At 59.7% G+C, this 69133-nt stretch overlaps 1 protein-coding gene across 1 annotated transcript; it reads left to right on the top strand.

Moving 5' to 3' along the window:
- Positions 1–13721: 13721 nt before the first annotated feature.
- Positions 13722–50894, top strand: SH3BP4 (SH3 domain binding protein 4). Its single transcript, XM_036255076.1, has 5 exons — positions 13722–13778; positions 36730–36970; positions 41708–44067; positions 49936–50124; positions 50651–50894. Exons 2-5 carry the CDS (start codon positions 36853–36855, stop codon positions 50873–50875), a joined length of 2892 nt encoding a protein of 963 aa, XP_036110969.1. The 5' UTR covers positions 13722–13778; positions 36730–36852; the 3' UTR covers positions 50876–50894.
- The last annotated feature ends 18239 nt before the right edge of the window (positions 50895–69133 follow it).

Raw genomic sequence — 69133 nt, forward strand, 5'->3', positions numbered from 1 at the left:
CCAGGCCTGCAGATCGGGTCAGCGCGGTTCGGTGACAAACCACAACACTGGCGTTGCCGTGCTCCGGGTGTTGGAGGAAACATTTCTGGCCCCTCCTCGGCGCTCCAGCAGGGCCCAGCGGTGCAGTTTGTGGGGGTCTTTCTAGCAAAGGCCGGGTTTTCTGGTGCTAGACTTCCAGGGGGTCTGGATTCCCTTTTAAGACCAGAGAGCAGGGTGGCCGCCATTGCCGGGGCCTCGGGGCGTTTGCTCCCCTGTGCTGACAGCGACTCCCCGTCTCTCGTGACTCATCTACACGGGGTGTCCTCACGCCGGCTCAGAAGCACTTGGAGAGCCTGACACGTCGGGGTGCAGAGGGGTGGGCAAAGTGCAGGGCCCGGGCCCCGTCCCGCTGTCGCCGGGCAGAGCTGGCGTGCGCTCGGCAGTGTGCCCCGTTCCCCGCCGCCGGCGACTCCCCCCGAAGCCTGTGCAGAAAGCTCCTCTGTTCACAGCGTTGGCGGGACTGGGCCGGTGCCGCGGCCAAGCAGGATGTGGTCTGGGCGGCTCCCAGCTCCCAGCCGCCCATGGCTCTTGCTCTCAGATGCCTGGAGAGGGTCAGCCCCCAGCCCCCGGCGCTGCGAGGATTCGGAGGGCTGCCCTGGGCTGGGGAGGTGAGGCCGAGGTCGGGAGAGTGCAGGGCTGCGCCTCGGCTACAGGGCAGGGGGCTGGCGAGGGCCGGGGCGAAGCCTGGGCATCACAGCCCAGCGGGGGGAGAAGGCTTCAGGGGAGGCCGGAGAAGGGGTTGCAGGTGGAACTGGTTGTGTCTTCGCAGGGCGAGGCGGATGCACGGGAGACGGGGCCTTTCCCAGGTGCCACGGTGCACAGGGCGCCTGCCCTGGCTGTTCCGCGGGGTGCCAAGGGGCCGAGTCCTGTGGTCCCCAAGTCTGGAGACTATTTGAGATGAATAGAAAAATCACAAAAACTGTGGACCCTCCTACAGACTTCAGTGTCGCTACCCAGGCCAAGAAGTGGAACTTCACCCTTGACGTTGGGGTTCCTGGCGCCCCTGCCGAACCCCGTCCTTCTCACCTGTCTCCCCCGAGATGAGTTTAATGTGCGGCAGGCGTTCGAAGCAGCCTGTCTTGCCTGCTGTGGTTGTCCGTCCCGCATACTTGTCATCTTACCACAAGCAATAAACATGTCTCTGTGCGGTGTCGTTTGTTTGACGTGTTTTTGACCTCTGTAAAAATGGACTGGGCCTGTTTGTGGCTGGCCGGCTCTAAAGTGGCCCCGATGATCCCCGCCTCCCCGTGTTTATGCCCCGTGTGGTCTCTGCCCCGACGCGGCTGTCCTGGCCACATGCTTCTGACAGAAGTCATCACAAGTGCCGGACGCCACTCCTGTGATTAGATTAGGACGGTAACTTCCATCTGGGTGACAGACTTTCAGGATTGCTGGCTTTGAAGAAACCAGCAGCCATAGAGAGCCCCCGGGGGCAGGGAGCCGAGACCCTCAGCTGACTTCGTTTTGGGGTGGGGGGGCCTGGTCTGATGTCTATGAGAAAGTATCCAACTCACTTTTAACGTACGCTTTCCTTAGGATCGGCCACACACGCATGCTCATCGGCTCTTCTGGTTTCTCCACCGAGAGGTTTCTCATGGTTTTTGCCCGTGGTTCTTATGGAATTGCAGTTCTTTTAAATTTTCTGGAAAATAGCCTCTCTCGGCCGCGTTGCAAAGGTTGCCTCCCAGTGTGCCGCCTGACCACGTGGGCTTTGAGCAGCCAACGAGGCGCGCCCCGAACTCGGTCCCAGGGGGATCATCTGCAGGCTTGTTTATGAGGTGTTCCCGATTCTGGCCGCGGTCCCCTCGTCTTGGCCCCGTGCCTGGGAAATTGGCTCCTGCTTATCGTAATTAGCTGCCGCTGCCTTCCTGAGGCAGGTCGGTCCCCTGTGTCCCCCGTGGCTCTGCGGCCGCGAGCGCTGTCCCGTGCCGATGCCCAGCCTGGGTCTCTGAGTCATTTTGGAGACGACCCGTGAGTTCGCGGCGCCCCTGGGGCCGCTCCCGCCGCGGCTGGTGGTGGCCCCGGGACCTGCTTCACCGAAGGAAGGGGCGCGGGGTCTGGAGAGAATGTGCCCGGCCAGTGAGCTCGAACGCGAGCCTGGGGAAAGTTAAAATTAGAAGCAGCCGCCGAGTTTCCTGCCGCTCCGCGGGTTTGGTTTGTTTTCACAAGGATTCTTCTGGTAACAGTCCGGAGCCGGCTGCGGTGGAAGCGGAGGTGAAGTCATGGTCTTCGGGATGGAGGTGCTCGGTTTCCATGGCGATCTTTGTTGCCGGCGCGGGCGGCTTTGTTTGTGAATTCTTGGAGAATTATGCCGGGTGGAAAAAGAGGATGGAAACAGCCCCTCCTTACAGCGGGCAAGAAAAATTTCGGTTTTTTTTAAAAAGCTCTTTAATGAGAAGGAGACCTCTTGGAGGGTGTGTCTTGGTTAGTGAACTTTGGAAAGAACAATTAGCCCCGTGGTGCACTTGGCCGCGATCCCAGCCGTCTCCCCCTTCTCCCCTTAAGACGGCAAGTCTTGGGGAACCCCTCTGAGTGGCACCGTCTGGGGGCCACCCCTGTGACCTCCTTGGGGTGCCGGGTTCAGCAGGTAACACTGCAGGACACTCGGGAACATTTGACTGTATGGAACGGACATACGCCCATTAAACTGTATCTGAAGTTCGGATTTAACTGGGGGCCCTGAGTTTCAGCTGGAGAGTCTGATTGTCCCTCGGCCCCGGCTCTGCCGTTTGGTCCTTGGTTCTGGCTCCCTGTGGTGCCCGGGCCTCTCCCAGGTGAGGAGGGGCATCGCCTGCCCTCATGGGCCGGTGGCACTTGTGGGCAGACCTGTGGCTCCGGTGGGTGGTCCGCTTCTGTGTCGGGACACGTCATGCTGCCGTGGTCCAGCTGCGGGCGGGCAGTCATGGACACGCCGTGCCCGAGGTAGGCTTGACCCCTGGTCTGTCTGACCCAAGGCCCAGGAGCCGGAGGGCACCGGAGAGATGGAAGGCCATCACCCCAGGGAGCTGGAGGCCGGAGCTTACCTGCAGGCCGGGAGTTCACCTGCGCAGATCTGCCCAGAGTGCTGTCCTTTAGAGGGGAGGGAGAGGTGTCGCGGCACCCGGAGTCATGGTGGGTGGGAGTGGGCCTTGCAGGAGGGGCCCTGGCAGGGCAGGTGGCCGGAGGAAGCAGGCACTGTGTGCTCCTGCGCAGAGAGGGATGCGATGAAGCGGGGCTAGCGGGACGGTGGGCTTGGGGGAGAGATGCCCCGGGCGCCGGCGGGGGGCTGCCGACGTGCAGATCACAGGCACCTGGGACTTGGTTTCACATCCAGGAAGCAGGTCCTGCTAGTGGGGTCTCACCGGGCGCCGGGCGCCGGCGGGGGGCTGCCGACGTGCAGATCACAGGCACCTGGGACTTGGTTTCACATCCAAGAAGCAGGTCCTGCTAGTGGGGTCTCACCGTGTGCTGGGCGCCGGGCGCTGGCGGGGGGCTGGAGTACAACAGCGAATGAACAGGTGAGTTCTGCCCTCCGACCACCCAGGCGCACCTGTCACAGGTCGGATGCTGATTGCTTTGGGGTCCTGTGGCCGTTTGCCGAGAGCCTGCTGTGTTGCGGGCGAACCACCTGCCTTCACAGAGCCCTGGCAGAAGAGAGAGGAAATGGACAAACCATAGACGAAAAGGTCAAGGGCGATGCGTGCGGCCGGTGAGGGCGCGGGGACTGCAGGACGAGCTGGGGTAGGCCGGGAACGTGGCCGAACAACGGCCCCAAAGACCCGCACGCCCTAGTCCCCAGGACCTGCGGCTGTTACGTCATGTGGCAGAAAGGCCTCTGCAGGCGTGTTTGAGGACGGGGAGAGAGATTTCCCTGGGTGACCTCGGTGGGCGCTGAGTGTGATGCAACGACAAGTATCCTTTTAAAAGCTTTTAAATTTTTTTTTAATTTTTTAATGAGAGAGAAAAAGAGACATTGATCTGTTGTTCCACTTACTTGTGCGTTCATTGGTTGCTTCTTGTATGTGCCCTGACTGGGGATTGAACCTGCAACCTGGGCGTATCGGGACGACGCTCTGACCAGTGGAGCGACGCGTCCAGGGCCTGGCAAGTGTCATCTCAGGGCAGAAGAGCAGAAGCCCGTGAGATGATGGGGACAGATTAGTGACGGGCTGTAAAGGTGGAGGGAGGGACCCGAGGCAGGAACGCAGGTGCTGCCGTAGGCTGAAGGGGCGGGCGCGTGGATTCTCTCTTCAGAGCCTCCGGACGGAACCAGGCCTGCCCAGGAAGCTGGTTTCAGATTTCTGACCTGCAGACTCCAGGAGGATAAATCTGTGTTTTAAGTCAGTTGCAGGCGATTTGTTACGACGGCCGAGGAAGGTGACGGGGGCCTGGGGGGTGAGGAGGTGACTTGAGCAGAGCCCTAAATGCAGGTGGCGCGAGGTCGAAGCGCGTGGTCCTTGCAGAGGGTCGGGTGGGCTTCCTGCTCACGTGGCCGCCGGGGCCGTGGCGCCTGCCTTGTGATCCAGGCCCAGCGGAGAGTCAGGAATTCCCTGGGAACCACGAGCTCTGGTGACTCCCAGCCGGGATGTGAGCCGAGGGCATTTATGTAGCATGTTTAATGTGAAAACGTCAGTTGCGGTATAAATACCCTTTGCTTTTCTCCAGATTTAGTTGAGTATACATGCACCCTGTTGGTGGGACAGAAGACGGCCTCGGCTTTCTGCTTTGGGAGCTGTGGCTTGGAGCAGAGCTGAACAAGAAGTCGCTCGTTGTGTCCCCCGACTGTGCCTGTGTCTCCGCCCAAGGGCCCAGAGTCCCGTGCGTTTCGTGGTCACCTGTTCGGTCTGGGACCCCCGAATGCCAAACCTGAGGAAAAGCACCCGGGGCTGATTTGGGGGAAGAACTGGGAGAGTGAGTTGGGGCATGGGGGAAGCAGGGGCCAGGTGGGTGACAGCTCATGGTCACCGTGACTCCTGGGGACCCTCTGAGAACTGTCCTTCCACAGGATGGGAAGCTGGGTCACCGACGCCGGGGCTGCCCTGGGCAGTGCCCCTGCAGGCTGCGCCCACCCACTTAGGGTCTCGACGGCACAGTGCAGGGCCAGCTGCCGTGCTGGGTCCTAGGCCGTGCGGTCTTTGAGGAGTCCAGGCCGGGCTGCTCCCGGGGGTCATGAGCAAGGAGGTGTTTCAGCCGTCCCAGGTGTCCTCAGGGCTGTCCGCCGTCAGCGAGGCAGGAGGTGCTCAGATCATCAGAGAAGTTCACCCGTGTTCGGGGTGAGGGGCCACGGAGACGTGCCCAGAGGGAGCTGGACTGTGTGCGAGGCGTCCTCTCCGGCACCTGCTGGGAGCCCAGCCGCCGCAGCGGCACCTTCTCCGGGGCCCAGCAGCCCCTTCTGCGGCTGGAGGTCCCCTCGCTCTTGCTCTGCAGACGTATTGGCAGCTTCGTGTCCTCCTCGCGTTCCTGAGAGCAGGCCGCACGGTGTCCAGCCATCGCACCTGTCCCTCTGTGGTTCACAAGGAACCGAGCCCGAGGGAGAGGCTGAGGTCTTGGGTGACCAGCCCGGTCCCTGCCCGCTGGACGAACCCCGGCCAGCGCGTGCCCTGTGTTCGAGCTGCACTGACCTTTTCTGATAACCGGCAGTCACTGGGCAGAGAGACAGTCACAGAGGTTCCGGTGGCCCTGGTGGGAAGGGACGGGTGGTGGACACAGCCTGCTCGTGTCCTTAAATCCTACTGGACTGCTGTGTTCTCACCAGGACCCGCTCCACACGTGTTCCAACCTGCGCTCAGGGGCTCGAGGGCCAGGAGGGAGATGCCTTTCCCTGTGGCTGTGCCCTCCGCCCAGCCCCGCTGGGGGGGGGGGGTCACCCACCCCTGTGACCACCAAGGGAAGTGTCTCCCAAAATGCACACCAGTCCAGTGGACAGCTGGCCTTGGGAATACCTTCTTTGAATCTGCATTCTTTAATTAAAAAACAAAACCAAAAACGTTTTTTTGAAGATTGCATTTAAAATACATCTTGTATTGAAAGTGGGATATTCCCTGCCCTGCCAGTTGCTCAGTGGTTAGAGCGTCGGTCCGAAGACCAAACGGCCGTGGGTTTGATTCCTGGTCTAGGGCACGTATGTGGGTTGCAGGTTCGGTTCCCGGCCCTGGCTGGGGTCCTGCGTGAGGCGACTGGTCGAGGTGTCTCTCTCATCGAAGTTTCTCTCCCTCTCTCCCTCCCTCCCACTCTCTCTAAAAATCAGTGGAAAAATATTTTCGGGCGAGGATCAACAAACATAAATAAACCAAAAGGCTATTATTCCCTGAGGTTGGGGATTGCTTGCATTTCTGGCTGACGTGCTCATCTCGACGAGGAGACTAGAAACTGAGGATTCATGTGGCGGAAATATTTAACATTCGGAATAGTCCTCTTAGAACTGCATTCAGGTCTTGGGCTTCCGAAGATGTCTGTTCCGGCGGTTCTGTTTCCGACCCAGCCTCTGTGTGTGCTGTGTGTGCCTGGCCTGTGTCTGCAGAGGGGCAGCTGGTCTGTGACACACTCGGATGGACAAACTGAAATATCTGATGCTCCTTATAAATCCTTCTGCCCCCGACGGCACCACTGGGCTGGGTTTTCTCCACGATGCCGGTCGCCGCGGTCCTGACAGGAAGGCAGCGGAGACCCCGGGTCCCCTTTGCAAAGCCAGCAGGGAAGGGGGCCTTTGTCCCGGATGAGTCAGGCGTGGAGGGGAATTCGGACCCGTTGGAGGGGCCGGCTCGGACCACCCCCGCTGCGTTTCCCCCCCTCGCCCCTTGCACTGTTGCTAGGGAGAGAGGTTGCTGGGGTGAAGATTTGACCCCTGGAGGAGAATCCAAGAGGTCAGGTGGCAGGCGAGCCTCCTCGGGACGGCCCGCCCTCCGTGGGCACTCCGAGGGGGGTTGGTTAGCTGGGGATTCTGGAAGAAGGACCAGCCCTCGAACATCACGCGGGGACCACGGAGACAGCATCCTTCACTGGCACCCAGCCTGCTCGGGGCGGGGATAGAGGCGGGCACAGCAGTCCGGGGGGGGCCAGGCTTTGCGTCCACGTCCACATCCACGTCCACGTGGAGCCCAGGCGTCCACGCAGTTACTTGTCCTGGATGTTGGTAGCCCCTCAGCATGTGTTTGGGGGTTTTCACCCTGCTCCCTCTCCAGGACCCGCAGAGACTCCCTGCGTCGGCTGGTCCAGGCAGGATCTTTAACTTCTTCCCCCGTGAACAGACCAGGGAGGTTGCACCACGTCTTCCGTGGAAGAAGGAAGGAGGAAGGAAGTGCGGCGCTGGGGCCCGGCCAGCATCTCCGCCCTGGTCGGAGACTTCCTGTCCCTCCACAGCCCGCGCTCGCTCCCTTTGTGGGCTTCGCACTTGACCGTGTCCTCGCGTCCGGCGCTGGTCCCCGCCTTGGGTGTGAGCCCGGTTCCCCCTTGGGTCTCGGTCAGTCATCGCAACCGTGAGCCTCGGTCCGCTCGTTTGCACAGTGCCCGTCCCGTGGCTCTCAGAGTGGGGTCCGGGGACCCCGGCTTCGCCGTCGCCTGGGAGCGGTTTGAACGTGCACACGTGTGGCCGCGCCAGGCCCAGGTGGAGACCAGCAGCCCGCCCAGGAGCCCAGGCGCGGCGTCCGCCGGGCTAATGCTGGGACCGCCGCCTCATTCCGACGGAGGAGGTTCGCTTTCTGAGGTTCCCGCCATGTACTCGGCACGGAGAACCTGTGTTTTTACGTGTCAGAGAAGAAGAAAGCAGGGCCCCTGCCCTCGGCGTGACCCACAGGCCGGCGGAGAACACGGGAGAGGAAATCACGTGAAGTGGGGATGCTGCCTCGCACTGGGGAGCCCTGTTCTCCACTTGGGGAAACTGAGGCCCGGCGTCCAGGGGCGTGACCTAGCGAAGGTCGTGGCGCCAGGAAAGAGCAGGGCGGGCACGGACCCGTGGGGCGACTCGGGGCGCCTCAGAAGCCCGCGCACGCAGCACCTCCCGCAGGTCACACGCGCGGTTCCCTGACCGCTGCCGTGTCCCCACTGACCCCGGCGGGGCTCGCCGGTCGGAACCAGGTCTGAGGCCTTCCCCGGGAAGGTGTCTGCGTCCGCCTCTCAGTGCTGATTGCCACGGCCCTGAACTTGACCCTCCCGCCTGGGTCCGATGGTGCCAGTCCTCCCTGGGTACCTGGTCGGTGAGTCAGAGCCCGGAAGAAGAAATGTTTTAAAAAGGGAAGGTCGTTTCTGAGTGTCGTCGGGCAGTGGTCTCGCGTGAACGGAGCAGCCTCCTCTGATTTCCGTTTTCCAATCAAGCCACAGCGGGAAGACCCGGTCCGACCGCCTGCGTCTCGCTCTGGAGTTCCGTCCTCCCCTCCTCTGCGGTTTGCCGTGGTCTGGTTTGCCAGCCCAGGTCTAGCCATTCGCCGTCGTCCAGTCTTCCTGAAATACTCCACTCGGGTTGTCTCAGAAGCCGCTTTTGTCTTTGTGGCCATTCAGTCACGGAAATTAAATACAGAACAATTTCTGTGACGAGGCCCACCCGCTCCACCTAGAGGGAGCAGCCTCTGGCCACAGGTGTGGGCATCCCCGTACCTGAGAGAGGGGGAGGGCACCGGTGACAGCTAGTGCCTCCCGCTCGCAGACAGACGGACAGACGCCTCACCCAGGAAGGAAGGACGGTCAGGTGCGCGGGCGGCTCAGTGAACCACACCGCTGACAGGTGTGGGCCCCGGGAGGGACGGGCAGGTGTGCAGAGTGAACGGACAGGCACGTAAAGAAACCAGCGTGGGTGCCTGGTGCTTTGTCCCAATCAACGCCTCCCCTTTGAGCGTCACAGTCAGTGTGGGAGAGAGGAGAGAATATCCCTTATCACAGCCTTCGTCACGTTTGGGGTGTCGCGTAACTGGGAAAGGTAAGCGAACCGGTTCTGGATTCCGGGTGAGAGAGTCACCCGTGGATCGGCGAGCTGTCAGACACGCTCCCTGGGCTGTGTCATCCGCCACGTGCCGAAAACTTTTCTCGTGAACAGTCTCCGCGGTGTGGATCCCGATGGCATTCAGCAGGAGGGCCGCCGCCCGTCCGCCGAGTGTTATTTTCTCGATTTGGTAAGTTCCTCGTCTTAGAGTTTCTTCCATAAACAATGAAAAACTTAGGGTCCACAGCCCGGCCACGGGGCCCAGCTGCGTCTTGAGCATCACGTGCATGAGGCTGAGCCTTATCACGTCTGAGGGTGGGGGGCCCTGTCTTGAGGAGGAGTCCGGGGTCGCGTCCCTGACCTTGGAGCCAGCTCCAGACAGCAGTTTCGACTTGATGAAGTTTCTAGCCAACCTCACACCGTCCTGTTGTTTGGCATCTCTTGTGCCACCTGCCACCTTGGCCAGGGCTTGGCATCCAGCCAGGTGCCCGAGGGTGGGTGCCCACAGCCCAGTGCCTGTGCCCGCTGTGGCCTGGCCTGTCACCCCACTGCGGACGCGGGGTGGTAGAGAATGGGGTCCGCACGCTTTTTCTGGAAAAGGCCGGGCAGTAGGTTGCAGGCTCTGTGTCCTGGACGCACAGAAGGACAGGAGGTGAGCGTGTGGGTGGGGCCGTGTTCACCGGGACCTGACTGACGGACACCGCGATTGGAATTTCGTAGAACTTCCACATTACAAAATATTACTCTTATTTTGAGTTTCTCTCGGACTGTTTAAAACGTGGAAACGTTCTTTGTTCACGGGCCATGTAAACAGGTGGCTCCCTGGGTTTGGCTCAGCGGCCAGAGATGGTCCCTGGAACAGGACAGGGATGTTCGGGTTCCACTCCTGTGGCCTTTGTGAGCGTGGTGGAGGCGGGGAGCGGGGAGAGCCTGCCCCGGACAGACTCCAGCCTCGACACCAGCAGATGCATGGTGGGGGGACCCTTTGGCCGGTGGATCCGCACATGCCCACCACGGTGGCTTGGAAACCTAAGAAATAGGCTTAGCGGTTTTCCCAAAGCCACCCTGAAATTGCTGTCCTCTACCCTGACGAACTCTGCTTGAGCCCACACTGAGGTTGCGGGAACAGAGAACGAGGTTCAGGGTGTTTGCTGAGTCGGGAAAGCGCGAGGGGCCTGCCCTGCAGCGAGGACCCCGGGTGGGCGGGGCACAGGCAGCCCGCAGGTGGAGATGCTGAAGAGCCCCGAGCATCTCAGATCCGCCTCTGACGCAGCAGCCCCGGGCGCACGGCTCCGGAGACCCTTCTCCTATTTGGGGATAGAGGGTGTCTGTTTGCTGGGGCCGCCATAAAGAACCACAGATGCGCCGTGTCGCCGGTGTGGAAGCTGGACGCCTGAGGTCGCGGCGGGCAGGGCTGGTTCCTTGTGAGGCGCGAGGGAAGTCGTGCCGGGCGTCCCCGCTGGGCGTCCCGCAGCCTCTGCGGCCCCTGGCCGTCCTCCGTGTCCGGGCTCGTCCCTGCCTTCGTGTCCGTGGCGTCCTGTGTGCGGGTGCCGGTCAGAGTGGACTAAGGCCCATCCTGAGGACTGATTTTACGCGACCGTCTCTGTAAAGACCCTGTCTCTAAGCAAGGTCACAGGCTGAGTCCTGGGTGTCTGGACCCCCACTGGAAGCTGGGGCACAGTTCTGCCTGCAGCACAGGGGAGGTGCAAGGAATGGCTTGTTTGCGACCGTCCTGAAATGAGGATCGAGGACCCAGAGTGGTCATTTGCCTTGTGTCCTGCGCCTCTCGTTGTTGGTTCATCCACTGTGCTGTGTGGACGGCTCCGGGGAGAAACTCTGCGCTTACACCTCGGCTGGGCCTGGGCGCTGTTGTTAAAACCGCTACAGAGCCCGGGCCGGTTCGGCTCAGCGGTGAGAGCGTCGGCCCGCGGACCAGAGAGGCCGGGCTCAGTTCCCGCTGAGGGCACGTGCCTCCCTTGCAGTTTGGCCCCGGCTCTGGTTGGGTCGTGTGTGTGGCAGCCACTCGATGTGTCTCTTTCACGTCGATGTTTCTCTCTTCCTCCCTCTCTCCCTCCAGCTCTGTCTGAAAATAAATGCAAAAATGTGCCCTAGCCAGTTAGGCTCAGTGGTTGCGCATCGGCCTGCGGACCAGAGTCCCGGGTTCGGTTCCCACTAGGGGCACGTACCACAAAAAAAAAAAAATGTCCTCGGGTGAGGAGAAAAAAACAAATAAAAAACACCGCAGAGAGGTGCACGCAGGACACGCGTGGAAGACGCTCCTGTGAGACCCCCACAGGCACAGAGTCTTGCCGGCTCCCCACCGCGTCATCATAGGTCTGCGGTCTGCAGATTCCCCCCACATTTCGTGTAACAATGGCACAGATGCTTCTCGACTCGAACACACGCAGTCAGGATTGGGGTTTGTAGACTTCAGGACTTTGTGCCAACTTGAGGAACCCACGCTAAGCCCTGTGGGGGTCTCGGGGGGTCCTGGGGACTGGGGCCCACACGGTGCATTGTGATTCCCTCTGGTGAAGAGCGTGGCTGGGAGCTCATGCCTGCTCTCCGCTCGGGAAGCTGGAGTTTGTGCAGAAATCGGGGCTTTCGCGGAGACAGGGTGCAGCTGGGGAGACGGAGGGGGCGGCCTGTCCACCTGATCCGCTCCCTAGCACCTCACCGCAGGACTGGCGCAGCCAGACCCCTCCCAGCCCGCACACCAAGTCGTGGGGAGGGGCCCTGTCCCCCTCCACCCCAGCATCAGCCTGGTTGGGCAGCTCTGGACCTCCCGTGCTGGGTGTGGGGTGAGTTGACCTGTGCCCGAGGGTCTTGCGAGGAAGCCCAGCCAGCTCAGGCCTGGGGCTGGAAGAATGTTCTCCACCCGGCAGTCCTGGAAGAAACCGTGAAGGGCCCAGAGAGCTTGCAGGACCCCGACCCCCAAGGCCCGGGGACTCGGTGCCTAAGCCGCAGCGAACAGGCTCCGGGAGAGCCGCCCCGTGGAGGAGGCACCTGGCAGCGTGGGTTCCGAGGGGAGCGGTCTGTCTCCCGCTGCTCGGCAGCACTGTGCCTGGCCAGGGAGAGGGTGCGGGCGCCAGCCCAGGGGCGCTCTACATGGGGACTCGCCGGCCCCTGCCGGCCCCTGGCGTCCAGGATGGGCTCCCGCGTGGAGGAGGGAAGCAGGGAGGCACCCACGGTGTCCGGCTGGCGTAGCCACCTTGGAGGAGCCACTTCTAAAGGTCGGAAGGAACCAGCAGCGGCGCGCTCGCGGCCGGACAAGTTGGGAAAACTGAAGTCTGAGGAAGCAGCAGAGCGCCCGAAAACCCACTTCCGAGTGGCCTGCGTTTTCACTTCCTCTGGCGTGTTTTCAGTTCCTCTTCCCCGTTCCGCAGCGAGGCCGCCGTGGCTGCGTCGGGACCGAGCTCTCCGGCCCCGCCAGCCCGGTGCGTGCTCTGAACTGCTGAGGCTTCCTCGGACCTCCGGGGACACGTCCGAAGTGATGTGAGGGGGGGACGGGGCCCGGTGTCCTGTCTGAACATCCTGCCCCACCCCCAGGCCCGTGTCCCCCGGGGTGTGGTGGTGGTGGTGGTGGTTGCGTGTTGGCTGCACGTGGCCTTGTCCGTGCGTTCGGCTGGGGTGGAGCTGTCCCCTCTGCCCTGGGGATTCCCCCCGGCTGCCCCCCTGGGAGGTGCGCCCCTACTTTGAGGTACACTCTTTCCCTCTGGTCGGTTTCCTTCCCTCTCGCCCGCCTGCCTTTCTCTGCACCTGGAATTCGCTCTTCTGGTGCAGCCCAGGGGGAGCGGGGTCCTCAAAGCTGGCCAGCGGCCCCCCTCAGCGGCCCCCCCTCAGCGGCCCCCCTCAGCGGGCAGTCCTTCCTCCTTACCACGCTCATCTCATTGCATGTGAATTACTGATGCGGAGGAGGGGCTGTTCTGGGCTGTTTGTTCTGCTGGGGTGGGGGGGGCGCTGTACAGGCCGAGTGGCCTTGATTTGGGGAAGGTGTCCAGAGTTCACAGCCTGACGGGCCCCGGGGTCTTCGAAAGCCCCGAGCCCCTGCGTGAGCCTGTCCAGAGCGTCGGCCTGGGTGCAGGTAGCCAAGAGGGTCGTCACACGGGGTGACCGTCGGTCCGCTCCTCTCGGTCATTGTCAGATTGTTTAAGGAATCTGTCCCGGACGTGGCACTGTACTCACAAGTCAGTGCTGTGCAGAGTGACCACCTCCTGGGGACCCCACCGCGGGGGAGGAGGCCCCCTGTGGAAGGCGATCGGAGTGTGTCTTCAGGGCTCAGCTCCTGGGGAGCGAACACTCCGGTCTTGTGGCAGAAGTGTCAGCAGGCGAGGGTAGGCACGCCGTGGGGGGAGACATTTAAAAAGCCCTGTCCCTGACTGGGCTGGCTGGGACACGGGCACAGGTCCCTGTGCGGGAGGGAGGTCTGTGAGGACACTGGGGACCAGCCCTGAGGGAGGGCGGCGTGGGCAGAGGTCAGCGGGCTGCCCTCCGGGACCCACAGGCGCTCCGGCCTCGCAGAGCCTCCGTCGCTGGGAGCAGGGGAGGGTCCCCCTTTGCACTGTTGTCTCAGGGGGGCAGTTCTAGGCAGGGGGCCTGCTGGCCACACCCCCAGCAGCAGGGATGGCGCAGGCACCTGGTACCACCTGGCAGTGCCCACCCGGTCCGCCCCTGACCGCCTGACCGCAGCTGCTCTAGACGAGGAGGAGGGAGGGGAGCAGAGCCGTGGGTTTGAGCCGAGCGGGACCAAAGCTTAGGGTTCCCTTCTTGTCTTGCAGCACCCCCCTTTTCTGGATGGAAGACCGAGGGCTGGGACGCCTCTGACGTCGGAGCTGGTGGCCCCTGGCAGGTAAGCGACACACACGGGGTGTCTGCACGAGTCGCCGAACCTGGGCCCTGCATCAAGGCAGCTGCGTCCTGACCGAGGTGCACCGACCCGAGCGGGGAGACCGGCCCCGTGCAGAGCAGTTCAGGAGGGAGCAGCAGCTTCTGGAAGCTTCCGGCGGCCCTTGGCATTCCAGGGCCCTGCGGCTGTCTCCCTCGGGGCTCAGTCTCCACGGGAAGGTCAGACGTCACCGGTGCGCCAGTGCGCCTGGCTCCGCGGAGTTCCCAGAACTGTCCCGTGTGTGTTTACCTTCTGTGACTTCCCCTCCGTCGCTGCGGAGACGTTCTCACCCTACCCGGAGCCAGACGGAGCCCAGGTTGCGCCCGGTGGTGTTTGCACGGAGCAGTTATTCTCACAACGTGAGGGGTTGTGAGCTCCCAAACAATGGCCAGGGAGTCCACGGGCCCTGTGGTTCCGGGTCACCCCGCCGGGGCTCCAGGACAGCCCTTGTCCCTGCAGTACAATAGCAGAACACGGTAAGAGGGAGCACTAGCCGGGGCTCGCGAGGAAGAGCTGGGGGCAGCTGGGACCCCAGCAGAAGGGAGAGTCCACGACACCCTGGTAGAATGTTCCGGGCGTTTTCCTGGCCGCTCTTTTGATTGGGCGACAGAAGGAAACGTCTTCTGTCAAGTCAGCGGGCGAGGCCGTCTGCGCAATGTGCTGCAGCCATCGCGTGTTTAACAACAGCGACGAAGCGTCTGCCCTCCCCGGGACGGGCTTGGACAGGAGTGAAGGGACGTTCGCATCACCCTGGGCGGGGGGGCAGGTTTAGAGGGCACAGCTCCCCGGGCGGGCGAGTCCTTTCGGGGTCCTGTTCGAACCGACCCAGATCACGGGCCACCTGAGTGATTTCAGGTTTTATCTTTAATCACACCGTCCTCTGCTCAGCAGGGGCAGGAGGTGTTGTCCCAACCCCCTCCCCACTTTTCCTGCAAGGGTCTGTGTTTGCCTGTATCCAGTCCCCGGGTTCCGACCTGGGGCCTTTTATGAGCGAAGGGAAGAATTCGGGAGTGTTCTGGTCCCAGGGTCCCAGGGTCCCAGGGTCAATCCTCGCTGCAGCTGAGGTCTCAGGCACTTAAAATACTTCTGCCCCAGAAGCCGCCTCCAGCAGGCCTGGTCTTATAAGGGCAGCCCCCCCGGAGGCTGTGGTCTCTCTGGGTGGTGGTGACACCCAGAGAAAGGCATCCACATTCTTGGCATTCCTCTGGCCTGCCGCTGGCAGATGCGGGGGGTTTGAAATCACACACAAGTATGCAGCGAGGTTCTCCATATCCTGGAGAGCGCCCAGTGTGCCGCACGCGTGACCCCCCGTCTGACCCCACACGTCTCACCTTGGGGCCTGAGCACAGCTGGCCCAGGGCAGGTCCCCTCCTGGGCGGGACAGGAGGGGCTAACAGGGGCCCCACTCGGGGCCCTTCCCTGGCTCCTGCAGTTCCATGGGTGTCATTTATGCCGTTTGCTTTTTCTGGCCCCAAGCCAGACTTCACAGAGCACCGAGATGTCTGGGAAGAGGAGACGGGGGGGGGGGGGGGGGGGGGGGGGGCTGGCCGTCTCGACAGGAGCCGGAGCGGTGCAGCCTGGGGAGGGAGGGAGGGCTCCCTTTCCCCTGCCTTGGAGATGGCCGGGTGGACCAGGGTCTCAGCATTTCGATAGACCGTCCCTGCTACGGCAACAGGGGCGTCTTGACACATTTGGCCGACGTCTGTGGCTTTTCCCCTCGGAAACATCAGTGCCGTGTTTTCTCTGCTTCGCCCTCGAGCTCTGGTTTGTCTCAAGCTTGTGCTGGGATGGAGCTTCCCAGGGCCTGTTTCTGTGCCCAGAGTTTTTGTGGTTTTCATGGAATTCCTGCAACTCCGGGGTCAGGATCTGACCCTTCAGCGGCCCTGCTGTTCATCACCGTCAGAAGGTGGTCCATGGAGTGCTGCTCAGGGTGACGCCCAGCCGAGAGGGAGGAGGGAGCTGCCTTGCTGCCCTTCCCTTTAAGACCAGTCTGAATGATGGATGTCGCCGGAAAGGCTGAGCTTGCCCCCGAGAGCTCTTCCGGGAGCATGCCAGCCTAGGCTAGATCGCTGGGGGAGACCCCGGCTCGCCCCCACGGCTCTGTGGGTGCCGTGAAGCCGGGGGCTCCTGCATGTCGTCCCTGCTCCAGCCCTGACCACCGTGCGTCCTGCCCATTTTATAGATAAGAAATAAGGCTCAGAGTTCAAGATCAGAGGGTTATTATTAATGAGCAGCAAGGACCAGGTCTAGACCCCACGTTTGTGCGCCCCGACACACTCCTCCCTTGCCGCCTCCCTTCCCTGGCACCCGGAGGGCAGGCGAGCCACCTGGGGGGTCCCCAAGGCCAGCGCCGGCCATCAGAAATGAGTTCCGAGCCGCATGCACGAACCACACAGCCAAGTTTTAGAGTAAAAGTAAACAGGCGAAATGAAATGTTCTTCTCTCAGAACTGTAAGTGTACTTGACAGTCAGGGACACAGGTAAGAAGGGAGTTGGGTGACCTTAAAGGAGGGTGCCCTTCAGCTGGACTGGGCCACACTGAGGGGGTGGCTGGCTGGGCACCCTCTGTCCGGACCACAGGGAGAATCACTGACCAAGTGTTGCTCTTCTGGGGTTACTTTTCAGACGGGACTCCAGACTTTTCTGACGGTGTGGGTTTTTCTTTTTTAGTGTGAGTTTCGTGTATCCCGTGAACCCTTTGGAGGTGATACACACACAGTGTTGTGTACGCACCACCATCTCTGGTCTCTCTTCCATCCCCCGTAGAACGCCCGTACCCGTTCATTATTTCCTCCCAGTGCCCCCCCCCCCTCGTTCCCCGGGGTCACTTCTGCAGTGTGACTGGGGCTCCGGCCTGTAGGTCCGGGAGGTCCCGGCCTTCAGTTGTCCTTGGGACAGAGCAACTGAGGCCAGCGTTGTTGACATCGCGACCTCCAGGCCTCCGCGGGCCCCTCGTGGGGTCAGGTCCTGCTGACGCAAGGATGTCCAAACCTGTAGGGGATTTTTATGACACTTTACGGGGGCCAAACAGAGGACACATCTGGAAGCAAGATGTCAGCAGACCAAGAGAAATGCTTTCTAGAATGTCAGGCTGCAGGTTCTGTGCGTGTGGGATGGGGAGGGAACGTAAGGAAGGTGGTACAGGGCGGGAGCGGAGCAGGGTGCCGCTGGATTACAGAATGGTGGTCGTGGCTGACTTCAGAGGGGTGTTAACAAAATGCACAGAAACCAGGCACAGGGCTGGCTTCCGGCAAACATGAACCGTTTAGAAGTTATGTGCCAGGGACGTGACTACCCACCGTGACCCGGGCCGTGAGGGATTTATGACCGATTGCCCTGTGGAACCCCTTTGTGGTCCGCGGGTCTGACCTCCCCAAAGCCCTGCATGAACCTGAGACGTGACTCAGCCCCTTTCCAAACCTTTGCGTTACAAAGCTTCCCATGCTGCTGCTTCAGTTAATAAAGGGCTGCCATCGGATGAGCGAGGCCGTGAGCAGGAAGGGGAGCCGGGGGGCCTGTGGACCGACCAGAAATAAACCCGAGCTGCGCCCCCAGAGCCTCAGCCGCCCAGCTGCCCGCCAGGCTAAAAATGCCATTTGCGTTCTTAAAACCCTGTGCTTTGGCCTCAGACCGAGCCTCCTTCCCACCCTAAAGCTGCGTCGGGAGGACAGTGGGCATTTTTGACATACTTGGGGCTTTGGAGATAAAAGGTGGGAGGGGAGCAAGATTCCGCCGGTGTTTGTTTCGGGAGCCTTCCAGCCTCTTCCTGAAACCTGCTTAGACTTACAAAGACACTTCCAATCTAATCAGAGAGCCCGGGTTCCCGTCTCTGGCTGGAGTTCCCCCTTTGTTAGGTCATCACTTCCAGTCGACTGGCAGCCCGCCTGGGCAGGGCAGGGCGCGTGCTTCGTTCTCGGTCGGAGAACGCCTCTCTCTCTGCCCCCAGCCCGGGTCTTGATGGTAATGAGTCTCAGCCGCGAGCACCTAAGCGTACTTGGCTGGGTCTCCTTGGACCTCAGTCTCGTCCTCTGTAGACATGGGGCCCGTGTCCCAGAAGTTTCTCAGAAATAAAACGAAATTAGATAGGCACTCAGATTTGCTTGGGGGCGTGGAGGGGGGATGGGAGAGAGTCAGACCCAGCACAGCCGGCAGCAGCGGCCGGGCACCGGGGCCTGAGAAATGGAGCTGTGCCCACGTCGCCAGCCCTCCGCGGCTCGACCCACGCGCGCCGGGCCCTGGGGGGGCCTGGGCCCCGGCACCACACCCCTGGACTGCTGAGAGTGACCCAGCTCTCAGAAGGGGAGGGCTGGGCTGGGTCAGAGGCAGCTTGAGGGTTGGCGCCCAGGGCCGATCATCGTGGGGACGGGGCAGCGCCAGGCTGGGGCATTCCTGGGCCAGGGAGCAATGGCACTGGTTCTCCCAGCAAAGTGAGGAGGTGGGGCTTCCTCCTGGGCTCGTGTGCAGTGCCCGTCCCTCCTCCCGCCCTCCCCCCTTCCCTCTGATGTTGCCTCAGCCCCATTGCTGAGGGCCCCCAAACACTGTCCAGTGGGGGCGGCCCTGGCCCTGGAGTTTGGTTCATGCCCTTTCTCAGGCACATCGCCCTCCTGACCTCAGGTGCTCCAGGGGTCTCCAGGGTCCATAGAGGGGTGAACATGACGCACTGGCCAGAGTGAGTTCCTCAGGGCCCCTCCGCCTCGGGGAGGGCTGAGCAGAAGGACCGACGGCATCGTCCGGCACGCCGAGATGCTCCTGTCCCCATGGGGTGGACACGGTCCCGGAGTCACACGTGAGGTGCCCTCAGCACCCTCTCCGCTCCGTTCAGGGGGAAGGGACTTGAAAGCTTTCGGCAGAGCGGACGGACTTAAACAGCCGGTGGCTGTCGGAGGTCACACAGCCTTCCCGTTACAGCCCGTCGCCCGCTGCCCGCCAGGCCAGGGTCGGCCCACTCTGGTCAGCGCCCGCCAGGGCCCGCCTCGCTGTGCCTGTGGGGGCCCGTCGCCCCAGCTCCCCGTGCAGCTCCTCGCCTCTCCCGCCTCCCGTCTGTCTCCCGGCAGCCCTGGACTTTGCGCCAGTAAACAGGGCTCGATTCTTTTTCCTCCTCGGTCGCCCTTAAGTTCCGTGTGGGCTTGCTGTGCCCACAGTGAGCCGGATGTGCGCCCTCTGCCTTCGGGTTTTGATGGGGAGCAGCGGTCTGGGCCTTGCCATTGAGCGTAACTTTGATCAGCATCGGAGGAGGTGGGTCTGCTCTGAGGGGCTCCCAGCAGGGCCTTCGGAGGGTCCAGCAGAGCTGGACAGGTCTGGGTGGCTCTCTAGGTTCCTCGAAGGGTTGGTGACGTCATGAAGTTCACAGCCCGACTCGGAGGAGGGCCTGAGACCGGCTTGGGGAGCCGGTGGCTGGGGAGCAGCTCACCTGGGCGGCTGTACTGGGGGACTGGCGGAATGTCTCCCCATGGCTGGAAGTGCTCCGCTTAAACCAAGATTACACCGGACAGAAACCAGTGAAAACTCTTTTTTTTAAAGATTTATTGCTACTTTTAATTGTATTTTTCTTTATTGATTTTAGAGAGAGAGAAACACTGATGAGAGAGAACATGGATCGGCCGCCTCCTGCATGCTCCCCACTGGGATCAGGCCCACAACCCGGGCATGTGTCCTGAGCGGGAATCGCATCGGCGACCTCTTGGTGCAGGGTCGACGCTCAGCCACTGAGCCACACCGGCTGGGCCAGTGAAAACTCTTTATCTCCTCCATCGATTTCATAGTTTTGTTTTAGTTGAGTCCAGATGTTACTTGCTCATTTGCAGAACGGGGAAGACCTGGCTTAGGAAAACTTGGACTTACTCTGAACGACACCTGAGAACCAGGTGCTCACCAGGGGGTGTGTAGAAACCCAGGGTCCAGGTTGAGGGCAGCGTCCACGTGCCCGGCGGCCGGCGGTGGGTAGGTGACTGGGGGGAGACCCTTCTGAATTGCTCACTACGCAGTGCCAGGCCTCGGTTTGGCCTTTGAAGAGGAATTAATGAATGGGCCTCGGAGAGGAGGGCGGGTCTCGAAGGTGCCGGCGAGTCTGGGCCCAGGGTTACCCGGAGGAGGCTTCCTGGAGAGTCACCTGCATGGTGGCGGGCTCCTCGGTAGCTGTGCGTTATTTTCACACTTGGCACGGCAGTTAGCAGTTTGCAAGCCTCTTAGGTTTGCTCTTGATCTTCTCGGAGCAGTGCGTCCAGCCAGATCTTAATTGGTACCTCGTTTTACAGCGGGGAGCTCGTGCCTCAAGGAAGCTGAACGGTGATTGACTGAGGTCAGGCGGGGCCTGGACGCCCTCCCACGGGTGCCCAGAGCCGGAGGCGCGGCTGGGACGGCGGCAGCTAAGCTGGGCTCTGGGAGTCGGTCACCGGGGCTCGCCGGCAGCAGCGGAGTCCTCGTGGGCCGGGCGGACCCCTGACGGCGGGCTGGGGGTGCACCGAGTCCTGCAGCTCCCCGCTCGGTGTCGAAGGGCTCCCTGTATGTAACTCGAGAGCTGGCCTCCATCTGACTGGCATCGGGTGTCTGTCTGAGGCAGTCTGCCTGTGAGTCTCCAGGAAATTGTTGCGCCCACGTAGCGACGCTGTGTTGCTGTGGAAATTCTTCGGGGTACCACACCAGAGTGGGCTTCTGAGTGAACATGAGCAAGCCTGTGGGAGGCTCCCACGGATGGGGTCCTGAGCGGACAGGGTGTGTGGTCGGGGCAGGAACCAGGGTGGCCCTGCCCTAGCCGTCCTTCTGGGAGGCTGGTCCAGGAGCAACCTGGGGCCGGGTCAGCATGACCAAGACCTCTGGCCAGGGTCTGGCCCTCAAACCCTGGACTCTGGGGCGCCTGGATCCCGCAGACCGAGCGTATCGGTGGACATGACACAGCAGATCCTTTGGTGACACAAACAGAGTGTCCTGGCCGCACCAACCTGGGGCTGGGGGTGCGCCGGGAGCAAAATGAGGGTCCGCAGTGGGGTGATGAGAAGACCCTCTTTTCCTGGGGACTGTTCTTCTCCCACTTGGCCCGTGTGGCTCTGTGTCTGCCCACCGCGCTGCGGTGCCTCATGTGCCGCCCTGTGAAATGGGCATGGGCAGCTGCGCTTACGCCAGAGTGACCAAGTGGGTCTGTGGGGGCGGAGCTGACCCCACGGGGACGGGGACCTGGGGCTGGGCTCGCAGTGCTGAGTATGGCTTCAGGGCCAGGCCCACCCTGTCCTTCCCACCCCTTGATTTGGGTGTCCCGGCTCTTCCCAGTCTTGCTTAGTGAGTTTTCTGAGTTCTAAAGTCCACCCGAGATGGGCCACACCTGCCGCTACCCGGCGCATTGCTCCGGGGGCCAGGGTCTGAGGTCTCGGGCAGCACCTCTGACCACCACTGTGTCCCGGCCCTTGCTGGGGTGTCCCCTGCCTTGGGTTCCCCAGTGTGGCTTCTGCCCTTGCCACCCCTCCCCTCTGCTCACAACACCTGGGTTTCTTTTTATTTCTTATTTTAAGATCTGGTATTTAAAAAATTTTTTAAATTCTCACCTGAGCATATATTTTTTAATTGCTTTGACAGAGACAGCGAGAGAGAGAAACATCGATCGGTTGCCTCCTGTACACACCCCGACTGGGGCTCGAACCTGCAACCTTTTCGGTGTACGGGATGATGCTCCAACCAGCGAGCCCCTCGGCCAGGGCCTTGAGTCTCTGTTTGTCCTGATTATAACAAGCACATGTCTCAATATATACAGTTTTTGCAAATAAAGGTTCTTTCCAGACTGCACACAGGCCTCCCAGCCCCAGGGGACTTGCTGACCCCCTCCTACCCTGTGGCCCGTGCAAAGGTCCTTTCCATTTGAGTGTGTTTATTGAACGCAAGGTTAACCATTTCAGCGTGTCACCGCTCAGTGACATTAGTACAGTCACAGTTACGCCGCCTCTGTCTGGCCCCGAGACACTGGGTCAGCCCAAGGGGACGACCGTCAGCAGCCCCCCCGCCCCTCCCTCCCCGTCTCTCGGGACCTGCCTGTTCTGCATACTTCCTGTACGTGGAAGCACACAATGTGTGCCTTTGGTGACGGACTGCTTCCACCCACCATGTTTCCAGGGCTCCGCGGTGCCGCGTGGGGTTCCTTCCTGTCTGCGGCAGCGCCCCCTAAGGACAAGCACGTCCGGCGGTCTTTGTCCGCCAGGGCGCCCGAGGGGTCACGAGAGGTGGGTGTCCTGCTCTCGTTCTCGGGCTGTTGCGGAGACCCCAGCTTGGACCCCGCGCCCTCCCTGCGCCCCTGCCTGCCCGGGATTCTGTCTTGCACACACCAGCGCTGACCTGGTGTGAGACCCTGGCGGGAGCCAGCGTGGCTCATGGTCCCGCAGAGGCCGTTTGCTGTGGTTTCTGGGAGTCCTCCGGCTGCGTGTTGCCATAGCGACGCCGGGACCAGTGAGTCACCTGCAGGAAGTGCTACTCGCCGAGGGGGTGTCCGCCGCAGACCTGGCCAGGTGTTTCTCCAGGTGTGGCCCCTCGGTCACCTGCCTCAGGATCACATGGGAGGCTTGTTTTGAGAAAACAGTCTTCTGGGCCTCCCCTGTGCTGGCTGCCATTGGTCTGTCCCTCTGTCCCTCTGTCCCTCACAGCCTTTCCACACCTGCTGTGGTTGGATTCGAAGGACTGTAGCGGGTGGGGCTCCCTCACCTCCTGATGGGGTCGGCCGCGGAGAGGACAGGGAAGGACACGGCCCTCCCTGCAGGGTAGCCGGGACTGCCTCTGGTTCCCGACCGAGGTCCCTGTCTCCCCAGGTCCCTTCCCTCTGTCCCGCTGTCCCGCATGCTGCCCACACCTCTGTGCGTGGTCCCGTTCCTGCCGTGACTGAGTGACAGCGCAGCCTGGCCCTGCCCAGTGAAAAGGCCACCTCGGACCAGGGACCTGCAGCCTGCGGACCCGAGCTCCTCCGGGCTGGGGACGCACCGGCCCAGGGGGCCCTGACGCTGTATGCTTCCCGGTGTCCACGCCCTGGGCTGGCCGCTCCTGCCCTGTCTGTGCCTTTGGAGCCTCCGCCAGAGGAGGAAATGTTTACTGAACCTTCCCGACGCCGGGTTCTGCAGGTTTAGTACACATCTGACGGGCAGCCCGTGGTGGGGCGGGAAGGAGACGGGACAGAGCCTGTTGGCTTCGGAAGGGTGACCACCCCCGGGTCCCCTTGCGCCAGCCTCTCGGCGTCCTCCCAGGGCTTGGAATGCCCTGGCGGTGCCCCGCCTGTGTCCCTGGGAGTCGGGGTGTTGCCGAGGGCCGGCCAGGTCCCTGCAGCTGCCCCCCGGCCTCTGGCTCCAGCCTCTAATCCTGTGCTGGGCTGCGGGCGTGGAGCAGACCCCAGAACACTGGCCTCCAGACGGCTGTGCTGGGCCCCTGCTCTCCCCACCAGGGGCGAAGGGGGAAGGAGAGCAGGTGACAGGTGGGGAGCCCCGGTGTCCTGTCTCTTCCTGCGTTGTTCCGATAGGGCCCGCCTTCCTTCCTTCCTTCTTCCCTCCCTCCCTTCCTCCTTTGGTGACGGACATGTTCACGTTCAGAAAGTCTCGGAAGGGCTGCTTGCTGCCTCGCGGGTACTGTCCCTACAGTCATGGGTTTGGGTCAAAACAGACCCTGTGGGGTCACGTGTTTATGGGAAACATGTTTCCTTTGGTTGTAACAGATTTGCAACCGTCATGAAAACATCCCAGAAAGGGAAGCAGCCAGGACAAGGGCAGCCAGGACCGCAGTGTGTGACATCTCTGGACTCCTGGCCAGCCACCCACACGGTCACCTGGGCTGTGGGCTGGATCCCTGCAGGCCAGTGTCCAGGCGGGCGTGAGCCCGAGGGCCGAGGGTTGGTCTGTGCTGCCCGCCTGTGTGTAAGGTTTCACCGGGGCCCAGCTGCACCCCTCGCCTGCTGTGGCTGTGTTTGCCTTTCAGAGACTCGAGCCGCGGTTCCGGGAGAGGCCACATGGCCCACAGAGCCCATAACAGTCACTGTCTGCTCCTTTGGTGTCGGCAGGGGACATGTGGCCATTTCTGGAGTCATTCTTGTTCACATCTGGGGTGGGGTGCCGTTGGCACCTGGGGGATTGAGGCTGGGGTCCCACGATGCACAGAAAAGATGACTGGGCCCCAATGTCAGTAGTGTGGACAGAGGCTCCGAAATGCTGCTTTCTAGAGAAAGTGTCCTGTGGCAGCAAGAACTGACTGGTTGGGGCACAGGAGGCGGTGAGGACGGCGGTTCTGGGCGGTGCCCTTTGCTGGGGGGGGGTGGCGGTGAGGCCGGGGCTGAGGCTGGGTGTGGGGCCCATCCCACGTGGGGCAGCTGTTATGTGCCGAGGTGCTGCGGAGACTACCCTGGTGCTGCACCGTGCCCTGGGGTGAGGAGAGGGCGAGGATGGCCACTGGGGACATCGGACACTCGAGGGCAGGCAGAGGACGAGCAATCTCTGAAGGAGGGCGGGAAGGACCCGCCAAGGGGTGTGCAGAGACGCCCACAGCGTGGTCAGTGGTTAGAACTCCACCAGGTGAGAAACACACAGGAACTGGCCGCTGGGACACGAGCTCCGTGGGGATCCGTGGGGCCCCGTGGCTGTCGCCAGCCCAGTGAGAACAGTGTGTCTTGCAGGGGTGGGGCAGGGCTCAGCAGGGAGGGACAACGGGCCCACCCGAGCGTGTTTGTGAGCCGAAAGGGAGGGGCCCTCTTCCAGCCTCCTCCAGAGCCCCTGCTGGCACGCCCCCCCCCCCCCCCCACCCATGGAGGCCCTCCCAGGGCTGCTGACTTTAGGCCCAGGCTTCTCGGGCTGGACAGTGCAGCCTTCTGCAGAGTAGGGGCCGGGGCCGGGGGGTCAGTAACAGTGGGCAGGACACCTGTTGTGAAGCAGGGGACAGGAACATTCGCGGTGGCTCCCCCTCTGCTTGTGGGTAATTCTTCCCCTGGTCCTCTTCATCTCTAGAAGTAACCGTCCTCAGCTACTTTGTAGTTGGAGGTGAAAGAAAAGGTTCTCCCAGCTGCCCCGGGTCTGGCTGTGCCCTCCGGCTCCCAGTCACACTGGCTCCCTGTCTGCGCACCTCTCCTGCGTCACCCTCAGAACCGCAGGGAATCGTCCCTGTCCCGGAGGCGGGGCCACCTGCATGGCCTCTGTGTCCCTGTCCTGCGGGAAGCCTGCGTTTCGGTTCAGCCCTTCCTATCCCCGCCTGGCACAGACGTGTAGCAGACGCTGTGGGAAACGGGGTGATGCACACAGGTTTGCTGGTTTATGCTTTGGTTTAAGAAAACAATGGCCTGTGCGGAGGCTGCAAGTATGGACCGAGGTGCCTGCAGGCTCTGGGGAGAACTCACACTTGCTCTCTCCAGCTTCTGGTCCCTACAGAGTCTTGGGAATCCTCGTCTTGCAGCCTCCTCATCCCGTCTCTGCTTCCGCCTTCCCATGGCCACCTGCCCACCTGCGCTGTGTGTGCCGTGTCTCCATGAAGTGTTCCTCCTGTAGCGACGCAGTGGTTGCATGTCGGCCCCCGGAGCCCAGAGAGACCTCACCCTGACTTCACGTCTGCGAAGGCCCTGCCTCCAGCTGAGGTCGGATTCACAGGCCGCGTGTGGGGCCCCGCTCACCGGACCGCGGCCGGGGTCCTGCCTGCGTGGCCCGCGCTCTGGCTTCTGTTGTCGTTTGTCTTCGTGTCGTTGAGCCGCCAGGGTCAAGAACAGTCTTGTCTTTGTTTACGTTCTTTAGCAGCTAACAGCGCCTGGCAAGCGCTCAGCTCCTGTATAGTTAATGACTTAAGGGAAGGAAGATGCCACTCCTGACAACCTTCAGGTTTTCAGAACAGAAACCCACCCTAGGCAGACAGAAAGAAGGCCGAGAACCTCAGAAGGCATGTAGACTTCTCGGCTCACAGACGGTGAGATTGCAGCCGCCCCGAGCCGTTGTCACTGAGTGTGAGGCGCTCCGGGGGGTGCCGGGGATGCTGAAGACCGATGCCGTCCTTGCTGACCCCGCGCGGGTGGCCTGGCTGGAGAGACACCGTGAAATGAGCAGTTATGTCAAGTTGTTAGGTCCCGTTGGGGTTCAGGGGAGCCTGGGGCACCAGGGCCAGCACCCACAGACATGGCTCACAGGGGAGCTTGGTGGTGTCAGGACGGGACCTTGTGGACACGTAGCTTCCCTTCCACCCTAGCGTGGGGTCACAGCGCGTTATCCGGAAGTTCATTTGGAAGGATAATAAAAAAGGTAAAGATATCTGATAGAAGACTTTGAACCAGCATGGGCCTTGGAAACTGGTCCTTCCACAGAGCCTGGCGTGGAGAGCCCACCATAGTTGGCTGACGGCTGATGCTGTTCTAAACATAATGAACAAATGGCCCGGCCGGTGTGGCTCAGTGGACTGAGTGTCCTCCCAGGGACTGAGAGGTCCGGGTTTGATTCCTGGTCAGGGCACCTGCCCGGGTTGCAGGCTCGATCCCCAGTAGGGGGCGTGCAGGAGGCAGCCGATCGATGTTTCTCTCTCACATCGATGTTTCTGTCTCTCCCTTCCTCTCTCTCTAAAAAATCAATAAAAACATATTTTTAAAAAGGCAACAAGTGGCTCAGAAGAGGCCAGAGTCAAACCCTGATGTCCATTCACACTGAGAACGCGCTTAGATGCCGTCACCTCAACAGGGGGGGGGCAGCGCGGGGTCACTGCTGTGCCCCTTGCTGGCTAATCTGCGAGCATCCTCGCCGATCGGCGAAATCAACTCTTGCACACGAACGTCGGTACACAGCCCCGCTTTTCTAACTAAAGGAAAATAGATCTGGCTGTTTGTCAGAAGTTTCGTTCGGGGAGGCCCTTCTGTGCTTCAAGGCGAAATCACAAAGGAAACATGGTTCCGGTTGCGTAGCGGAGACCACAGACTTAGCAAGTGGACCCGTCTCTTCAGGAGCAACGACGCCCAGGAGATGTTGGCACTGACGTCTTGAACTGAAGACGGTCGTTGAGCAAAAGATCCAGAAGGATAGTCGCCAAGCAGGAAATGATGGTGGATATTCGAGAAAACGGCTGGCTCACCGTCCGAGGGATGTGAACTTAGACTTGGATGTCCCGTTTCCCGTGTCGGGTTAACGAAGCCCTGCGTGGACCCCCTGCTGTTGGGAGCAGGGATTGCTACAGCTTTCCCGGTTGGCCATGCTCCTTGCTCCGCTAGGCCGCCCAGGAGGACTCCAGATGGCCAGGGACCCTGGGTGTGAGGTGGTCGCCACCCTGCCTGGGTGAGAATCAGGCCTGGGTCTGGTCGGCCCGAGCGCATTTCCGGAGCATTGTTGTTGATGTTGTCCCTGCTCCGATCTTTCTGCACCCAAACCCCATTCCGCTGGGTGCTTTCCCCCGACGGCCACTTCTCAGACATCAGCTGGGTGGTCCAGCTCAATTCTGACCCCAGCTGCCTGGAGACAGTATGAGCGAGGAAGAGGGAGAGAGAGAGAAACATCGATGAGAGAGAACATCGAATGGTCACCTCCTGCACGCCCCTCCCTGGGGATCGGGCCCACACGCTGGGCATGTGTCCTGACCGGGAATCGAACCGCCAGTCTCTTGGTACATGGGTCGACGCTCAACCACCGAGCCACGCCGGCCGGCTGTTGTTGCTTTAATTTGGCAGTCTAGCCCTGCCCCTGGCCCGCTGTGGAGCTCTGCAAGGATTCACCCCACGTCCCTTTGGGTTTCCCGGCTCCTGCCTTGTCTCCACGGTCTTGAAAACCTGCCTCGAACTTGAGCCAGGGACTTGGCCTGGGGACTCACCAGCATTGCACCTTAGAAGCTGCCTCCTGTCCCAGGCTCGTGTGACTTCCCTGTTTTAGTCAGAGTCTCACAAACGAACTCTGGGGAAAACCCCTTCCTATAAAAGCCAAACAAGCCTCCGTTTCTTCATCGGGAAAATGGGTGGCACCGGCCAGATGTGTGTTTCTCAGGGTGGCACCTGAGCTGACCCTTTAAAAAGTGTTTAAGGTCATGTACGTGTACTAGCCACGATGTCAGTCTGTCCGGCCAGGGACTGGCTTCCTCTTTACACGGATGGGAAGCCGTCTCCAAAATAACTGCCCCGAGTGAACTGAACTTGGCTTCAAGGGAACAATAAACGATGTTTGATTTTTTTTTTTTTTTTTTTTTCCTGGAGGAGCACAGGAAATCAATGACCAATCTTTGGGAACCACAAATCCTCCGAGGGCTGATGTCTCACAGCCTTGAATGTGTCAGAACTTCAGACAGTCATGTGTTTTCTTTGCAGCCACTGGCTGGGAACCCGAAGTGTTTCTGGTCGGGGCTGATCGCGAGACCCTGCTTCACAGCCTGTCCGCTGCCTACTGCAGCCACAAGCCACCATCGCGAGCCCCGAAGACGTGGCAGAACCCCCCCCATGTCAGTGTCACAGGTGTGCTGGCTCAGCCAGGTGACCAGCAGAGGAGGGAAGGGACCAGGTCCTGTGCTCCCTGAGTCTTTGGTGGTCCCCTTGCACTGGTTCTGATCCTTTGTCCATTCAGCAGGCGACACCAAACACCAGCTGGGTCCAGGCACCGTGTTGGCTGCGGGGCAGCTGTGGCGATAGAGAAGCCACGTGTCCAGGGTTCATGGAAACAAGTATCCAGTTAGGGAACTGAGCTAAGCGCAGAGGCCCAGCCCCGACGCTCACGACCGCAGCAGTGAATGGGTGGCAGGTGCGTCCCAGGAAGCGCAGGGGGGGGGGGACACCGCGGCAGAGGCGTGTTGGACGGGATCCCTCCCAAAGGGGTAGGTTTTTTGTAGCAGAAAGTGGGAAGCCTGTTGGGTCTTCAAGAGGGTGGGGTGGGGGCCCTGGCCGGTTCGGTTCAGCGGTTGGAGCGTCAGCCCGAGGACTTGGGAACCTCGGTTGCAGTTTGGTCCCCGGCCCTGGTTGGGGTCGTGCAGGAGGCAACCAATCGATGTGTCTCACGTTGATGTTTTCCTCTCTCTCCCACTATCTGAAAATCAATGGAGAAAATATCCTGGGTGAGGATAAAGAAATAAGTACGTGAATAAAGAAGGGGGGTGGGGAGAGAGACAGCAGAAGGCGGGAGCCGGCCGGGGGTGCCTGGAGCCAAGTCCGAGGAGTGGGCTGTGTTGGCAAGAGCGCAGGGCCTGCAGAAGAAGGCGGGACACGGCATGGAGGTGGTTGGTGCGTGGGGTCTTCTTCACACTGGGGGGGGGGGGTTCCGGAGAGCCTGAGATTGTTGGCTTTACCCAAGGAGATGGGATGGGTCCCACACAGCAGGAGGAACATGCCACACCTGGGCGTCCATCGCCTGCAGGGAGGAGGCGGGGCTGTAGGAAGCTGGGTCAGGCCCCCGGCACCCTCCACCCTCCCTGACCCCACCCACAACCCCTGACTCTCCAGACCCAGATTTTCGTCCTTGGGCACTGGCTGGTGCCCACATCCCAAGTCCTTGTACCAACTCCCAGCCGTCACACTTTCCTCAGCGAGTGACAAGTGCCACACCTGTGAGCGTGCCACGGCGCCAGGGCCCCTCCCCCGTCCCCGCAGAGCCTGTGGGTGGTTCCGCGTCTCCAGCGTTGGGTGGCTCGGAGAACCTGCGTTCCCCTGGAGGCTTGGCCTCTCTCGGACGTGGTTCTCTGAACGTCACGGCCCCGCGTGTCTGCGTCCCCTGTCTGGGCACAGCCTTGTTCCAGAGGCAGAGGCTTGGTGGCTGTTGGCTGAGGCCACGTGTGGCCTGCCGGGGAGACGCCCACGGTTCTCAGACTCGGGGACCGGGTCGCATGGTCCCGCACACGGACCTCATGACTGGCCCAGATGGCTTGTTGGCAGGCCCCAGACTGCTGCTGCCGCCCCCCCCAGGTGGAACTCAGTGTTGAACCAAAGTGAAATACACTCCAACAGCACCTGTGAGCGGCCAGTGCGCCCCGGTAGCTCCGGTGGGTGTGCCCTCCTCCGGGACATGGGGTGGCGCCGTCCTCCCGTGTTCCAGGTGGGTGCTGGCGGGTTCTAGACGGGAGGCTTCTGCAGCCGGGAGAAGTCCCCCAGGTGGCGGGCAGGGTTGGGTTTCTCTGTGCAGGGCTGGTCCTCGCTAGTAACCGGAGCCTGTGCGTCCTTGCCAAGGCGGGGGGAGCCTGGAAAGGGGACACCAGTCACGTGTTCGCTTTCCACTTGGGTTATTGCCCAGACCAGCTGGGTCAGGGGTCAAGAGGCAGGAGCATCAGGGGTGGAGACTGTGGGACCGACCTCCCTCCAGGGCTGTCTGCATGGGGGGGGGGGGGGTACGACATGTAGAGACCACTGACCCTTGTCTCAGTGTGACTGTGAAGGCCAGCTGACCCCACAGCCCCCACACTGCCGGTCAGGAGCTTGGGGCGCGGGGGTTCAGGCGGTTGCTCGCAGGAGGACAGGTCAGCCGGGAGGGGCGTCTTTGGGTGACTGGTCCTCGGGGGCACAGGTTTGGGGAGCGAGTGAGGGGGCAGATTCTGCGGAGTTTCTGTCGACAGCCTGGTGACTCACACCACCGAGAGTGAGCCAGACGCAGGCTGTCTTCTTTAGCAGAGGAAACGTGATGAATCGACTCGACGTGCCCACTCCAGAGGTCACAGTGGGCACGGGAACGAGTCGTCGTAGACCGCGGGAACCGCAGGCTGCCCGTGTGCACCGGATCGGGGCCACCGGAGAGGCTGGCGCCCCTGTGCCGCCCGGGTCCCCGAGTGGGGCCCTCTGCACCCTGAGGTGTGGGGCTCTGCTGTTGGTCCTGGTTGGTTGGTTTTCTCGTTGTTCCTGGGTCCCGACGTCGGCAGGTGGGCCCCCACCTGGGGGCGCTGTGCTCCTAGCCACTGAGGAAGGGCCGTGAGCGGCCCCCCGTGTGCCCCCGCAATCTGTGAGCAGTTCTGTCTGTGCGCAGCGACGTCGGCTGGGCCGGGGCCAGCCTCCCGGGTTCTGGGAGGAGCTGGGAGCAAACTCTTTCTCTAAATGAATTGGCCCGTCTACAAGAAAAGGAAAATTCATTAGTGGTGAGTCAGCTACCGTTAGCTGTAATGTCCCTTCCTGTCGTCCTGACCTGACTTTCCCCCAGGGGAACAGAGCGTGCCCCGAAGGTCCCGGCTGGGTGGGCATGGGCGTGGAGGTGGGGGAGGGGGGCGGACTGGCTGCCTCAGCCCGGCCCTCTCAGATGTCCCCAGCTCAGTGCTGGCCAGGAGAGGTGACCCACCCCTGGGCCCTGTGGGTGAAGTCCAGTTTCTCGTGGAGGGTGACAGATTTCTAAGCCAGTCCACCCAGGTAAACCCATCAGTGCTGGTTTGTGGTGGGTTTTGTTTGTTTGTTTTTTGTTTTTATTTGGTAATATTTTTTACTGACTTAGAGAGAGCAAGGGAGAGGGGGAGAGAGAGAGAAACATCGATGTGAGAGCGCAATGTCGATTGGCTGCCTCTTGCACGCCCTCTACCAGGGTTCGAGCCCGCAACCCAGGCATGTGCCCTGAGCAGGAATTCGACAGGCAGCCTATCCGTGCCCGGGACGGTGCCCAGCCGGCTGAGCCACGCCAGCCATCAGCGTTTTAGTGTTATATAACTCAGGTGTCCAGATAGGACGGGCTTCCTGAATTCAGCCTGCTGGGTACAATCACGCCACGGCGGCCTTCGGGTGGGGTTGGGGTCACTTGGCCCTGGTGGGGATTTGGGCTCCTCAAAGGACATTATCCCAGGGGTAGCTACCAAAGTATCTCTGAAGCCTTCGTTTTTATTTAAATACCCAGCCCACTGAGCTGGCACAGCTTTCTCCCAGAAGAAAGAGACACCCACTTCTGCCGTGGCCGTGGCCAGGGCCCGTGGACGGTGTCCCAAGCACAGAGATGGTCAGTATTTGTCCACCACATGCTGCGGGCTGGCAGACCAGGTCCACGCTCGGAGAAATGCCGCACAGGGAGAGGTGCGGGCGAGATTCAAGTCGGTTTGGAAACATCTGGACTCAGGCATGTCTGGGTCTCCAGACCTGAGTACCCGGGGTGCAGCTTCTCTTACCACTATTCAGTCATCTTTATTCCGGTGGGTTGCTAAGTTCCACTCGATCCCCTCAAACCAGAGTCCATCTGCCAACCCGAGTTTTCCTCTCCCTGAAGATTTTCCCCTCAAAGTGTACATATTGCTCCTTCAACCGGAGAGACTCCCTGTCCCTCGGCCCCACTTGGCCGAGCGGCTGAGGCTTCTCTTGAAGGTTGAACCGTGTGTCTCTGCGGCCGCATCTCCAGAACCACCGGCTTTTTGGAAGGTACACTCAGCAGGAACATTCGGGAAACTCATGTCAACACCTGAGAGCGTGGGGTGTACGTGGCCCCTGGGGACTGCGGAAGCCGGTCTGACAGCGTCGTGACCCCCACCGCCCCCTCCTGAGGGGCGGCCACAGGCTCCCGGGAAGTCTTGGACTTTTCCCTTCTGTCTGGTTTGACCTTTTCTGGGGTACAAGTGGAAAAAAAAAAGTGTACACAATTACTGTAAGGTTTTCAAAGGTCTTGCCTGGTAATTTAACAGAACAGACTCTCTCTTCAGTAGGATGAGCCGGAATCTTACAAAAGCCCCAAATCTAATTTCCTCGGCAGCCTGCGGGCTCTTTGGAGCCAGCGAACGCGGGGAAGCTTTCTGGCCGGCCTGGTACCTCTCGCCCGTGGTTTCTGCAGACGCAGCGTGGGTGCAGGCTGGGGTCGGCCTTCCTTCGGCCTCTCCCCGGGAACCGCCGGCTGCCCTGAGCGGAGACGGCTGTCCCCAGACCTCTCCGTCGCCTGTGTCCTGCTCCCTGGCTGGAGGGGTCACCCCTCCCCGGGCACTAGCGGTCTTCCCATTGGTCTTAGCTGGCCGGTGCGTTTCCTGCTGGTACAGGGCAGCCGCCAGCCCGGGCCAGCCGCCCACGTGAGCTGCTCAGGGATCTGCCCTCCAGACAGTTGGTCCCTGACAGCTCCCAGGGCACCTCCGTGTCCCGGGCAGGGCAGGCGTCGAAACGGTGCCAGAGGTGTGATTTCGGGCACGAGGGACTCAGGTCGCTTCACAGCGGAGAATACAGACTGGGAAAGGGATTTGCAGCGTCCAGCCATCTGGAATGCTCAGTCTCGTGTGTGGCCCAGAAGGGAAATAGGAGTACTGAAACAAAGCAAACTGGGTTTTGGGCTGTTGGTCAGTCTATTTATTCAGTGTCTATAGACCTTTGCTCACACACAGCTTACAGCCCTGATACCATCCGATGCAGAATTATTTCTAAGTCGAAACACAGCTCGTGTGACCACGGCGTTTCTTCCTTGCTTATGCCCGCGCACGCGCGCTTTGGATAGATGACTGTGAAAACATCATTGCGCTCCCTAAGCATGGAAGGACACAGACCATATTAAAAATAGATAAATAGAGTTCATTCATTCCTTTGTGCTTGAGGGCCAGCTCTGTGTATCTCTGTCACAACACAGGGAGCGGAGACAGACTGAGCCCTGTGGGCTCACAGAGCCGAGGGTGTCATGGGGAAATCAGACTATAAACAGAGCGGTGTCTGGTGGGGGGAGCAGGGAGGGGTGGGGGAGGGGTGCCGCTGCTCCAGGCGTCTGCCCCCGCTGATCCGGTGACATGCAGAGGAGGCCTGGAGGCCGCGAGGGTCCGTCTGCTGACCGGGCAGGGCCTCCCGGCCGCGGGAACAGTGTGTGCAGGGGCCCTGTGGAGGGAGGGGGCACCCCAGGAAAGGGGCCGGAGCGCTGGCAGGGCCCGTGGTGCAGGGTCTCGAGGGCATTGTGGGCACAGTGAGCCAGCAGCCTTTGCAGGGTTGGACAGAGTCCTGACTTCTAAACGTTCTGCCCGCTGAGGGGCTCGGGCTGCCCAGGCTCTGAGTTCATGGCTCTGTAGACTTTTTCCAGGTCCAGGGGAGACGGACACACATCCCTGACGCAGGCCTGGGAAGACAGGTGACAGGTGCCTCCTGGTACTTCCTTAATTTCATAACGTTTTATTGCAGATATTCAAAATGTGTACAGAAATAGGGAAATGGTAAAAATAAGAATAAGTAATAAAGATAGATAATGAAATAGGATAATTGTAAATAAACAGGGAAGGTGGTATAATGTATAGTTGTGATGTAGTTATACACTTCTATACGCACATCTCAGTATATTTGTAATAGTAGTCCAGTGTTTAGTAAAATACCGTTTAGTGGCCCTTCATGAACTTCTTATGAGGCGAATCACGTCTCCCGACGTCGCTGTTCTAATAAAGCGAGGGCTAATCCGGAGGGCGTGGTACATGAGCTCATGAGCCTTGAATTTGAGGCTCGGGGACACGCAGATCCGAGGCCAGCAGGTGAGTCACTGGGGTTTGCAGGGCTGTGCGGAGGAGGGTGGAGCAGAAGGAGGCGGAGACAGGTCTTCCTGGAGGCGCAGGTGAGGGGTGCGTGTTCCTGGAGCTGCAGGGGGGCGTGAGTGTGGCCTTGTTGGCCTGTGGGGTGGAGGTCCGTCCGTGCAAGGCCTGGAAAGCTGAATGTCGTTGCTGCTTTAAAAGCCGTGAGCAACATCCTGAGGACTTTGCGCCGGAGCTGACCTGACCGCACTGGAGAGCTTTGCGGAAATCAAGGGCGCGAATGGAGACTGGGTGGCCTCGGGGATCTCATGGCTGCAGGCGAGGAGCCTGGTGACCTCTGGGGGTGTGGGAAGACCATGGGAGAGCAGAGCAGCGCCCCCTGGTGTCTTACCCGCCGCGTAGGTGACCCCAGGCACCCTCCACGCCTCGCTCTGGAGTTGGAGGTGCAGGGCTCCCCTGTGAACCCTCACCCCACGGTGTCTGCTTGGGGAGGTGCCGGGCGTGGTCCAGCAGGGCAGGCTGCCCTTTCTCTGCTGTCAGATACTATCTCCAAACGGCGATGGGCTCACGCTCACCACAGGGGACTGGTGGTGTCAGGCCTCTTGAAGGGCCATCTCCCTCGACCACCGGGGAAAAGTCGCCATCCTGGGCTTTCCTCGGGGCATGGAGCACCATGGGACAAACCACCTCCGTCCCGTGTAAGAGCGTGAATGGCTGCATTGACGCACGGAGTGAAGGCGACGCTTCTGGCCACCGGGGAGTCGCACGTCGGTGCCGGGGCTGTGCTCCCGCTGACAAGTGGCTCATCTGTTCCTTCAGTGGCAGCCTCTGAGGGTGTCTTGGTGTTTTTAAAGATCTTTATAACTGCTAACACTTTCTGTCTGTCCCCTGGCTCTGGGTCATCCGTATGTCCCCCCATCAATAGTAAACAAACACGACGATCCGTCTCCAAAGTTTCCAGGGGTGCGTGATCCGTGCTGCCCACCCCGACGCCGATTCCCCCTGGGGCCACCTCCCAGGAACCCGAGAATCTGGCCACTCTGAAGTGTTTCTCTCATTTCCTGTTGCCGACCTGCAGATTCTTCCCGGTGCTGCCTGGAAGCTGTCTCGGGGTCCTGTGGGTGCCCCGTGCGCTCTCCAGCCCCGGATACCTCCGCCCCATCCGGACTTCACCCACGTCACCTGCCGTGGACGCGGGGCTTCGAGGATGGCGGGGCTGGTCCCCATGTCGCCTCTCCTGCCGCTCACCTGCACCCCCTAAGCTGCGTCGGTCATGTTCAGAGATGACGTCATCGCTGCTTCCGTTTTCCTCGGCGCAGCCAAGTTCTCTTTCTCAACCAGGAGCCTTCCGTGGCTTCCCAGGGTCTCCAGGGCAAAGACGAGACCCTGTGCCAAGACCAGGGCTGCTGAAGCCCCAGCTTCGGGGACAGAGCCCCTGAGCCGCTCAGGCTCCCCACGGGGTCGTGAGGTCAGATCCGGACGGGCTGTCCGTGCCCCTTCCCCAGATGAGAAGGTCGAGGCTTAGTGGAGCCAGACTGAGCACGAGTCATCCCAGTGTGGATGGAACCTGGGGCTGCTCGCCGCACCCACCCTTGGCCAACAACGCTGCAGAGCCCGAGGGGCAGGGTGCGGGACTGGCTAAGTCGTCACCGCGGCACAGCGGCTGCTGATGGCGGAGCCCGCCCTCCAGGTCTCCGGTCAGTAAAGGAGACACATGGGTCAGAAGCTGCATTTCAGGGTGTCTTTGGATAGAGAAACCAGGGACCTCGGACCAGGTTCCGTGAACCCAGTTCCATTGGGGTGAAACTCGCTGCGCCCTCCCGGGTGCACTCAGCTCCGAGTGTGGCGCCGGCCGTGGGCTGCGGCGTGGCCTCCGGTTTCTGTGGAATTCTCTGCTTTGGAACCGGCCCTTGGCTGTCCCTTTTCCTGAGCCCTGGTGAAGGAAGGTCTGCGCACAGCCGGCCACCTCCTGCGTCTCCAGAATCCCCTAAAAGCCCCGTGTCCCTTCCCAGAGAAAGGCTGAGGCCTCGGGCGAGATCCCGTGTCTTTCCCACAGAAACGTCTGTGCTCGGTCAGTGACGACACCATGGCTCAGTGACTCGAAGGTTCCCTTGCATAAGTTACGTGAAAAGACCTTATATATATATACAAGTGGCCACTTGTGTGTTTTATTTATGAGGGTTTGATTTTGTGGGGTCCCGGGAAGATTTACGGGGAGTGCGGGCAGGGAGCCCTGTCTCCAGGGGCTGGAGTCAGCCTTGGCTGTCCGCACCGTGGGACACCACCATTGGATGTATCCCTCCGCTCTCGAACCCTGGAACCAGCAGGGTGGGCGGCACAGGTCGTCTCGTCCTCTGGCCGTAGCGAACAGGCTGGCCAGATGCCTGACGGGTTCACAAAGCCCACTGTGCCCCAGGAAGAGGGGCACCCCGGGGCCTGGACACTGGGCTCTGTGCGCAGGACCAGGGAGGGAGCCCGCTCGGCCTCGGGGCCGGGAAGTGACAGGGTCTGTCTGCAGGGATGGCCAGTGGAGGAGAGAAGATTCCTGCTTCCCATTAAATGACTTTGTAGCCCGTGTTCCTCTTGCTCAAGGGAAGGTCTTCTCTTCTTTCAGGAAGAAGCGCGCGGCACCCGGCGCCGCGGGCAGCATGGTGGTCTGAGCGGGCGCCTCCGCCGTTGCTGGACTGACGGAGGAAGAGAGATGGCACCGTAGCGGTTCCCAGGAGGAGGGTGCAGGATGGCAGCCCAGCGGATCCGGGCCGCCAACTCCAGCGGCCTCCCCCGGTGCAAATCCGAGGGGACCCTGATCGACCTGAGCGAAGGGTTTTCCGAAACGAGTTTTAACGATGTCAAAGGTGAGCTCCCGGGCGGACCTGGGCCTGCCGGGTCCGAGGCTCCGGGTCCCGATTCACACGGTGCCTTTAGCTCCCTGAGCTCCCTCGCGTTACAGATCCGGGCCCAGGAGGTTCCTCTGTCTTTTGGTTTTGTTTCTCTGGCGTGTTGGGAGGTGGTTTTTCGTTTTCTCTTTAGTAATGGAACTTCGTGCGTGTGTTTTGGTGACATTACGGTAGGAAGCTTGGTGGCACAGAAAACCAGGGGAAAGAATCACTTATTGGAAACACCAGGGAAGAGAAAGGGTGGTCTGGGATGGGGTCGCAGGCGTTTTCCACGAAGGGTCATGCAGGAAACAGTTTGAGCCTTGCGGGATCTAGGGTGTCTGTCACAGCGGCTCAGCTCTGGCCGGTAGCTTGGAGGCCGTCAGAGAAGAGAGCAAACACATGGACGTGGCTGTGTTTCTTTTTTTTTATCCTCACCCGAGGACATTTTTCGATATTTTGTTCAGATAGAGTGGGAGGGAGAGAGGGAGAGAGAAACATCGATGTGAAAGCGACACATCGAGTGGTTGCCACCCACACGGCCCAACCAGGGCCGGGGACAAACTGCAACCAAGGTACGTGCCCTTAGCGGGAACCGAACCCGCGTCTCTCCGGACCGCAGGCCGATGCTCTGACCGCTGAGCCAAACCGGCCAGGGCGACGTGGCTGTGTTTCAATAAAACTTTATTTACAAAAGCAGCCAGTGCATGTGGCTCTGGGGCCATAGTTTGCAGACGCGGGTTTCAAGGTGGCCCTCGGGTTTAAAGCACCCTGTGCCTGTGGGTTTCTCCAGTATCCACAAAAAAATCTGGGTTGGTGAGAAAACCTATCTTTCGGACACCAGGGGAGAGACACTGGTGGGTCATCATCTTCCTTGAAGCCCACCCCGACCTCACAGCCATGAACAGCGTCTGCCGAGAGCTCTCCTGGTGCCCTGTGCCCACCCCCATCGTCACCGTCATTCTGTTGACATCACCCACCGTGCAGCGGCCATATCTCTGCCTTTATCTCTTTAGCCCATGGCACAAGGGCAGAACTAAATAAGTCACCCTGCACTGAACTCCTCTCTCCCCTGACGTCCTGAGGGTCAGCGGACGTGCTTCTCTCTCCCCTCCCTCCTCTCCCACGCCCCTCCCCCGTGCTTGGCACTGGCAGCCCCGAGCGCGGCTCCCAGTGTCTTCAGGAGGAGAACGGCAGAGGGAGTCATGAGGGTTTCTTCGTAAGCGCAGCAGCTTTGGGTGTTGCTATAAATAATCGAACCGTTCGTTTTTTATAGACTGGTAATGGATGTCGTCTTTCTTTAGCCCGGCGAGGCACAGCGATAGCGGGAAAGCGTGAGCAGGATGAGCGTGGGGTTTGGGTGGGGGTCTTCCCGAGGCGCTGCATTTTAACACATCGTGATCATCTGGGAGGAGCCGTTGTTCCCGGAAGAATTGCACAAGGCAGTGTGGGATGTGAGGAGGGGCTGGTGAGCTCGTGTGTGTGTGGGGGGGGGGGGCAGAGGCCCCTCGACAGTGCCCTCCAGGGCAGGGCTCCAGCCCAGCTACTCCACACACATCAGCATGGTGAGCAGACTTCGAGTGGGGATTTCTCCAGCCAGAGTATCTACTGTGAAATGTTCTGCTCCTGATGAGTGTTTTTCCTGCAGAAGAACTGAGGTAGAGGGGAGGAAACGTATTTATCCAGGGCCCTGAGCTTCCTGGCGCCCGGGGCGCTTTTCTGTGTTAAAATCAAGGTAGCCGTGACTCCGGGCCGCACGCCCCAGCGTTCATGAGGTTGGAATCCAATAGGGATTTTCCTGCCTCTCTGATTGAATGGCGGCCCCAGCCTGGTGTCCTAGGGCGCTCTGTGGAGTGACCGATGGAGGGCCCCTCCTGGAGGGAATTCACACCACTGTCCACTTCCTGGGGGGCCCCAGCGGGAAGGAGCTTGATCTCATTGATCCCTGTGTGAAATCTATTGCCACCAACCTTCTGAGAGTGCTTGGAATTCCAAGTAAAACCGTTTTTATTCTTCAGTCTGGGAAGACCGAAGTGATCATCGCTTCGACGCACTGCCTTAGGCTCTGTACAAGGCCAACCTATAATCGCTTCGGTTTTTCATTTAAACAATGTGACTGAGGGAATTAACCTGGGGCAACATTATAGGGATCTCACTGTTGCGGGAGTCTGACGAGACTTTAGTAGCCCATGGGCCTGCTTTAATTTTCATTTGGTTTTAATGTTCATGTGACATTTTCATTAGATGTGTCCAGGAAACAAGGGGTTTGTGTTGCCGGAGCCCGTGACCAGACACCAGAGTGGGAGAGGGTCTTCCGTGGTCTCCGACCGGCCCGATCCTGCTCCCTTCTCTCGCCTCCCTTCGAAGCCGGTTCTTTTTATCCCTCCCCTTCAGGGGTCAGTGGGGTAGTCGAGGGCACCGCCGGGGGGAGTCTCACTCTGCCTTTGGCCATCCCCTGGCCCTCTAGCGTGGAGAGTCCTCTGCTGTTAGCAGACAAGATGAGCGGTAATTCAGTGACTTTTGATTGAGCCATCTGTGTGCCGGGCTGTGTTCCAGGGGCCCCGCCGTGAGCGTGTAACAGACCCGAATGGAGATTATATCCTAATGGAGCTTGTATCCCAAGGGGCAATGGAACCCTCCCCTGCAAAAAAAAACAAAAAACAAGCCCTGGCCGGTTTGGCTCAGCGGTTGGAGTGTCGGCCTGCGGTCCAGAGAGACCCGGGTTCGGTTCCCGCTAAGGGCACGTACCTCGGTTGCAGTTTGTCCCCGGCCCTGGTTGGTCGTGTGGGTGGCAGCCACTCGATGTGTCCCTTTCACATCGATGTTTCTCTCTCTCTCTTTCTCCCACTCTATCTGAACAAAAAATGGAAAAAAATGTCCTCGGGTGAGGATAAAAAAAACACAAAAAAATGAAGATGTAAGGTGTCTGATACATCGATGCTGCGGAGAAGATAAACCAGGAAGGGCCCTCGGGTGGCCACGGTGACAAGACGTCGGGTGTGCTTCTACCAGGCAGGTCCGCGCTGCCCAGTTCACGCAGAGGCTTAGAGACGTCCTGCGTTAGACTTTGCCGAAGGAAGAAACGTGTATTTTCTTTGTTTCCTTTCAAAGGAAGGCGAACCTGGGTGGGAGATGGAATTTTTTGGAGGGCCAGTTTGAATAGAAGCCCGTTCACTTAATCACATGTTGGAGTCGCTCCCCTAGAACTTCAGTCCGACTTCGCTTGTTGACGCAGGCAGCCCGGAGAAGGTTTCCTTTCCGTTCAAGTGTTTGTTACAAGACGCAGAATATGAGCAAACGACACAGCAGGCTCAGCCCGGGTGGGGGTGGGGCCCGTCGCCCCGGGAAGAACTTCCTGCTGCCTCTTCTTGGCCCCCTCTCGGAGGAGGAAGGGAACACGCTTAGGTGTGGAATGACCGGTTTTCAAAGCACACACCACTTGGGAGATGACAGGACTTTGCTCTTCCGGTCGCCTTCCCCTTGGGTGGCGTCCGCAGTTGACCGCCAAGAACCGTGAACGAGCTGAGTCGCGGTGTCGGGTGCTGGGGTGTTTCCGACGGCCTCACCGGGGCTCAGAAATCACTCTGGCCAGACAAACGCCTTTGATTTCTGTAGTATGGGGGGGAGACCATTTCCATGTTATTCGAATGGCCGGTTCAAGGAGGTGGAAAGAGATTGGCCTTAAGGACCTTATGTCCATAGAAACAGTTTGATGAAGAAGGGGTTGGACTTCGAAATGGAAGAAAAGGGCCCGGGCGTCCAGGGAACGTGGTCTTTCCGAGGCTCTGCTGTCCCCGTGCCTGGGTACCCCGTGCCGGCTCACTGAACGCGAACATCTCCGTGTTTTCTAAGAAAATCCCACTTAATGGATCTTTCTACTTTGGGGGAGGACAGCTTTTTCCCGACCTTTCTAGACTTTTCCGCTAGTTTAATAATTACATTGACAGAAGACAGACGAGCGGGAGGGAAACAAATTCAATGACGGGCGTATGGGAGCCTCTTAACAAGAGACCCAGAGCCTCAGGCCGCAGAGATTGATCTGCCAGCTGAGCTGGGAAGGAGGAGGTGGGGGCCCGGGGCTTCGAAGGGAAGGAAGACAGTTCCCGGCAAGATGGGAAAAGCGCGTGTTTGCTAAACATGTTCTCCAGCCCTGCGGAGACAATGGGACGCACATTCCCTTCCTCGCTCCCCCGCCCCAGCCTCCCCAGCCCACCAGCCTGGCCGTGCTCTGTCGTTATCTCTGCTGGTCACTCTTCCTGGCGCAGGCCTTCTGTCTACATCCCTGGGAGCGATTACGGGAGAGGTAAAACACTCTTCTGGGACTTTGGGCCTTGGTTGTCTTCAGATCAGCCCCATGCCCCAGTGGCAGCCTGCCCCCCCCCCCCCCGTCCCCCTCGCTGCCCAGCCAGCCGCAGTTCTGTGCAATTAGTTAGATACAGAAAAGTTTGGTCCAAACGAGATGCTTAAAACACAGGGACACGGTGACTGTGTCTGTGGATGGCAGGGAGACGTCCCTTGTGGCCTCGCCGGACCTGTGTGTCGGCCTTGGCCGAGTGTGGTGGTCACACACCCCGTCCCACTTTGGTCTGAGTCTGCGTGTCTCGCGCCTGGCTCGTCGCCGCACCTGGCCTGTGTTCCTTAGCCCGCCCTCCCCCGCTGGGACGGGGTCCCGCAGCCCCGCGGCCTGGCCCTCACCCTCTGCTCTGCTTCTTCCAGTGCCTTCTCCCAGTGCCTTGCTCGGAGACAACCCCACCGCTTTCGGAAATGCCAAGGAAGTGGTCGCAATCAAGGACTACTGCCCGAACAGCTTCACCACCCTGCGGTTCTCCAAGGGCGACCACCTCTACGTGCTGGACACGTCCGGCGGCGAGTGGTGGTACGCGCACAACACCACGGAGATGGGCTACATCCCCTCCTCCTACGTGCAGCCCCTAAACTACCGCAACTCCACGCTGAGCGACAGCGGCATGATCGACCACCTCCCCGACAGCCCGGGCGAAGTGGCCAAGGAGCTGGATTTGCTCGGAGGGTGGGCAGACGATACGAGGGGCTCGGGCAAAACCTACAGCAATAACCCTTTCTGGAACGGAGTCCAAACGAACCCATTTCTGAATGGGGCCGTGCCGGCGGTGTCCAGCATGGTCGAGCCGGCTCCCAGGAGCGCCGTGGACCTGCTGCTCTTCGAGCCGGGCACACCCTCCTTCCCCGAGTCCAGCTCGGCCACCACCAACGGCACCGGCAACGTCTTCGACGAGCTGCCGGCCACGCAGCCGCTCCACGCCGAGGCGCCGGTCCGGCGGGACAACCCCTTCTTCAGGAGCAAACGCTCCTACAGCCTGTCCGAGCTCTCCGTCCTCCAGGCCAAGTCCGACGCGCCCGCCGCCTCGGGGTTCTTCGCGGGCCTGAAGTCCCCGGCCCCCGAGCAGTTCCAGAGCCGGGAGGACTTCCGCGCGGCCTGGCTGAGCCACCGGAAGCTGGCTCGGTCCTGCCACGACTTGGACCTGCTGGGCCAGAGCCCCGGTTGGGGCCAGACCCAAGCGGTGGAGACGAACATCGTGTGCAAGCTGGACGGCTCCGGGGGCTCCGTGCAGCTGCCCGACACCGGCATCAGCATCCACGTCCCCGAGGGCCACGTGGCCCCGGGGGAGACGCAGCAGATCTCCATGAGGGCGCTGCTGGACCCCCCCCTGGAGCTCAACAGCGACAGGTGCTGCAGCGTCAGCCCGGTGCTGGAGGTGAAGCTGAGCGCCCTGCAGGTGAGAACCGTCCTCGTCTTGGAGATGAAGGTTTCTGCCCAGGTGAAGAATGACATTCTCAGCAAAAGCACCGTGGGCCTCCAGTGCCTGCGGAGCGACGTGAAGGAAGGTCCCTACGCCCCCATCCCGCTCACCTACAGCTGTGGGGACACGGTGCAGGTGCACCTGGACAACCTGGAGCCCTGCATGTACCTGGCCATTGTCGCCCACGCACCGAACATTCTCTACCCGTCCACCGTGTGGGACTTCATCCATAAAAAGGTCACCGTGGGTCTCTACGGCCCCAAACACATCCACCCGTCCTTTAAGACGGTGGTGACTGTTTTTGGGCACGACTGTGCCCCGAAGACGCTCCTGGTCAGCGAGGTCACCCGCCAGGCCCCCAGCCCTGCGCCGGTGGCCCTGCAGCTCTGGGGCAAGCACCAGTTTGTCTTGTCCAGGCCCCAGGACCTCCAGGTCTGCATGTTCTCCAACATGACCAACTACGAGGTGCAAGGCAGCGAGCAGGCCAAGGTCGTGAGGGGCTTCCAGATGAAGCTGGGCAAGGTGAGCCGCCTGATCTTCCCCATCGCCTGCCACAGCCCCGGCGAGCTCTCGGACTTCACCTTGAGGGTGCAGGTCAAAGACGACCAGGAGGCCGTCCTGACGCAGTTCTGTGTGCAGACCCCCCAGCCGCCCCCCAAAAGTGCCATCAAGCCGTCCGGGCAGAGGCGGTTTCTCAAGAAGAACGAGGTCGGGAAGATCATCTTGTCCCCGTTTGCGGCCACCACCAAGTACCCGACTTTCCAGGACCGCCCCGTGTCCAGCCTCAAGTTCGGGAAGCTGCTCAAGACCGTGGTCCGGCAGAGCAAGAACCACTACCTGCTGGAGTACAAGAAGGGCGACGCCATCGCCCTGCTCAGCGAGGAGAAGATCCGGCTGAAGGGGCAGCTGTGGACCAAGGAGTGGTACATCGGGTACCACCAGGGCAGGGTCGGCCTCGTGCACACCAAGAACGTGCTGGTGGTGGGCAAGGCCCGGCCCAGCCTCCTGTCGGGGCCCGAGCTGAGCACCTCGGTGCTGCTGGAGCAGATTCTGCGGCCTTGCAAGTTCCTCACCTACGTCTACGCGTCCGTCAGGACCCTGCTCATGGAGAACATCAGCAGCTGGCGCTCCTTCGCCGATGCCCTGGGCTACGGGCACCTGCCGCTGGCCTCCTTCTGCCGGGCGGAGCCGGACAGCGAGCCCGAGCGGGTGGCGTCCGTGCTGGAGAAGCTGAAGGAGGACTGTAACAACGCGGACAGCAGAGACCGGAAGTCCTTCCAGAAGGAGCTCATGATGGTAGGTCCCCGGCGGGTCTGGGTTTGGGGAGGGCGGGGCGAAGGCCAGCCTTTCCCTCGCACGCGTGGGTGCCGTGTGGCTCCCTGAACCGCCAGACCGGCGTCTGGGCTCACGTCTGCTCCCGGGAGGGCAGGGGCAGGGTGTTAAGCACCTGGAGAGGGGCTTTCACAGGGCACCCGTGGGTCCCCCATCCGCTCAGGTCTGTCTCCCTATGAATGTGGGGCTCCTCAGAGTGGATCTCCGCGGGCCAGTGGGATGGGGACACACGGGCCTGGGCTCCAAGCCCCTCCCTCCGGAGGCCCCTCGGGAGAAGGTCTGCGAGCGGCACCCCGACTCCAGCACGTGGAGAACCACTGCCCCAGGTCCGGCTGCATTTTATGAGTTTCCTCTTCGTCCTACTTGAAGGCTCCTGGTGTTACTCTTGTTTCCTCCCCCTCCTCCCTGCTGATTCAGGACGGGGACAGCCTCTGTTCTGCAGCACGGCCAGGAACCGGGACCCTGAGAACTGCACAGGGAAGTTGGGGTCACTGCAGATACGCCCGACCACCAGCCAGCCGGGAAGCGGGTCCGGGCCCAGCCCCCGGCCACACCCACCGCCGCCCTCTCCTGGGTCGGACCCGTGCTGGTACTGGCCTCGGACAGGCTTAGTCATGTCCCTCTCTGGGCATCTCTCGTCGAGTCTGCTGGACGTGGTCTTTCGACTTCATTCTCTCCCCACCCCTGATGTGAGGTCCTGGGAACCCCCTGTGTGACTCGGCCACATGCTCTTCTTGTTCCGCCGACACCACCTTGGCGAGGGCCTCTCAGCGCCCCTGGCGTTTCCGCCCCTCTGCTCCCTCCTTCCCACAGGGCCAGTGTCTGTGGCTCTTGGGACAGGTGAGCCAGGTGTGTCTGTGTGTGCCTGAGCTTCGCTCAGTGCACACACCTGTCTGCCAGCCCCTGGAGCCGGGGGTCAGAAGGGACACAGCCCACGGCGGCGTGGCCACCGCTGCAGGGAGTGGGGCGCCAGGCAAGGCCCCCGACAGCGCCCCAGTGGGGAGCCGACCCTGGCCACCAGGAGGTCATTGTGGCATCAGCAGCTGGCGGAGAGGATGTGGGACTGTCATGGCGGGGTGAGTGGGGCACCCAGTGGCCCCTCGCTGATGCCTTGTGGCCCTCCCTTTGGGCACGCCTATGAACCCAGTTCCCGGACGGCGCGCTGCCGGTGTCCTTGGATGGACCTCACATGGGCAGGGGCCCGGCCTCCCTCTCGCCAGCCTCAGGCCGCAGTTCTCCATCGACTGCTGAATTCCGTGCGTTCACGGAGCATAAACGGGTTGCTCGCGGCTTCTGACAGCTCCGTGGGCAGAGGTGGGAAATGAAGCCACACTGCACGGCCCCTTCCCGCCTGCGGGGTTGTCTGAGGAGGTGGCATGATCCTGTCTCCTCGTTTCTTTCCAGAAGACGTAGGGGTTGCTCCTTTCTTCCCACTCAGGGGACCCGGAATCGGGTTTTCAGTCGGCCTCCCGAGGTTGGTTTGTGTGAGGATGGGGCTCTGGGTGTGTCTGGGACCCTCTCCCCTCCCCCAGCCCCACACCCACCGTGGCTCCCAGAGTCCCAGGGAGGAGGAAAGGAAACTCGACCTTGGCCAGAAGGTGCCGGGGGAGCTGGACTCAGTTTCCCCCCGACCTCTGAGCAGCAGACCTGAGTGACCCCTAGAAGCCACAGACCGGCCTATCCCGGCGTATTCGAGGACTCGCTGGAGACCAGGTGTTTCATTTCCGGGGACCAGACGTTGAAGAGCAGTCAGTTTCCTGCAGCGTCAGCTGAGCGTCTAGCCTGCCCCTCGCCGCCCGGCCCGCCCTCCGCACCCTCTCCGTGAAGGTGGCTTCCTGTGCAGCGATGACGCCGCAGTCTGGGAATCGTGCAGATTGGCCAGGAGATGGGAAGAAAGATCCGTCCGTCCACTGCCATCGGAATGGGGCCCGGGCCCCTTCCTCCGCCCTGAAAGACCTGGTCCCCCCATCTCATCACGGGGGACCACACGCCCCTTGCACGGGCCTCGCCGGGCCTTTCTCCGTGTCTTGAACACAGGTGGCTCGCTCCTGCCTCGGGTTTTGCACGTGGCTGGCTTTCCACCTCCTTCAGCTCCCAGCCCAGACCTCTCCCTGCAGCTCTCGAAAAGGCCACCGTGTCCCTCTGGGTCACCGCAGCCCGTCAGCCTCCAGGGTACTTTCCAGGTCTGGGGGGGCCTGTTCACTGGGGTTCGTGTGCTCTGGTATTGCTCTAATTGAGGACAGAAGGCTCGTGAGAAAGGACCCGGCACACGGGAAACACTCAGGTATTTGGAGAAGGAAGGAAGGAAGGAAGGAAGCATCCGACTCAGCCCCTTCTGATATGAGCAGACCGAGCCTCTGTTCTTTGGTGCCAGTTCCTCTTTTTGCTGTTTTGGTGCATATTTTCCACATCAGCTGGTGTGGGAGGCATGCTGTGTAACCACAAGGACCTCCTGGGGTGCTCTGCCTGCCCTTCGTCACCCGCACAGCGTGTGACCACAGAGAATGGCCCCTCTGATCCCCGTCCTCCAAGCTCTCCAGCAGAAGCATGCCTGTCTGTGATCATCCAGTTTCGACGACACCCCCAGACCGTGTGAAAGTCGGGGAGGGTGGTGCTGGGCTGCCCGCAGGTGCACAGAGCCCTGGGAGGCATTGAATGCACCCTGGGGATCCCTGTGCCGGCGGGTTCGGTCGACGCCGGAATGGACACCACACATTTGAAGAACTTGGTCCAGTTCTGTTGTTGTCAGAGGCAGGGCAGGGGTGACGGCGGCAGGTGCGAGCCGGGAAGAGCCGCCACCGACAGCCGGTGCAGGTGTGTGTACTCGGCTCAGGAAACACTTCTGTGCCCACTGTGTGCTCAGGGCAGTGCTGGGTGCTGGGCTTTCGAAGACTACACGCCTTCACCACAGGAAGACGGTGACACCACAGGACAGCGCACGGACTTGTAACGGCCTCTCTTGCGTAGATGGGCCGGGGCAGGGAAATGGAGGTGCTGGAGGGTGTGCAGGGGCCCAGCCAAGGGGGAGGGGCTGTCAGGTCTGAGGGACCCTGGGCCAGGGCACGGAGTAGGACAGAGCAGAGGTGTGGAGAGGCTGGGGGCCGGTTGAATTCATCGCTTGGGGCAAATGGCACATGGGGCAGAGGGACAGTGGCGCGAAACCACCTGGGCCAGGCCACGCCCTGTGTTCTGAATGCCAAGGGTGGTTAAGTGTTTCGGGGGAGTGAAGGGGGAGTCAGGGGGATCAGGTGTGTCCCTGCTCCTTGCCCCTTCCTGTCTCGGGTCAGGTGGCAGCCAGTGTAGTACCCCAAGTGTCCTTCCTTCAGAAAGCTGGGGTGGGGACCTGGCTTCCATACTCACCCCTGGCTCTTAAGACAGCGAGCGGGCTGTTCATTTGCAGCGCAGGCCAGAAGGGCCGCCAGGCTGGGGACTCTCACAAGCTTGTGCATACGGGCTTGGTCATCGCTCCCCACCAGATTGCAGAGCTGGGGCCCACGCGGGCACACTGCACCATGCCTGCCCCTCCCCCGGCCGGCAGGGTCTGCGGGCGGCCTGGGGACGGGCCGTTGGTTCTCCTGCCCTGGGCCCCTCAGCGCTGACCTTCAGAGCGTCAGGAGTCCTTGGGTTTGCACAGTGGCCTTGGCTGCGCCCAGGTTTTGTTTTTCTCAGGAATGAAAACAGCCCTCATCGGTCTCTATTTATAACGACAGCGCGTGCTGCTTACCCATTGAAATTCCGCACTGCTGGGGAGCGGGCGGACAGTGGGTCCTCCCACAGGTGGCCGGCTGCAGTGTGTGCTGTGGTTGTGATCGCTCCCTAGGGCACTGTCCCCCGGGGGCCCGGGCCCGTGCAGGGGTGCGCGGGGAGGGCGCCCAGGTCCGTTTGAGGGTGCGCAGGGAGGGCACCACGTCCAGCCTGTGCGAGGGTGTGCGGCCTCGTCCGACCACTACAACACGGCAGCCAGTGTCACTGTGGGGAGAGCCAGGCTGGGGAGTGACAGGAACCATTCACACACCCTGCAGATGGACGGACAGCCCCGTGGAGTGGACACCCCTCCTCTGTGCGCTGTCCGAGCCGTTCTGTTTCACGAAGGGGTGAAACCTCAGAGTTCGTGCTTTGTCTTCAGGGCATTTAAGTGCTTCCATGCTCCTTCTGATACCCTTGGTGGGTCTTAGGGAGGTTTCCCGAGTGTGTTTGAGATCCAAGTGGAAAACACACGGGTACGTGTTCCTTCTGTGACTGCGCCAGTACTGGGTGCAGAGGCTGCAGACCCAGTGAGAGAGTGTGTGTGGGGGGGGTGTCCTGGGAGGGGGCAGATGGAGCCCCAAGGACCCAGCTCTCTAAGACCGCGAGTGTTTTCCCTGCACCGTGAGCTCTCAGCAGCAGCAGTAGCTCCTGATTCTCAGGACTTCGAGGCAGGGAGGGAGGCAAGTCAGCTGGAGATGGAGCAGGAACCGTGGGGTGTGGGCCGAGTCCCAGAAACCATCTCCAGGGGTCCTCTGAGACCTGCTTCCCGGGACGCAAGGCTTCGGTTGGGGTGTAACTGACGGGGGACCGCAGAGCGGCTCTGGTGGGGCGGTGGTGAGACGCACCTTCCCTGGCACAGGAGGGTGACCTCAGCACGCCCTCCCGATCCCGGGGTCCTGTTGGGTGGTGTCATCTGGCCCCCCAAAGCCACACTGACTTTCTGTGTAACTAGGGTTGCGCACACCTGTTGGCTGTCACCCGGCGCGATCGTGTGACCTGGCGGCAGGCCCCGGGTGTCCCGGCGGTGGACCCGCAGCCCACTGGTTCTCCAGCGGATGGGATTTTGTTTCCTGAAGCCAGATGTGCTGGGCTTGCGCCGAGTCAGCCCACTGGGCCCTGTTTCCACACCCTGATCGGCTCCTTCCTAGAGGGACTCAGTGTCCAGGTGGCCCGGGCCGGCCCGCGGGGATTTGGGCAGGGCTCTGCCCCACCGCCTCCTTCCGGGACCAGGGCCTGCCTTTCTCGCCCCGAGTCCCTTCCTGGAGAGCACCTGTGCCCTGGACCCCCTGGGAAGTCCCTTCAGCTTGGACTTCCTGCCGGTTCGCCCAGTTTGCTCTCAGGCTCCTGTTACTCCCCGCTCCGTCCACTCTGCCTCCAGACCCAGGAGTCCCAGGTCTCGGTCTGGGTCCAGTACCCCGTCCTCCTGCCCGTGGAGCACTCCCTCCGGCCCGCGTGGGGGGCACGTCACCCGCGGCCGGTCCAGCTCGTCATCTCGTTCCCCTGAGCCCCCGGCCACGCTGCCGTCTGCCGAGGGGATCGCCCACTCTCGGCGGCCCAGCGGGAGCGGGGTGAACGCCTGTCTTCCTCGCTCACTCCGGGCAAAGCACCACATACGGGAAGCTCACACTGCAGGGTTACCCCTCACTGCAGAGGGCCGGCAGGGTTGGCTCCTCCTGGAAGCTGAAGGAGACCCCGGTTCCCGCCTCCCTCCTGGCTCCTGGCTGCTCCCGGGACATGGCTGCACCCCCTGACCCTGCTCTGACTTCTCCCCTCTGCCCCGTGTCGCTGTTTCTCGCGGTGTAAGGACGCCTGTCATCGGATGAGGGCCCACCCCAGTCCAGGGTGACCTCTTTTTACCTAATTACACCTGCACAGACCCTCCTTCCAAATCCAGTCCCTTGCTGAGGTTTCGGGGGGACGTCCCTCCACAAGTCATCAACTTCCTTGTGTCCTTGCGTCCTGGCGGTGCAGGGGTCAGAGGTGTGTCACGGGCGTTAAGACAGAAGGATGGATGGAGCGCACGGTCTCTGTGCCGGGGCTTCTCACGCAGCCAGGGCCCCCGCCTCACGCTCTGCCCCTCCGCAGGCCTTGCTGAAGATGGACTGCCAGGGCCTGGTGGTCAGGCTCGTCCAGGACTTCGTGCTCCTGACCACGGCCGTCGAGGTGGCGCAGCGCTGGAGGGAGCTGGCCGAGAAGCTCGCCAAGGTGTCCAAGCAGCAGATGGACGCGTACGAGTCTCCCCACCGGGACAGGAACGGGGTCGTGGACAGCGAGGTGAGCCGGGCTGCTTTCCCTCCGCCCGGGAAATCGGTCGTAGCGATGTCTCTTCTGTAGTTTCCGTGAGGACAAAGTGAGTTAGAGCGCGAAAGCTCGTGTCCAGCACACGGCCGGCCTCCGAGTGGGGCAGGTCCCGTTCTCCTTGGGGTCTTCCTTGGTGACTCCCACTCTGACGCTGGCAGGGCCTGTAGTGGGGAACGGCCCCTCCCTTGCTAGTCCCCATCTCAAGTCCCCGTCCTCGGGGGTAACGCATGAGCGGGGCCCCTGGGCTCCGCTCTCACCTGTCCGTGGAGGTGGCTTCAAGCTTCTGGAGGCCTGGGAGGGTGACCAGGCCTGAGGGTGTCCTTGGTTAGCAGGGCGACTTTCTGAACGAGTGGCCACGATAGAACGAGCAGGGACTATCAGGAGAGCGTCCTTCTGATTGTCGAGACGCCGTTTGCTCCGTGCCCGCTCCGGCACGCCCGCCCGCCGCGCTCACCCGTGTCCCTCTCCCTCCCCGTGTCCCTCCCCCTCCCCCGTGCAGGCCATGTGGAAGCCCGCGTACGACTTCTTACTCACCTGGAGCCACCAGATCGGGGACAGTTACCGGGACGTCATCCAGGAGCTGCACACGGGCCTGGACAGGATGAAGAACCCCATCACCAAGCGCTGGAAGCACCTCACGGGGACGCTCATCCTGGTGAACTCCCTGGACATCCTGCGGGCGGCCGCCTTCAGCCCTGCGGACCAGGATGACTTCGTGATCTGAACGCCCCGCCCCCCCCGGCCTGCTGCTGCCCCGGGGCCTGGGCCCTTGGCCCCAGCCGCCCGCCGTCTCCCCTTGCTGGGGCGCGGGGGCCGGCGCTCCGACAGGGCGGGGGTGCCCCGGGCTGGCCCCTCGCCCGGGACCAAGCACACAGGATGATGCTCCACCTGCCGCCCCCGTGGCGGGGGGGCCGGAGGGATTTCTCCTGCAGGTCATTGCCAATCAGATAGCTTTCTATTTGTTACGTGTGAATTTAAAATCACTTTTTCTAACATTTGGGGAGAAAGGGACATAGGACAAAGGCGGTATCTAATTTTTTTATTGGACCGTACAGGTAAAACACAAAACAGAACGTAGGGGGGCAGATGCTGTTGAGGTTTTTGTTCCCGAAGGCCTCTTTAAATTATGCTACAGGTGTACATATGTATTTAAACGCCGCCGCGGCATCCGTCGTTGCCCCCACCCTCGCGTTCCCCCACGGAGCGTGGGAAGAGGCTTGTCGCGTGCGGGACATTTTCCCACTTCGTACTTGTAAAGAAGTATCCGATAGGAGCCGTGGTTTTCGGTAAATGAGTGTAGCTCGAGCCCGGCGTCTGAGAACGTCCTGGGTCCGGTTCACCCCTCCGTTTATTACCTGCCGTACCTGGGCCTCGAGGTGCGGGGAGGCCCGGCCCCAGGCACACGGACCGTCTCGTGGGCAAAGTTAAGTCCGACGAGCGTGACTGGGCCCTTTAGATGAGGAAGCAGCTGGGAGCAGGCATTCTTTATGGCCCCTGCTCATTCCCAGGAGCCGCCCCAGCCAGCAGGGCGGTCCCTGCAACACCCCCTCTCTGTGGTCATGGAGGACACTTCACCACGGGGACACCCTGCTGCACAGGTGTAGCCCCGCCCCCTTGCTGGCATATCCCCGGTCTCCTTGGAAATGAATAGTCTGGGGAAACCATTTTTATTTGCGATATAAAGAGGATCTGAGCAGGATGAACATTTCCTGGAAATGAACGTTTTTCCCACGTAAAAGCTGGGGCCTGGCAGTGTTGCATTGAGAACCGTTACTGTTGCAGAGTGAGTGACTTGTGTGTCGAATCCTGCGGTTGTCCCGGAGTTGTGGCATTTCAGAGGGAGTAAGGGCGTGACTGAGGTCCCCATGAGTGTGCAGGGACACACACTAAGCTTGAAAGAAGTAATGGGGGCCCCCTGGGACCCCGGATCTCAATCTCTAAATCTGCTTTCTTGAAACACAGTAATTACTCAGTATAATCAAAGTATAGTCCCTTCTGGGCTGAAACATTCTTGCGTATCTATTGATTCAGATACTAAAGATCAACTGGCTAGGAAAAAAACGATACCAAAAAAAACAAACGACAAAAAAAAAACACTACATATTTTATGCTGCAAGAACCCAGACACAATTCCCCGATCATCACACGGAGATAACCTTAAATTCTGCTTTTCGACTCTGCCTTCATTCTCTCCCCTTTTCCCCAAAGAAGAAACAAAACCAGTTGCACCTTAAACCATGGATATTCTTCCTCAGGGGCTTAAAATAGTTTCCTATGCAACGTGTCTTGTAGCACAAATTAAATTCTACAGAAGTTGCAGTAAATTTTATTTGGATATTTTGACCTCTTAAGTGTGCGTGTGTTTTTTCCGTACCAGCCAGACTTTAATAAAATCTAGTGTACGTGTCCGTGCCGGGGACAAGGGCCCCCTCCCCTGCGTCACCCCCGAGCGTCAGTGTGACACCTGGGTGGGCAGGCACCTGATTTCTTGATATGAATTTAGTTGCTCTTAGAACACGGGTGTCAGTCATCGTGGCCGGTGGGACTCGGCGTTGCCCAGGGCACCCAGCAGTTCAAGCAGAGAGCGGACGTCATTCAGGCCCCGGGCCCCCGGGACTGGCAGCTGCGATCCCACCAAGCAGTGTGGGGCTGCTGCCATCGTCCCCGAGGGCTGGCTGCAGCAGCCATGACTCCCAAGGGCCCTGCCCCTGCCCCCCCCGAGTGCCACAGGGGTCCTGTGCTGTGGAGGGAGCCGGGTGGGGAACCCAGTGAAGACAGTGGGGGCAGCAGGACTCAGGAAAGCCTCATTGGGGAGCGACCCAAGGGCCACAGGCTGAGTGGGAACCGGCGAGCCTAAGACCAGGCCAGATCTGGGGAACAGGGTTTGTGTGGCATCAAGAGGGTACAGGGGACCCCAAGAGGCCAGATCCTCCCATGGGGCTGGGGCATGTGGAAGAGCAAGGATGGCCTCTTCTGCCCTCCCAGCCTGGCCGGCTAAGTCCTCACATGATGTGACCTTCAGTGCAGCTGACAGCAGAGCCGGGGATTTGAACCCAGGGCTGTTGTGGCGAACTGTGGGACCTAAAACGGGAAATGTGCTCTCGCAGCTGTGGAGACCAGAAGTCCGAAGTCAGGCGTCCCGTGGCCATTTCCCTCCGCCTGTCTCGGACCTGGCTCTGAGGGCCGCCTGCCTGCACTGAGTACGATCTCGTCGCCTGCTTCCATCTGCGGGACCCTGTTTCCGAATCAGGTCGCGTCCCCGGAGCAGGGTCAGGACTTCAACTCACAACACTGCCCCCAGCTGGGGCCTTGGTGGAGGCCTGTTTGGGAGGACAGGAAGGAATCCAGTTCCTCTAACAGCCCTCTGCCCAGTTCACCAGGAGGGCCAGAGGGGCCCAGGGAGACCACCTCCGACGGCACCGGCTGTTCGCCCGAACCCTCTCTTCCTGAGCCAACGACTGCACAGTTTCAGTTACCCTCGGTCAACCACTGTGCAAAACCTTAAATAGAAAATTCCAGAAATAAATCATGAGTTTCACAATGCGAGCTGTTCTGAGTCACATGATGAGGTCTCGCCATCCCGCCCGGTCACCAGGGGACTGTTGCGGTAGCCCCATGCCTGTGTGCGGGTGACCCTGATTTCACTGCATGGGGCCGCGTTTCCATCACTTTTATCACAGTTTATTGTTATGACCCAGCTGTGCCCACCCGCAGGTGTGCCCACTGGGGACAGCAACTGGCATAAGAGCCCTGGCATGAGCAACAGGTGCCCAGAGCCAGAGCTGGGGCAGGTCGCTGGCAGCTGTGTTTTGGGGAAGGGTGACGGGTGTCCCTCCACGCCTACCTTCTTAGATGGCTTTGAAAGTGTGTGAGCAGGGTGGGCCATGTCCCTAAAATCCTAGGTATTGGAGCTATTTGTACTTCAGAGTTTTCCTTTTAAAAAGCATGTCAGTGTTATTGAGGTATCATTGACATGTAAAAAAGTGTCCCTTTTTAAAAAAATTTTTTAATTTTTCTTTAAATTAAAAATTTTTGTTTATCCTCACCTGAGGACATTTTTGCATTTATCTTCAGACAGAATGGGTGGGAGGGGAGAGAAACATCAATGTGAGAGAGACACATCGACTGGTTGCCACCCACACGACCCGAACCGGGGCCGGGGACAAACTGCAACCAAGGTACGTGCCCTTAGCGGGAACCGAACCCGGGACTCTCTGGTCCATGGGCCGACGCTCTAACCGCTGAGCCAAACCGGCCAGGGCTAAAAAGATTTGTTATCCTCACCCGAGGACATTTTTGCATTTATCTTCAGACAGAGCGGGAGGGAGAGGGGGGAAGAGAGAGAGCGAAACATCGACGTGAGAGAGACACATCAAGTGGCTGCCACCCACACGACCCCAACCGGGGCCAGGAACAAACCACAACAGGTACGTGCCCTCAGCGGGAACCGAACCCGGGACTGTCTGGTCCGCAGGCCGACACTAACCGCTGAGCCAAACCGGCCAGGGCAAAAAAAAAGTTTCCCTTTTTTAAGACCCCGAAGCGATCATCCTCGAGTGGTTGCACAACACGAAGGAGCTTAACACCACGGGCCTGCCCTGAAGCGCTGGGAAATGGTCAAGGCGGTCAGCTTTGCCGTGTGTGTTTCCTCATGACCCTTTCGATGTGGAACAGGTACAGAGTCCCTGCCCTGCAGAGTCTGACCGTGACCAAGAGGGAGCAGCCCGCAGTGAGCACGCCGGGCTCCACTTGCCTGTTGTGTCCGGGCCCTTGAGCAGCTGGAGAAAACCGATGGGCTCCTCAGAGGCCGGAGACACGTAACCCGAACCCAGGGTCACAGACGAAAGCAGCTGCATTCACGTGCATTTCCCAGAAGACGTACATCGAGGCGTAGGGCTACACGTGCATTTCAGGCAGCAAATAGCAGGCAAGCGGTGGACGTCATACCCGGGTAGCTCAGCGTGGTGGTGAACTTCGAGATGGCCACAGAACATGAGTGGAAATGCAAACACCCGAGATCGAGAAATGGTCAGAATCACAGGGACTTCTAATATCACAGGGCTCCTTGCTCCCGTGCGTCCGTGAAGACAACGCTGGTGTTCAGCTAGAGGGGACGGGAATGATGGGATCGTCCCCTGACTTAAGAAAGAAGAGCCCATCCTGAGGAAACTATTCCCATGCTTTGCTGTGCCTCCTGTTTCGAGTTGCTTGTATTACTCGTGTCTGCCCCAGGTTGGCCAGAACGGTATTTTTAAAGATTTGCTTCTCTGATATTCCACCAGGGAGATGGGACACTTGAAAAAATGAATCGATTAATTGGCTGTGTCCATGACTTTTAAAGACCACTTCTTAATCGCCTTGATTTCCCATTTCAATATCATTTTCCTCTTTGCGGGCAGCAAAGAACCACCGGGACTGGGGGCACGGCGTGAACCTCGGTGGCCCTGGGCAGGGCGGCAGGAGGCCCGGCGGCCGCCCCTCTGGCGTGTGTCTAGGTGCCCGCCGTGAGCACACGGGGTCACGGGCGCCCATCAGGGGAGTCTGTGTTCCGATAAGGAAGGTCCAGACCCAGGAGCCAGTATCTGAAACGGAGCCCACGGGGCGATGGCTCCCGGTGGGGGTGCGGTGGCAGGGAGGTCCTGAGGAGACCCTGAGAGGGAGGGGGTGGGTACAGCCAGCCGGGTACTGACGGTACCACCTGTGTCCGGCACCGCTCTGGGCCCTGGGGGTGACCCCTGTCCCACGGAGCCCACACCAGCGGGGAAACAGACAATAAGCTACATCGCTGTTCAGTGCAAGGTCTGGGGAGGTAAGATCCATGAAGAACAAGTGACATCCTGGGGCCGGGGGAGGGGCAGGTGTAGGGCGAGGCGGGACGTCGGGGGCGGGGGGGGGGGGGGGCGGACTAGGCCCTCTGGTTCAGGAAGAGCCTGGGAAGGGGTGGGGGTGGGGTGGGCAGGGCTGAGCAGCCTGAATGCCGTGGGGGTGGGTGGGAGTCTGCTCAGAGCGAGAGGGAGGACTGGGGACTGGAGGGGACACACCTGGCCTGCTGGGGGGAAGCCTGGAGCCCCACGCCCCTGGACTGACCTGGGTGTCAGAGGCCCCAGGACGTGGGAGTGGAGGAGGGACAGTCACTCAGTGTGACTTTTGACGGGGCAGCAGCAGGGTGGCCAGGGGCCTCTGAGAACATGGCTGGGTCGGGACTGAAGGTCCAGGACTGGCTTTACTGGAAGAAGGCGGAGGATGGTGGACAGCTGTGGCGGGGGAGGGAAGCTGAGTGAGGCAGAGGTGGGGGGAGGGGAGGCTTTGGGGCTCTGGCTCCACGTAGGTGGATGGAAGGAAGGGGTGCCGAAAGGTTCTAGACCACAGATCCAGTGAGAAGAGGTAGGAGATGCTGTTGGCACCTGGCCAGCATCCCTGTGCTTCCCCCTCAACCGCCCCTCCCATGACACTGACCAGCAAGGCCCTGACCAGCCCTGACTCCCTCCTCTCTCTCTGGGGGCTCCGACTTCAGTCCTGGCCACCGTCTCTCTCCTGGTGCCGGCAGCTCCTGCCTTGTGGGCCCAACTCATCCTCCACAGAAGGGTCCTTCTGAAACACAAGCCACGCCACTTTCTGCCCACCTCCCACCCCCAACCCCCACCCCGAGGTCCCGATGAGGCTGCCACCTCCACAGGCAGAGCCGGAGAAGTGAAGACAGGGCACGGAGGAGGTTCATGGTCCGAGAATCAAATGTCCCAGAGGCGAAGGTGAAGCCTTCACTCCTGTTGGTGGTACAAAGCCCTTTCGTTCGGTAACTGCTAATGATCGTCAGTCGTAGTGGTGGCTGTTTTAACGCCTTTCTCAGCAAAGTGAACTGTCTAAGGACAAAGGTCCGCGCATCTTCCAGGACTTGCATCGTCAGACAAATAAGTAGAGAAAACCCAGAATGAGACTCTTTCCGTGGCTTTTTGCACTTTCTACCTACACCACCCTCCCCACCGAGAGAGTGGCTTTGTCATCTTTCCTGGGCGCTCAGCATCTTGAGGACACTCTTGTTATGTTTGGAACCCCACAAACTGCAGCTTCCCTTGCAGCTAAATGCAGGTGTGCCTAGCTTCCAGCACGTGGGTCTCTGATCCGGCCACCAGCCGGCAGGAGAGGGTGAGGCCGGTGGCAGAAGCGTCTTCCCTCAGCGCAGCACAGGTCACCGGGGGAGGTGCTGGCCCAGCCCTGGCCTCGGGGGAGCACGCAGGGCCGTGGCAATGTCCCTGATGCCGTGGCACCTTGCTCATCAAGCTAGTCCTGGAAGCTCAAAATTGAGCATGGCTCTTTAGTTCTCTGCTGAATGGCCCAAGTATCTTTTTTTTTTATCCTCACCCGAGGATATTTTTCCATTTTTTGTACAGATAGAGTGGGAGGGAGAGAGAGGAAGGGAGAGAGAGAGAAACATCGACATGAAGGGACACATCGAGTGGCTGCCACCCGCACGACCAACCAGGGCCGGGGACAAACTACAACCGAAGTACGTGCCCTTAGCGGGAACCGAACCTGGGTCTCTCCGGACCTCAGGCTGACGCTCTAACCGCTGAGCCAAACTGGCCAGGGCACAAGTATCTTTTAATTGGTCCCCCTTCAGAAGAATTAGCCGTTGCCAACCTCTGTTGCTTGCAAATAAGCACCTTCACTTCTGACTATTTCTGTTCCTTTCCGGGTTCTGCCGTGATGCTCCGACTGGTCTGGAAAGTGGCTTTGGGGTGTCGCTCAAGGCCCTGTCTTTGCTTCCCTGCAGCCAGAGCTCTGCCCTTCCACGAATATCATCCAAATCTCTCCGTGAGAACTGTGCCCTTGCTTGTGCCCCGGACTGCGAACTGGGCAAGGGGTTGAGCTCTGGGTGGATGGCTGATGGAGCAGACTTCTCCCATTGGCCACTGCAGATCGGTTCATTCGGGGGGTGAAGGTTGAGCACCTACCTGCATAGCTCTGTGTGCAATGGGTGCGATTTTCTTTTCATCAAACGAATACGAGTTTTATGGGGAGTCCATTTGGGATTTTTTTTCTAGAAAGTTCTCTCTCTACTCCTTTTAATTCACCGGCCTTCCCACTATAATAACACATATGTTTAGCTCAGCTGGGACGCACACCTTGGAATAGGCTGTATTTTTCACACATCCATCTATTTTTCTACACTCTAACTGCAAAATCAGTTCACACCCAAGGTGCAAATGTTCACACCTGGGTGAGAATAGCAGGTGCTTGGTGAGCATCTGCAGCCTCAGGTGGGCTGTCCTGGCCTCCAGCATTGTCACCAGGGCACCTGAGCCAAGCAGCGGGTAGGGGGATGGGCAGGCCTCCTGGGCAAGCAGGGCGGTTGCCTGGCAACTCCAACCACCACAGGGCCCTGGTCCTTCTTCTTTAGAAGAGAAAGATCTGGTGAATTAAGTCACCTGCAGTCTTCCCTCTGAGCCTGGTTAGAATCAACACCTCCAGAATGAAGAATCTATGCTAAAATCCATTTGTGACACTGTCGTAGACAAATGCAACCCTGTGTGTGCAACCGCGAGTGGACTGGGAGGGTGTAAAAGGTGTATTCTTCGTGCGGCTGGTGAAGGCGTAGAAAACAATCGGGTTCAAAGTCTCTCTGAATCATCAGAGTCCTGTTCTCCATGGCGGCACCTTTCTGTATTCCTAATTATCACATTTTCCATGTGCTGGATGAGCTGAGAAACTAAAGATGGAAAAGGTGATGAATGTGTATGGGGCGCCTCTGGGTGCTTGACCTAGTTAGAAATAATACACACAGACCTTGGAGATTTATGTGTTTTCCCCAGGACCTGGGAGATAGCTATCATTTTTCAAATATTAGGTTTGTGCAAAATACATAGAGATGTCCAGGTGGCTGGGGTCACCGTGCTATGTCCAGGAGAGCTCAGGCTGTCAGAACAAGAATAACTTTGTTTTGCATTCAGAAATTCATTCTCAAGTAAAAGCAGCTCCATTGAACTCCCTTTTCCGTCTGCGGCATGCAACGCAGTAAAGAATTCTGTTTAAAATATTCTTGGACACTTGCAGTCAGACATCCTTCAGGCCCTAGATGGAAGAGCTGGGCATAGTATTTCACTTCAAACAAGGCGGTTTATTAGTATCATCATCACTAGTATTATTTTAAATCCTCACCCGAGGATATTTTTCTATTTATCTTCAGATAGAGTATGAGGGAGGGAGAGAGAGAAACATTGACGTGAGAGAGACACATCGACTGGTTGCCTCCCCCCTGACCCCCGCCAGAGCCAGAGTCCGAACCACAACTGAGGTTCCCGTGACCAGAATCAAACCCGAGACTCTCTGGTTCATGGGCCGACGCTCTAACCGCTAAGCCAGACCGGCCAGGGCTGTATCATTATTCTCAGCGAACTTTGAAACATAATACTTTCCTTTGCATTATTCAAATGTATCTGATTGTCCCTCTTATTTGAGTCTTTTGCAAGCCAGTCAGATCACACCAGGCTCTGGGTGAAATTCATTCTTATTTTGGACTTCTTCTGCCCACAGCTCTTGGAGGAGGCGAAATGGGTACCAGCCTAGGAATCTTGAGAACATGAGAGAATTCAACACTGAAGGTCATTTGAAAAATGTCGAGTGAATCTGCACGGGTCCGGGCTTCCGGCCTGACTCTCCGGTGCCCTGGAGGCGATGGCAGGCGCAGTGTTTAATGTCGCGGGAGACACAGGACGGGAAGGAACGGCGATGACTTCCAAGTCTGAGGAGGTGGGGTGGGCGTGGGTTCTGTTTGGTGATTTCTGAACCTCCGAGCCGCCCCAGCGCCTGCCCTGGGCTCCCCGGCTCCCACCCCGTCCTCTGTTCAGCTCCTCCTGCTGCACTTTCATTAAAAGCCCAGCCATTGGTTTCGGGGAGGTTTCTCCGATACAAACTGCACCCCTGGGACTTGTTGGACTGTCCCCACTGAGAAGGGTGAATGGGCTGGTTGGTGCTTAGCAGCAGGTCCGCCTCCTCCTGCCCTGTGCCTCTCGGGTTCCCTGTTGGTCCTGGAGTGACTTCTCACCCCTGCGGGACATCGTGCTCCTGGGCTTGGGACTCGCAGTGCTCCGTCCTCGGGGCTCTCATCTGTGGCCGTGGCCGTGGCCGTGGCCGTGGGATTTACCGCTGCCTCCTGTCCCAGGGCACCACGGGCAGATGCAAAGTCCTCCCTTTGCTTAGTGCTGTCCTCAGGCAGAACCTTGCCGGAGCCCCACCCCCACCCCACCCTACTCAGTGCCCCAGTGTGGGCTTGATGGGCTTCGGCTGCACTGGGAGGTGAGTGTGGAGTGCTGTGTGTGTGCATGCGTGTGAGCATGTGTGTGAGCGTGTGCATGTATGAGCATGTGTGCGCACGTGTGCGAGTGTGTGTGCATGTGTGTGAGCATGTGTGCGCATGTGTGTGCATGTGGTGTGCATGTGCGTGTCTGCCCAGAGCTCAGGCGGGCTCTGAGAGGCCCCGGGGTCCCCTACCTGGACAGCATTACCACTGCAGAAGCAGCAGCCCCAGTCTCATTCCAAGGCCGTCTAGACTGAAAACAGCAACCCTGACCTAGCACACTCGCTGTGCCTGTCACGGTCCTGAGAGCTTCAGTGATTTTAACTCCTCTGATCCTCAAGAGGCCCCTTTGAGGTAGATACACTGGTATCCTTTTTCCCAGATGAGAAGGAAGGCCCAGAGAGGTTAAGTAACTTCCCTAAGTTCCCACAGCTACAAAGGATGGAGCTGAGATTCAAACCTGGGCAGCCTGGCTCCGAGGTCCTGGCTGCACCCCACCTCTGCCACGCCCAGGTGACGTTCTCCTGCGGGTCAGAACCCCAGCAAGGGACAGAAATGGTCACCTGCACAGATGACAGTGGTCAGTAGCAACCTGTACTTTTCCCTTGAGCACGTTCTACGAGGGGGTGATGACAAGCGCCGTCTTTAATTTCCGGGTGAGCAGATCCAATTAGCTCGTGGGCCCTCCGCGGACTTCGGTGCCGGCCTGGAGACGCCCAGGGGCTGCTGAGCCGCCAGTGGTTCTGCACAGTGCTGCGACCTAAACGCCCGCCGGTGGGCTCGGTCGAGGAGGTCACAGACTCACCAGCGGAACACCAGTGGGCCACTCCAGGGAACAGGCGAGCCGTGATGTTGGTGTGAGGGGGTCTGGGAGTCATAGCGTAAGTGAGGAAAAGAGACCAGTGAGTGTAAAAATCTCCCATTTTGTCAAAAGAAGAATAACAGGGCCACACACAAAGCATTCCTAAAATGACCCCCGAGACACTTGGTCATGGGTGGCTGGGGCCTGAGGATCTGCGTTGGGGGAGGGCTCGGGTCCCATTGTTTACGTTTCTGTGATGTTGGTTTCTGCTGTGTAGTGGTGACATTGTCATACTTCTCGTGATCTTTCTTGCTACAGATAATAATTTATGAAATGAGAGTAATTTATAATTAGCAGTAAGTACCCAAGGAACAGAAGGAATGCCCCGTTTACAAAATTAAAAATCAAACAAGTACCTAATTTGCATATTGTTAATCAGCCACATGGGCATATGCCGGCAGATGATCACACGTGATTTGTGTGCCTAGAACAGGACGTTGCCACCAGGGTCCCCGATGGGTCCTAGGGGGTCGATGAAACCCACAAACGGTGCGCTCATTGTCTGTTTATTATGGTCTGTGCATCTTCTGAGGAGACTACCCGGCGTCTTTAATAGATTCTCACGCAGGTTTATGAGCCACAAGACTTTAACGGCCACTAGCCGAGAGCTTTGAGAAGGTGATGTTCGTATACAAGACTGCACTCTGCGGAGCTTTAATGGGCCTTCGAGGTGGACCCAAAGCCCAAAGCTAAACGGAGTGGGCGGGAGGGACCGGAGGCTGGCGGGGGTTTGATCAGGTGCCCGTGCGTGTCCCGTACCCGCACACGGCCACTCGGCCAGCAGCGCCGGGCCGGCCGCAGCAGGGAGCTGGCCCCTAGCAGCCCTGCCGGGAAGGGCTTTGCCCTTCTCATCCGACTGGGTGCCCAGGGTGACGATGCTCTTGCTCAGGGGCCCGCCTCCTGTGTCTCCCGCACGGCCATTCCCAGGGTGCTCTGTCCCAGGCGGGTATCGCCGGGTGCCGGACCCCTAGTTATCCAGGCAGAAGAAGGGGAGAAGGCAGAGGCTGTGGGTCTGCCCGTTAAGTCTGTCTCTTTTTACAAAGGAAACGAGAGCTTTCCTGGCCGACTGCACCCGGTAGAATTCCCCTGCGTTTCATTAGCCCGAATATGATGGCACCGTCACCTTGGGGGTGGGTGGGGAGCACTGTGTCCCCTAGTTGGCTGCAGTATAACCGTGACTCAACTAGAGTTCCTGTGAGGAGGAGGAATAGGGACCCGTGGGGATTGTGGCCCCACGTGGACCACACGTGCGTGGGAGCGTGTGGGTGGACCTATTTCTCCACGGTGAGCTGCCAAGTGTAGATGTGCCGGCCAGTTGGGCCTGAAAAAGTGCAGCCCGGGTCTAACTTCTCCGCCATCGGAGTGAAGGACGAGCATGACGCCGTCTAACTATTCACGTGTAACCCCGACTCGTGGTCAAGGATCGCTGGTGAAAGCAAAATGCATTTTCTTCCCGTTGAACTGAGAATATAATTGACAGGCGGCACTGTTGAAATATAGGGTTTCTGAGTTTAATAAGTGTATACGTTTAATGCAAAGTGCATTTTAATAAAACCAACCTGCGAGAGAAGAGTACGAGGAAGCACCTCAGGGCTGGGTTCCCTGGGAGACTCAGGCGAGTTCTGACTCCAAGCAGACCCAGGCACCTCCGTTCTCAACAGGAGACCCCTCCACTGTGGAAACGGGGGCCTGTGCTCTGAGCTCGCTCTCCAGGAGCTCCCAGATGCCAGAGCAGGACGGATGGATTTCTCCCAGCGGGGGACCCAGGCCTGCGGCCGGAGCAGCGAGTGAACCTGGTCACCAGGGAAGCCCTTCGGGGGAAGTCAGGCAACAGGATGAGACAAGACGTAGGCTCTCGAACCAAATAACAGAACAGGTCCTTAAGTGTGCGGCTGTCCGTGAAGCAGTCGATCTCCATTTACGTAGCCTTTGCGCGGAATGAAGCCATGCTGACTTATTATCACTGTGATGCCGTCTCGGGTTCGAATGGAAAGCTCGCCCCGTGTAGGACACTAGCCAGCGCCCTGGGTCACACCGCCCACCACCCATCTCTGCCACACACACCCCAGACAGCCCACGGGCCAGCTGCGCCCACCAACACGCCAGAGAGGTTCTTGGTCGGATTGCCTTCTCCGCAGAGAGTCTGGGGGACCTTTAGCCAAGACCTTTGCACCACGTGGCATCTCTCCAAAGGCCGAGAAGCCACGAATTGACAGTAACGTTTCACAGAAACCGAGTATGAATATAAACTCCGCAGCCTCCTCTCCCTTGGAAACCATCTACCCTCGTTGCGTTAGCTCCAAAGGTTGAATTTGAAAACCTTGTGATTTAAGGACAAGCTGCTGAAAAACAGAGTCTTCAAAATCTCCCTCCTGCTTATCACAGAATAATGGCTGTTCTAGACGTGGGGGCTCCGTCTGGGTCAGAACACCTGGTCCAGAAGCATCCCCACGTGAAGAGTGAGATTTTCTTCGTCTCCCAAAGAGGAAACTCAGAGTACCTGGAGAGTTTGAGAGATTATTACAGGATGGGCTCAGAGCGCACCTTCTTTTTCATGGTGACACACGACGGTGCTTTAAAATCATCTAAAACAGCTTCCATTTATGGTTTCTACACACCCCACGGGGTAACGAACTGGCAGGTGACTCAACAGCCGTCGTCTGGGGAAATATCAGTCCTTCCGTGAGTTGCTGAGGGTGACTACGAATCCATGCTTCTCTGTCATCAGTATCCTTTGTGCAGCAGGGCTCTGCAATGTTTCGAAGCGGCCGATTCCCTGCGGTCTGATTCGTGGGGAATTCCCCGGCCTCCTGGGGCGTTGGAAGCCTCCCCGCCAGAGCGGCGTGAAAATGAAAGCTACGCCGTGGAAAATGGAGTCAGCCCACAGACACTCCCCGGGTGTCTGGCACAGCCTTCCCCGGCCGCGGTCACTGATAAGAAGGAGCCAGAATCCTCTTATCTCAGACGACCGGGAGGACCCAGAGGCCGTTTTGCAGCCTGGATAAGACTCCTCCAAGGACAGATGAACAGGCCTGAGAAAGCATGTCTGGGGGCTGCTCTCCACCCCCTGAACCCTCCCTGTCACCAGCGGGGGGCCCTCTTTGGAGAGAACTCCCTCCATCCCAGCCCTTCCTGGCTAACTTTCTCCCCAGCACTTCTGGGGGGCTCTGCTCCCTGTCCTTTGTGAAACACCCCTAGACTCCAGTGCCTTTCTCTGGAGAGTGTCTCTCACTCTGTGGTCACACCGACTTCAGGAGTCTCTCCTTGACGTCTGACGTCTGCCTCCCGAGAGATGGGGCTTCTGCCGGGCGTGGCCGTGCTCCCCTCGGATGGAGCCGGGAGGGTCACCCTGCTGAGGCATCCGCATTCTCACAGGGGTGGTCTGTCCGGCAGCCCCGCTGAGCTCAGAGCTGGTCCTGAGCAGGTGTTTGTTTTGCTGGCATTTCTGTTACATCCCAAATGCAAACAACCAGCCAGTCAGAGCGAGAATGACCTCTTGCTGCTCACCGATGGCGGCGGCTGTCACTCTGAAGCAGTGTCTGCCACTGTGCTCAGAGGCCATCGAAGGAGAACTGCCACCACGTCTCATAAGCCATCTCAGCCCCAGGGAGCTGATGTGCCGTCATTTCTGCAAAGTGCCTGCAGGCGTCTGGTCCTCACACATGACCTGTGGCTTTTCCAGCTCAACTTGGCCTTGAGGGGGTGGCCGCAGACCCTCAGGCCCTCGGTGGGGCCTCCTCTCCGTCTCCTGGGAGAAGGGAGGGCCTTGAGCCGCACCCACTGTCTTTGGCTCCGCGACGTATTCGCTGTCGGTGCCTTTTCTTCGTGAGTTACGCACTGATACCCAAGTTCGGTGAAGAGAGACCGAACAATGTCCAAGCTCTGAGAAGTCGACCTGAACCCCACGTAAAGGGAAGTCGTTGCTCCTTTGTATGGTGAGTGGGAACCACCAGGAGGCTGCCCAGGGCACAGCCGCGTCCACGGAGGAGTGTGCGGGCAGCCCACCAGCCCGCTCCTGGCCCTGCACCCCAGGACACCCCTCCCACCCGGCAAGACCAGATGCGATCTCAGCCCGCCGACCGCCCCCAGCACACAGGGAAGCCGCTTGGCCCTGGACCCGAGAGCCTGCAATGGAGAGAGAAAGGGTGGGCACCTTGCGAAAGAGCGGACGATCAGAGGCTGTACTGCCCCGTCTCTGCAACGTGCCCACCGCCCTCGAGGAGCTGCCTGGGTTTTTCACTCTCTCGGTAGAAGTGGTTTTCTAGCAGCACCTATCCACTCGAGTTCTGACCGGACAGCCCAGCCCTCTGCGCGTGTTCATGGCGTGCGAATCCAGACGCTGCGGTCTGTGGGGGACCCTGTCCTCGGGGCTCACTGTGGGGAGGGGCTGGGGGGCAGGACACCTCTCTTCTGACGGTTTGTTTGTTCTTTACTCTCGGGCTGAATTTCCTTTCAGAGCCTTTCAGGCCTCGGGGGACTGGCTCCCTCTTCTCCTCCGGCTTGTCGTTCGGTTCTTCTATTTTCCAGTCTTCTCTTCCTGCAAAGACAACAGATGGAAAAACAGTGAAAGGAGTCACGGTCACATCGCCCCAGGAGTCCCTCGCACTGGCCAAGGGGGCCGGACCTCGCGGAGCAGAGCGACGGAGGCGGGTGAGCCACCCAGACCCTCCCTTCGCGAGTTCTCCTCCGGGCCCCTCGAGTCTGGGTGAAAGCTACAGTGTGCATGCGTCAGCCTGACTCTCCGAGGTCAGGGAAGGAACCGCTGCTGGAATTTGTACTTTTCACAGTTTCCAGGCTCATGTAGTTTCCACCAGGCGAGTTGGAGAGACCTGGCTGAATAAGCAGAGCGCTCCGGCAAGAACTCGGAAAGGTCATGCTTTAGTCATAGACAGAACTAGCCCAAGAATGAAGGGCTAGTCTCAACCTGTCCTAAAAAAAGTTAAAAACAAGACTCAAAAAGATCTGATTAAAAATTAACTTAGCTGCCTGCAAAAAACAAAAACAAGACAAAAAAATCTGCAATACTCTTTAGAGGAAGATAACCAAATCTGGACACTCAAGAATGCAATAGTCACAATGTCCAATATCCCACCAAAATTTACTAGACATGTGAAGGTCTAGACATCAGAAAATGTGACAGGGAGCCTGCACAAAAATCAGCCATAGAGACAGACCCAGAAAAAAATATAGATGATGGAGCGATAATGGATTTAGCCCAAAGGAATTTATTTTTTAAAACAGTCTCACATGCCCTGTCCAGTTTGGCTCAGCTGTAGAGCATCAGCCCGTGGACCAGTGAGTCGTGGGTCCAATTCCGGCCAAGGGCACATACCTCACCTGTGGTTCATTCCTGGCCCTGGTTGGGGTCATGCAGGAGGCAACCAGTCGATGTGTCCCTCTCACGTCAATGTTTCTCTCCCTTCCCCTCTATCTGAAGATAAATAGAAAAATATCCTCAGGTGAGGATTAAAAAAAAAAACCTGTCTCATATGATCACGAGTTTTAAGGAAAATAAGAACTTAAGGAGGAGAGAAACGGAAGGTAGAACCAAGGAAACTGCTACACCGGATGATGAAATATCTGAAATAAAAAAGTTCTCCACACCTTCGCCAATCCAGGGAAGCGAGCGTTTGACATTTAATATGAAAAAAAGGTCAAACATACACGAAAGTATAAAGAAAAGTAAAATGAACCTCCAGCGCCCATCTCCTGTCTCGACGACCCCCACATGTTGCTGTGCATTTCATCTGTCCTTCCAGAACGCGTTTTTGGGGGCAATCCAAACCAATCCCAGATACCCTATCATTTCACCCAAAATACTCCCGTGTTTCTCTCTAACGAATAAGTGATCAAAGCTTAGACGCACACACAATGCCATTATCACACCCAGAAGATTAGCAATCAGTCCGCCGTGTCGCCTAATAACGCGCTCTCTTTGGTTTTCCTGATGGTTTCCGGATATCGGAACTGGCCTTCGTGGTCACTTCCTCCACTCACCGCCGATACGTCTCTGAATTCCCGTTCCGCCGCCTCCCGTTTTCTCGGGGCCCGGTGCTTGTTAGACACAGTCCAGGGATTTCCCAGGTGGTCCCAAGAAATGTCTCCCCTCCGGATCTGGCTGGGAAGTCCTTTACATTTCTTCTAACCCTCCTTTTCTCTGTGGATCAGTCGTTCAATCCAGAGACTCGATCGGGTTCAGGTTCAAGGGCTAAGCCACAGCACCTCACAGGGAGTGGGGTGAACTTCCCGCGGGAAGCTGGGGGTCCCACCTTTGACCACACGGAGGTGGGACAAATCAGCTATTGTCAGCCTGATCCACCCATCATCACGTTCCCCACCAGCTCTTCACCGAGTGGTACTGGCTCTCCCTCGGAGCTGTAATTTTACAACGTCGCTGCTGACTCAGTAGCTGAGAAGTTGGGCCTATGTCAGTTGGTCACGGTTAACTTGTAACGTATTTTGCAAGTCAGGGGTCCCTCCACGATCCACCTGCCTATCTCCTTGCCAGGCCCCCTCACCGGGCCACGATCGCCTCGGGTAAGCATGGTCTCAGCAAGCCCTGTGGGTGGCTTGACGCAGCGACTACGCCATGCCCAGCTCCCAGGAATGTCCCCGCATCCCCGGCACCGCAGGTACGAGACGCTGGGCCCTGACTCAGCGCCCCACCGAGATGACCGCGGTTGCTGTGAACCTGCACGGACAGGCTGCACGGTCACCACCTGGTCAGAGCTGCCGACTGCGAGAAGGTTCGTGAGACAGGAAGTCTGCTCAATCCTCGGCACTTTCCAATTTCCAAGTCCTCTCCCTAAGACACGGGAGGCTGTGTGGGAGGAGCCACAAACCGTTTGAGGGACAGACACTGTCCCGAGTCACAGCGGCCACGTCGGGTCATTGGCTTTGGGCCACTCTGTGCCGTCCACTCTCCCTCCTCCCAGGCTGAGTCATTTCCCAGGAAGAGCCGAGGCTCTCGGCAAACACCCCTTGGTGGGGTCAGCCCAGGGGCACCGAGACAGGCCCAGACCCGCCCGGGTCCCAGGAAGAACACAGGTTGGCCTGCAGGACCCCGGCCCTGCCTACACACAACGTAAAGCGATAAGGTCGTACCCTCGGCGAGGGACAGGGTGCCCCCAAAGGGTGTTTTCCCAAAAGATGTTTCTTTTTCAAGGCAAACAATGTAAAAATACTTCTGCAATCCAGGTAGCTTTGTGAGAAGTGTTGAAATCTCCTTAGATCTTCAGGAAAGGTTGACCCGAGAAGCACTATCGTGACAACGGTCTGGCCGGCCGTCTGGGGACTGTCCCCACCCACGAGACACTCCCCGGAGCAGCAGGTCCTGGTCAGGAACACACTTGAGAGTTTGGTGTCGTTTTTACAAATAATTTATTGATTTTAGAGACAGAAGATGGGAGAGGGGGAGAGAGAGAGAAACATCAACGTGAGAGCATGACATGGATCGGACACCTCCTGCATGCCCCTGCCACCGGGCATGTACCCTGACCGAGAAGCAAACGGGTAACCTTTAGGTGCCCGGGACAATGCCCAGCCAACGGAGCCGCACTGGCCGCGGCCTCTGCAGGTGCAGAAGTGGCCCGCAGTCTCTTCCCTTAGCTCTGCCGTCTCGGCAGCCTCCCCGAGGCTAGGATTGCGTGGACGGCGAGGCCGTGTGGCCACAGAAGCCAGGACAGAAGAGACCTGCCATGTCCACAGGAACCTCTGCTCTGGAGGTCCTCACTGTCACGGAAGAAGCCCGACTTCTCTGAGGAAGCCGGGGCCACATGGGAGACTCTGGTCCACAGTCCGGAGCCCAGCCCACGGTCACCTGCGCC

This window comes from Molossus molossus, unplaced genomic scaffold (assembly GCF_014108415.1).
Source record: "Molossus molossus isolate mMolMol1 unplaced genomic scaffold, mMolMol1.p scaffold_m16_p_11, whole genome shotgun sequence".
NCBI lineage: Eukaryota > Metazoa > Chordata > Mammalia > Chiroptera > Molossidae > Molossus > Molossus molossus.

Bases quoted from the DNA above. Each gene is read 5' to 3' on its own strand.
- SH3BP4 (XM_036255076.1), top strand. From the start codon at position 36,853: ATGGCAGCCCAGCGGATCCGGGCCGCCAACTCCAGCGGCCTCCCCCGG. The intron at 36,971-41,707 runs GTGAGCTCCCGG...TGCTTCTTCCAG, and splicing joins GAGTTTTAACGATGTCAAAG to TGCCTTCTCCCAGTGCCTTG. The intron at 50,125-50,650 runs GTGAGCCGGGCT...TCCCCCGTGCAG, and splicing joins ACGGGGTCGTGGACAGCGAG to GCCATGTGGAAGCCCGCGTA.